The following is a 59146-nucleotide window of genomic DNA, read 5'->3' on the forward strand; positions in this document are numbered from 1 at the left end:
TTTGTATTTTTGTTTTGGCATATATCCCAAACCTGCCTTGTCAAAAACACATCTTTGACTACCAAGAAGTTTTTCAAAATTTCTTTTTCCATTCGTAAAGTTTTCAACAATATTTTCTAAATCGGTTTTCTTCTTATTCAATTCAAGATTTTCATCTTTCAAAATGATACTTTCTTTTCTTAAAATTTCAATTTCGTTTGTTAAAGAAGAATTTTTCTTTTTCAAAGCAGTATACTTTATACCCAATTTTTCAAATTCCTCATAAATCTCTTCTAAAACATTTTGCAATTCTTCATATGAAGGATTTTCAATATTATCAAGATTTGTTACCTCAATGTCATCTTTAGCCATAAGACAAAGATTTGCTGATTCTTCATTACTTGCTTCACTATCTGAGCTACTTGAATCATCATCCCATGTAGCTTTCATTGCTTTCTTGCCCTTGTTTCGATCTTTCTTTAGCAGAGGACAATCTGGCTTGATATGACCAGGTTTATTGCATTTATAACAAATTAAAGTGTCGTTTTTACCTGAATCTTTCTTGGAAAACTTTTTGAAAGATTTCCTCGGAGGAGTTCTATTTTTCTTCAAGAACCTCTGAATTCTTCTTGTTATCATCGCAACTTCTTCATCTTTATCGTCATTTTCCTCATCTTCATCACTTTCACTTTCATGAGGAACAGCTTTAAGTGCTAAGCTCTTCTTTGGCTTTCCTTCTTCTTCTCCTCTTTTCAATGTGTACTCATGGGTGATAAGTGACCCGATGAGTTCATTGACTTCGAGCTTCTTGAGGTCTCTAGCTTCAAGAATCGCTGTAACTTTTGATTCCCAACGTTTTGGTAAAGAGTTGAGAATTTTTCTTACTATCTCCACCTTGGAATAAACTTTGCCAAGAGCTGTCAAGCTGTTTATGATGTTAGTAAAACGAGTGTGCATACTAGAAATAGATTCATCATCATTCATCTTAAACATTTCATATTCATGAGTAAGAATATAAATTTTTGATTCCTTGACTTGCGAAGTTCCTTCATAAGTTACTTCCAAATTATCCCAAATTTCCTTTGCCGTAGCGCAATTCATTATTCTATTAAACTCATTTCCATTAAGAGCATTATATAATAAATTCATAGCAGTTAAATTTAAAGTATAAAGTCTATCGTCTTCACGATCAAACTCTTCTTCTTCCTTTTTGACCTTTACTCCACCAACCACTTTTGTTGGAATATAAGGTCCATTTACAATACATTTCCATATTTCTCTACCTTGAGCTTGAAGAAATATTCTCATTCTAACTTTCCAGAATGAGTAATTATCTCCACAAAAGAGTGGAGGCCGACTACTAGATTGACCTTCACCAAATGAAGCTGCAATGTTAGCCATAAGATCTTAACTCAAAAAATAGTTAATCTTATAATAGAGCTCTTAGCTCTGATACCAATTGTTGCCCAGATGACCAACACAAGAGGGGGGGTGAATTGAGTTGTATTAAAAAAAATAACAATTATAAATCAAATATATAATATAAAATATAAACAAAATATGAAATAACAATAAATATAAGGAATAAGGGTAAGAGAGAAGCAAACTCAGTATGTTAACGAGGTTCGGCCTCACTGCCTACGTCCTCGCCTCAAGCTACCCCTTGAGGATTCCCAAATTCACTATTCAACCTCCTTCAGGTGGAGATAGAAACCTATTACACCTTTGAACAACACCGCTACAAAGGATCCGTGTAGAACACCCTCTACACTTGCAATCACCTTACACGTGGTGATTCAACTATTCCCTGTGTAGAATACTTTCTACACACACAAGGGTTATACACACCCTTTTTCTGATACAAAAGCTGATAGTGGGTAGGTTATCAGAAAACACTCCTCAACGAGTGAAATAAGAACAATACAGCGCAAGCTATATCTCTCAAAATGAACAAGGATTAAGGCTCAATGTTTAGAGAAGAGAGAATGAAAGCTTTGAATGAATGTTGTATGCTCTTGGTGTTGTAAATGTGAAGCTCTCAAATGATCTATTTATAAGCATATGAGACTTCATATTCAAATTTAAAAAGATTCACATGTCAAAGACAACATCATTCACTTTTTCAAAAAATTCAAATAAAAGGTTCTTCTTTTTCAATTGTCAAAGACAACATCATTCAATTTTTCAAAGAATTCAAATAAAAGGTTCTTCTTTCTCAATTGTCAAAGACAACATCATTCACTTTTTCAAAAAAATCAAACCTAATATTTTACTTTTGCCATATGACAAAATGAGCACACTTTCATTTTCAAAAAATTCAAACCTAATCTTTTACTTTTTGTATAAGTCTAAAAAAGCATCAATCACTTTTGAAAATATTCAAATAAAACATGCACATGTGAAAGATGACAATCAATCATCTTTAATATTTTCAAAGTTCAACCCTTTAATCAAGGCATGCACATGCAAAAGATGACAATCAATCATCTTTCAAAATTTTCAAATTTAATTTTCAAAAATATTCATGCACATGTGGAAAATGTATTTTAATGCTTTATGATAAAATATTAATTTTGAGCATTAATCCTAATTTCGAATTTTGAAGAGATTTACAACATTACTCTATAATTTTAATGTGAACTTGTTCCCTTCTTGCTCATGCTTGTTTCCTTGATGTGCTTGACTCCATTATGTAGACAACTTGAGCTTGAGACTTCTTTATTCTTTGAATTCATTTGTTATCATCAAAATCCATGTGTAGATTTATAATCACATGAAACTTGAAATCTTGAGTTCAACAATTAAAAAATGGTTTTAAATGATATTGTGATTTTTTTTAATTGTGAAAGAATATAAAAAAAATGAATAAAAATAAATAAAAATATCAAATGGTCTTATTGGTACCATTCTCGGACTACGCCTCTCTTAGTTGGTGTAAAATGATTATGAAAAATGATAAATATATTTAAAAAAATTTAATTCTTTACATGTTAGATATTAATATGTTGAAAATTATGAAATTTAAAATTTAAATTAAAAAAAAAGTGACAAATTAAGTATTGTAAATAAAACTGTAATTACGTGTGGCATTTCTCATCTCTTGTTACTGTCCTCTCGTTACCACTTTGATTATCACTATTTTTATCATTTCAATGAATGGTTTGAAAAAATTAAAAAACTACTTGATATTTTTCTTTATCTATCAATCATTTGATCATAATTCAGAAACTATGAAACAATAATAATTAAATTAATAATAAATAGCAATTTTTATAAATCAAAACTCAACATAAAGCATACACTTTCCTACCATTGGTGTACCTCTGACCATGCATCAATAAACTCAAAATCTTGTTATTCATAAATCTTAATATTTTAAATTTAATAATAGTTAGTATATAGCAATTGATATTATTGATACGGTAGATATTAATATATCCGCTGTCTTATTAATTATATGAAAATAAAAAATCAAGACTTTGCGGATAGAAATTTCGTCGGAAATTCGGAATTACTATTAAACTTCGGTTGATATTGTATATTTTAAATAATTTATTTCACAACCATTTGAATGAAAAATACACGTCAAAACCGAGTCGCATGTTTCTGGGAAAGGAAGAGAAAAGATGAAATAGAAAACAAGAAAGGTACATTGCCCAGAAAATAAAAAAATACAAAAGTGCGTCAGCCGCTTACGCCGAGAGCTCCAGCCACGGCCCACGGGGTTTCCACTTTCTTCTTCTCCGTTCGATCAGCAAAAGCGATCCATCCCCCGAGCTCAGCCTTCGCTACACCTCCCTCTCCGGAATCCCCCCATCCATAGGTAATCGGAAACCCCACCAGGCTCATGGTCCCAGCTATCTCTCTCGCTTTATTTATTTATTTATTAAGTCTATATACGAACCGAAAAAATCTGAAACTCAGTCAATTAATCTCGCAATCGAAACATAAAATTCAGTATCCTTGAGATTTTATTTCTAAATTTTTCTCTTGCTACTGGCCCTATTAATCTTTTGAAGTTCTAGGCGTCAAGATTGCGCGGAACCGAACCGATCCGTTTTCGGTTCTATCCCCACTAGATCTGGAGGTACTTCTCTCAATTTGTACACTCAGTTCGGTTACATTTGAGAAAAGACAGGACAGGAAAATGTATTGTTCTCCCTGTAGCATTTAATCTCTACAGTGAAAAAAATTCAACTCAAATTTTTCACACAGCCGTGTTGAGCTCATTTGACCGGAACTTCAAACGTACACTTGTATACGCACACGAACATATACAGCCGCAATCGTAGCTTTATCGGTTGCTTCAGGTTTGTGCTTCTATGTGCAATACTCTAGTTTTCAGTTGTCTCTCTTGAGCGCTTCAGGTGTACCAGGGCAACAAACTTCGCGTATTGATGTTATAATCATCTTTCTTAAAAAGTGTATGAAAGTCTAACATCCTTCCTCCCGGGATTAAAGCTTTGCCAGGATGAATTGAGTTGTGCTTCATTTATACGGCATCTGTCGAGGCACAAGACTTAAGATGGGGATCTTTGATGGTTTGCCCGTGTCTCCTGCAAAATCAGTAAGTTCAACTTGCTTTGTTTAACGTTTTTATCAGGAACATACAGCACACTTCTATATTAAATTACTCGAGTGAACTTTGTTCTTACGTAGTAAATAATTAAAATGATTATTGCTGTAACCTTTTTTATGGAGAACATTGATTTTGGGAACGCTAATGTCAAGAGGAGAACGTTTCACATACATAATTTTAGTTTTGATTTAACTTAATACTATCCCTATGATTATGGTGCATAGTAGTCCCGTTTTAACAGCTGTAGCAAATGGCATGGCAGTCCTCTTTTGAAATGCGGGGATCATGTGATGGATACTGTCTGACCAAGTGTGATGTTGAACCTTATTTATATAAGCTGTGCTGTGCATATTTGCTTGTTTCTTCTTCTCATTGTCCCTGTTTTCTGTTATGGTAAAATGCAGTATCTGAGGGAAGAGCTTGCTAGAATAGATGAGAGTTGGGCTGCAGCACGCTTTGATTCATTACCTCATGTTGTCCATATTTTGACATCGAAAGATCGTGACGGTGAGATTGAGTTTTTGAAGGGGCAAAGTGACGTGATTGAGGAGGTCGTGGATGAAGTAGTGCATGCTTATCATGGTGGCTTCAATAAAGCGATTCAAAATTATTCCCAGGTTTCCAAACAGCTTTTCTCTTTGACTGTTATTTGTGCTCGCTTTTCTTGTTGTTCTTCTTCATGTTGCCTATGTGTTTGTGCATGTTTTTTGTGATGCTGTTTCTGTTCATATTGTGGATTTCATGTGATGAACAAATAGATAATTCAGGAGTATTATCTAATTTTATGTAACGCTCCAATGGAAAGTCTAAACCATATGACCTATACTAAAAAAGGACTAGCCAATGATAAAATTGGAGTCCTATTGGAACCTTATATGAGCAAGAACTTTTTATTCTCAAGCAATTTGGGATCTCATTTACCACCTACCCTTATCCTTATCAAATGGAGTATCACAATCTCCCCTTCTTAAATTTCCGACGTCCTTGTTAGACCAGTCCATCGTAGGTGGCACGGCTCAAACCCCACATTTATAGTCGGGATAGACTCTTATATCATTTGTAACTCCTCAATGAAAGGTCCAAACTACATGGCCTATACTCTAAAAGGGCTAGTCAATGAAACAATTGGAGCCTTATTAGAACCTTATAAAGAGCAAAAACTTTTCATTCTCAAGCAATGTGGGATCTCATGCACCACCTATTCTTATCCTTATCATATGGGTATCACATTTTATTTCTTCTAGTGGTTTCTGAATATTTTGTTAACCTAATTTAATCGGCATGGTAAATTATTATTTCAATTTATTGTGATGAGTAATGCTACACAGTCGTAGAGTACGCAAATGTTGCTCAATTGTTTTGAAAAAGAATGGAGTTAAATATTAAAAAATTAGTTTTTTTTTTTTTTTTTTTCTCCATGTGGGTCATGTATTTTTACTCACTTTTTTCAAAAGGATTGCGTGACACTTGCGCATTTCATGATGCAAATATCATTTCTCTATTGTGATGGAGCCTTTCAAAATTGATTATTTTTAATCCCGCATTCCTTTGGCACCTTGGGGAAGGATAAAATTTAGATTTGCATTTGCATCCTGAATAGTTATTCATCTAATTGCTTATCTTTTGGCAGATCCTGAGGTTGTTCAGTGAATCCACAGAAAGTATAGGTGTCTTAAAGGCTGATTTAGCTGAGGCAAAGAAGCGTCTTAGTGCCCGCAATAAGCAATTGCATCAGTTATGGTATCGGTCAGTAACGTTGCGTCACATAATTTCCCTCTTGGATCAAATTGAGAGCATAGCCAAGGTTTGTCTATACCTTTTTTTAATAAATAAACAAATTTATTGATCAATGGCAAAGCCAGTATTACAACTCTAACGTCCTAACTAGGTAGGCGCATTAGAGACAAGAAAATCATGCATGACCATGCCATCAAAATCCACAGCAATAGCCCAGTTACAAAGTGTTCTGAAAAATAAAAGTTTAAGCTCCTCTACTGATCTTTCTTGGTCCTCAAAGGTCCTCTCATTTCGCTCCTGCCATATACACCACATGAAGCATAGAGGGATCATCTTCCAGATAGCTTTAATTGGTTTTCTGCCCCTTATATTTGACCAGCTAGCCAGTGCCGCCTCCATAGTTTTAGGCATAACCTAAGCCATATCCAGTCGTGAGAATACCTCATTCCAAAGGACCCTTACCGTATCGCAGTGTAGAAGGAGATGGTCGACCGACTCTCCCCCTCTTCTGCACATGCAACACCAGTCCGCGATAATGATCCTTCTTTTCCTCAAATTCTCTGTAGTAAGTATCTTTCCCAAGGATGCAGTCCACACAAAGAATGATACTTTAGGAGGAGCCTTATTTCTCCAGATTTTTCTCCAGGGACAAGGAGAGGTGGGCTCCTGGGTGAGGGTCTTATAGAAAGAGCGAACAGAAAAAATACCTTTGTCTGTTAGAGACCACCTCAACACATCCTCTTGCTGGCTATTGGGTCTTATGGAGTATATGAGGCTGTAGAAGTCCTCAAATATACTTAGTTCCCAGTCTTGTGCAGCCCTACTAAAATTAATGTTCCAAAGAATCTGACCCCCCTCTAACTCCACGACTTCTGCCACTGAAGCCTCCTTATCTCTAGCCAACTGGAATAGAGGAGGGTACAAGTCTTTCAAGGCCCTACTAGCACACCATACATCTCTCCAGAATTTAATTCTTGAACCCATGTCCACACGAAGGTTTACATGTCGATTAAAGACCCCCCATCCTCTTCTTATATGTTTCCATAACCCCACACCATAAGCTCTCCTTACTTCTCTAGTGCACCACTCCCCCCATAGACCGCCATAATTCTTCGCAACCACCAGTTTCCATAGAGAATCATGTTCATTGGCAAATCTCCAAAGCCATTTGCCTAATAGCGCTCGGTTGAACATCCTTAGGTTTCGAACCCCCAAGCCTCCCCCAGATATATGACGACACACCTGCTCCCACTTAACCAAGTGGAATTTGAACTCCTCTCCCAAGCCCCCCCATAAGAAATCTCGTTGGAGCTTCTCAATACGAACCGCCACACTTGCTGGCATTGGGAAAGAGATAAAAAGTAGGTAGGTAAGTTAAAGAGTGTACTCTTTATCAATGTAGTCCTTCCACCTTTTGACAAGTACAACCTCTTCCACCCCGCCAATCTTCGCTCTATTTTTTCGATAACTGAATCCCACACCGCAGACGCCCTCGAGGCACTCGCTAAAGGAAGTCCCAAATAAGTCATAGGGAAAGAAGATATCTTACACCACATCGTTCTCGCTAGGTGATGAATATTAGAAACTTCCCCTATGGGCACCAACTCTGATTTTTCCCAATTCACCTTTAACCCGGAGACGGCCTCGAAGCAAAAGAGTAAAATCTTTAACACTTGCATCTGATTTTGCTCGGCTTCACATAGTATAAGTGTATCATCTGCAAACAGGAGGTGAGAGATGATAATAGTTTCCCTGTCCATGTTGCCAATCGGAATCCCTTTTAAGAGTCCATTTTCAACCATAACCGAGAGCATCCTACTTAGAGCCTCCATAACTATCACGAACAGAAAAGGTGACAAAGGATCCCCTTGTCACAATCCACGAGAACTCTGGAAGAAGCCTATTGGAACTCCATTTAGCAACACAGCATACTTTATCGTAGATATACACCAGTGTATCCACGCCCTCCACCGTTCCCCAAAACCACATCTCCTTAGCAAATGTAGAAGAAAATCCCAATTAACATGATCATAGGCCTTTTCCATGTCTAACTTGCACATGATCCCTGACTTTCTGTCTTTCAACTTGCTATCAAGGCATTCATTGGCAATTAGTACCGCATCCAAGATCTGTCTGCCCTTCACGAAGGCATTTTGGGGTTTAGTAATAAGCTGTCCCATAACCTCACTCATTCTGTTTGCAAGTACTTTCGAGATTATCTTATACAACCCATTCACTAGACTAATAGGCCGGAACTCCTTCAAATCTATTGCCCCCACCTTCTTGGGTATCAGTGCTATAAAAGTGGTGTTTAGACTTTTCTCAAATTTTCCAGCCATGTAAAACTCCTGAAAAACCTTCATAAAGTCCTCCTTTAATACATCCCAACAATCTTCGAAGAAGTCCATGGAGAAACCATCCGGTCCTGGTGCTTTATCCCTGGCCATCTTACTCACTACCTTAAAAACCTCTTAACTCCTTGAACTCCCTTTCCAACCGAGAGACGTCATTTGACCCAATAGTGTCAAATTCCATCCCATTTATTGGAGGCCGCCAACCCTCCTGCTCAGTCAGTAGGTTCTCATAAAAATCGACTACATGATTGTGAAGTACCTGCTCATCACTACACTCCGCACCGTCCACTATCAGCTTCTCAATATTGTTGTTTCTCCTATGTGAATTTGCAATTCTGTGGAAGAAACTTGTGCTTCCCTGGCCATCTTACTCACTACCTTAAAAACCTCTAACTCCTCGAACTCCCTTTCCAACCGAGAGACGTCATTTGACCCAATAGTGTCAAATTCCATCCCATTTAGGGGAGGCCGCCAACCCTCCTGCTCTGTCAGTAGGTTCTCATAAAAATCGACTACATGATTGTGAAGTACCTGCTCATCACTACACTCCGCACCGTCCACTATCAGCTTCTCAATATTGTTGTTTCTCCTATGTGAATTTGCAATTCTGTGGAAGAAACTTGTGTTTCGATCTCCTTCCCGCAACCACAGTGCCCTGGACTTTTGCCGCCAAGACATCTCTTCTAACAGAATCAGTCTCTCAATCTCAGTGACCAACTCTGATCTCCTGTCTTGTTCTTCCTGAGTGAGTGGTTGTACTTCTTGCAGCCTCTCAATCTCTTGTAGTTCCAACATCTTGGCTTTCCTGTTTACTTCTACGTTGCCAAAAGACTCTAAGTTCCATTCTTTTAGATCTCTTTTTAGGGCTTTCAATTTACCTGCAAAAATGAAACTAGGAGTACCATGGAAATGATAAGAAGACCACCACTGTTTGACCCTCTCCACGAACCCTTCCGATTTTAACCACATATTCTCAAATTTAAGCGGCCGACCACCATTATGAACTCCTCCGCAGTCGATCAGAATAGGCCAATGGTCGGATCCAATACGGGGCAAACGTTTTTGCCAGACATTCGGGAAGTGGCTTTCCCATTCTGGAGAAATTAAGAACCTGTCCAATCTGGACCATGACTGATTATTTGACCAAGTCGCAATGCCCCAGCGAGTGGCAAGTCCACCAAGTTCACATCAAAAATAAACTTCGAGAATTCCTCCATGCCTGGTCTCAATCTTCTAGTACCCGAAACTTCACTTGTGAATCTCACCACATTGAAGTCTCCCCCTATACACCATGGAAGTCCCCACCAGGAATGAATCCCTGATAGTTCCTCCCACAAAAGTTTTCTTGACTGGTCTAGATTGGGGCCATAAACACCTGCAAAAGCCCATGAGAAATTATCGGAAACACACTTAAAAGAGCATGCTACGACATACTGCCCAATGCACTTCTCCACTTTCTCTACCACCCGTCTATCCCACATTACCACAACCCCTCCGGATGCCCCATTTGATGCCAAGAATGACCAATCCACATGACTACCCCTCCATAGGCTCCTCACAATTTTCCTATCAATCATTTTCAGCTTGGTCTCTTGTAAACACACAATATCCGCCTTCCACTCCCGAAGTAGATTCCTAACCTGTAGCCGCTTATTTGCCTCGTTTAGCCCGCGGACATTCCAAGACACAATTTTAGGCTTCATTGAGGAATAGACAGCCCCTTCCCTTTCACCCTTCCCCTACTAGCGCTGCTCTCAGTGTTCATCGACCAATTTAATCTTTTAAGTTCCCTATGCTTCTTCGATTCGCCTTTAGTTTTTTGATCGTGACCCGCTTCGATTGCTGTAAATAAAGCCATGAATTGCTCCTCATATCCTTCACTTTCAATCCCCACTAATTTTTGTATTTCCTTCACCTTATAGAAGACCCAATCTGAAATAATTGGTTGCGCTAGTAGGCGAAAGTTCAACGGCACCGGTTCCTCCACCCTACTGATTTGCAAACCCAGAAAATCTCCTTCTACTGGTAGATCACCCAACCCCAATTGTCCACACACGTCAGGGAAGGTGAGTTCTTCCTCCTCTTCCTCCACCGAAAGCTCTACCTCCTCTGAAGTCTCCTCCTCTTCAACCGCTGCCTCCGTTGGTGTGATAGAGGCCTCCACCGAAGCCAAAACCAGTGGATTTGAGCCTATCGGGCTCCTCTGTCCTCCCTGCGCCGGAGAGGACCCATCCCGATGTAGTCTCGGGCCCGTTGCTACACTTGGCGGCGTCATTTTATCACACAAGGCCGCCGGGAACTTTTTGGCGGTCTCCAGCACCACCGTCAGCGAGGTCTGTGTCGTCGCCGTGACCGTTGCTGCCGTGATAGGACCCCATGAAGAGAAGGGCCAACCTAGCCCACCCATGGGCTCATGCATGCCATGGGTCAACTTGGCCCATGCCAACTATGTTATTGCTTGTTTATTTTAATTTAATTATTTATTTTTCAAGGGACCTATGGGGGTTTCCAAGTTGTAATCCTTATAAATAGGACCATTAGTCTTTGCATTTACATCTTTTGGCAAATTCCCTAGAGGAGGATTATTTTGTTTAGGAGATTAACAATCGGTGCTAGGCACTTGGGCTTTTTGGGTGCAATTCGTGAATCCCAAAGAGAGGATCATACCTTGCAATTCGTGAATAGGTGTGATTCATTTATCTTGTTCTTGCAACTTGGTACAATTCGTGAATCCAAGTTGTTGTTATCCTTGTTTTTATCAAGTTACCAATTCATGAGGTTTATTTCAACTATTGTGCAATCTGTGAATCATTAGTTGATTTGTTACATTTTGTTCATTCAAGTTCTTAAGCATTTTATTTTGTTCTATTAATGTTAGGGACCTCGGTCTTGTCCCTAACACTAAGGACCATGAGCTCGCCTTGGTGATGTTGTTGACTGATTGATCTTGTCAACTTGCTTGGTCTTCAACAAAGGGTAGTGTTTAAGTGAAAGAATGATAGCGGATATGGTAGAATTGGATGGGCTAAGTGTTGATTCGGTGTATTTAATGCAAGGTGGAATGACTTGATGGTTGCCCTTGATGTTGGGGCCACTTGGATGATACTTAGGGTGGGTATGGTAAAGTGTAGCTAGGATTTTGGGTTGTGGCTAAGGGGGATTACGAAATTGGGAAGTGATGGATTATGGTTGGAGTGTAAGATAGATTGCTCCTTAACTTTAGGAATTGGCTAAGGTAAAATAAGGAAGGTAGGATTTGGATAAGGTAAAATGATGAGAATCTTTGATAGGATTTGAAAAGATGGAGATGATTGAGGGAGAATTCTTAAGTTGTAGGAATCTATCAAGGAAAGAAAGGGTTTCGGTTTTGGAAAGTGGAGAGGGTTTTTCTTGACTTGAGGAATTCTAGAAATGGAGTGATTTTAGGGATCGGGTGGTTTGAGAGATTGAGTGATTTGAGTGGATGGAGGATAGGGTTTTGGGAGGATTCCTAAGTGGTAGGAATTCTCAAGTCAAAGTGGACTTGAGAGATTTAAGGGATGAGAGATTTAAGGAATTGAAGATGATTGACAATTCCTTAAATTAGGGGACGAGGGATTTAAGAGATTGAAGAGGATTATCAATTCCTTAAATTAAGGGATTGGAATTGGAGGAAGTCAAGGCTCCTATAAGGAATGAGTTTACTTATGGAGCATTGGGGGTGGACTAGGGCAAACACTATAATGAGTGGCACTAAGTGCTTGGATGGATCAAATGAGGCAAATGAAGAATGAACACCAAGAACAGAATGATGAACACTCAAGAACAAAATAAAATGCTTAAGAACTTGAATGAACAAAAGGTAACAAATCAACTAATGATTCACGGATTGCACAATAGTTGAAATAAATCTCATGAATTGGTAACTTGATAAAAACAAGGATAACAACAACTTGGATTCACGAATTGTACCAAGTTGCAAGAACAAGATAAATGAATCACACCTATTCACGAATTGCAAGGTATGATCCTCTCTTTGGGATTCACGAATTGCACCCAAAAAACCAAAGTGCCTAGTACCGATTGTTGATCTCCTAAACAAAATAATCCTCCTCTAGGGAATTTGCCAAAAGATGTAAATGCAAAGACTAAGGGTCCTATTTATAAGGATTACAACTTGGAAACTCCCAATAGGTCACTTGAAAAATAAATAATTAAATTAAAATAAACAATAAGCAATAACATAGTTGGCATGGGCCAAGTTGACCCATGGCATGCATGAGCCCATGGGTGGGCTAGGTTGGTCCTTCTCTTCATGGGGTCCTATCACGCCGACTGCTTCCGCGGTGAAGACAACAGGTCCTCAGAGGCGTCGCAGGAGACCGGGTTGGAAAAACCCGGATTACCCGGGTTTGGGTCTTCAGAAGAGGACCTGGGATGAGGGGGCCCAGGCCCGAAACAAGGCCCTCCACTCGTGGAGGCCTTGTTTTCGTGTACAGCTAAGGGGCTACTAAGCCCCATGCCCATCTTCAGGCCCACGGCTTCCAGCCCAACGAGAGGCCCAGCCTCATTTCTTTCAATAAACCCATCCCTCTGAAACGCCACCGTATCAGTCCCCATTCAGCCATCATCCCTTCTCCCTCCTTTTTTCCATAACCAGCCCGACAAATACTCTGACTTCCTCCATTTCTTTCTGCAGCTTCCTCAATTGCCCTTGTAGCTCCAACAGTCTTTTGCTGGACACCCACGTCTCCTGTCCAACTAGCCTGCCACCCTCTACGTTTCGAAAATGGCGTGGGGCTCAACGTTCCCCCCCAGCGACGTGACCTGCACCTCTAACAGGCCCCCTCTGCGCCCTTCCCGCCATGAGAAGCTCCTTGAGGTTCTGGCCACCATGTTTGAATCCCTTTCCACTTTATACCTCTGCCCTCCTCCCCCTGTTCCAGACCCAATCCCATTTATCTGAACCATCTCGGTAGCCAGGTTTCTCATTTTCCTCCATCCCCATCCATCTTCACCTTCTGGAAAACAGAGCAACCGTGTTCTTCCATCCTTTCCGTATTCGGCAATGGACAAATAACGCCCACGCCTATTCGAACACCGTTGAGCAACAAAACTGCGAAAACCCTCTTTGATTACCGAATACACCTCCTTCTTTCCCCCCTTAAGGCAATCCTCCAATATTTTTACTATCCACAGGGTTGTATTTCTGCCCACCAGCAAGTCGTACCTCTCCTTCCATCCAAGTTCAGAAAAACGAATATTAACTCCTTCCTTTGTGAGGATAAACAACTTGGACTCAACAACAACTTCACGTGATACCATTGCACCCTCCAGAAACTGTAAAGACTACACCAGAAAACAAAAACAACCTCGCCGTGACACCCTCACCACCGTGAGTGGTTACATGTGTACGGAGAGAAAGCTATCCAATACCCTTTTTAGTGGAATTTTCCCTCTAAATTTATGTATACCTATTTCCAGCTTTCAGATAATACCATATTCTTATAAATTTTCAATCACCTAATTTCCATCCCACGCTTTAAAATGCTATGCGTACACCTTTGTGCTTGGATCTTTTTGCATTTGAGTTATAGTTGCCTTTCTTATTCATATCTAGATGTAGACATGCATATATAAGTAGATGTTTTTTGATAAGATATAAGTAGATGTATTGGTATGCACACATTTTTGCATGCTATGATGTGCCTTTACTCAGTTGCTCCAACCTTTTTTTAGAAAATGGAAAAAAAGTACTTGTACCATGACTTCGTCATTTATAAACTAGCACTACAATTATTCTCCTTTAATTTTTCTGGATTTCACAGTTTTGGTGATTCTGAAAAATTTCTATGTTCTGTACTTGAAACTTTGGCTCAGGTTCCAACTTGTATTGAAAAGCTAATTGCCGACAAGCAGTTTTATGCTGCAGTTCAGTTGCATGTTCAGTCAACACTGATGCTCGAGCGAGAGGGGCTTCAAACTGTATGTTTTCTAACCTTTTTTCCTGTAATCCCACTTCTGTAAGATCATTGAATCGTTTATTTTATTTATTTATATATTTCTTTTTTTGGGGGGGGGGGGGTTGGGTTTGTGGAACTTTTATTTTTCTTAACTTACATCTAAATACCGGATCTGACGTCTGGTGATCTAAATAAGTATAGTCATTGTGTCTTTCAAGTTTCAATTAAGCCTAAAGTCATCAGCTCACTACTCAAGGGTTTAAGGTCAATACTATACTTATAATCCAGTATTTTATTTATCTTCTCGTAACTCACTCTACCTTTCGGATTTTTTTTAATGATTTTACTGCAAGCTGCTTTGATGTTTACAAGATCTGGCAACACTTTCTTGACCACAAGGATTGCATTCTCTCCCATTATTCACACAGCTACTGAAAACTCTCATCTTAGTCCCGTCTTTAAATTCAATCACCGAGAGAAATATCTAGGGCTTTGAAGTTTTTAATGCTTCCAAATACTTAGTTTTGTTTGTTCATGTTGATGCTACTCTATTACTTTTTTTTTTTAAAGTAAAAGTAAAACCTTATTAATAGAAAAAGGCATAGTCCAAGTACACAGGAAATATACACATAATACACCTAACACCTAATAACCACTAAGCATTAGTGATGGATACAAGCAAATTATGAAAGCTATCCTCGTTACAAATAATGACCGAAGCCCAAGAAAATAGTGTCAAAAAAGAATGTCTTCAACTTGTCTAAGGAACATTCTTGGTCAAGCACCTATCATTTCACTCCATCCACAAACACCATATAATACAGTGAGGGATCAAATTCCACACATCGCTGATGTAAACATTACCCCTAAGACTTCACTTCAATAAAATTTACTTCTTACCTATCAAAAAAAAAAAAAAAAAACATTACCCCTAAGACTTGTTCAAAACTTGAAAATATCCACTACACTTCCAAGCATAACCCATGCCACACCAATCCAGTTAAAGATCTCATCCCACAAAAACCTAGCCACGTCACAATGTAACATTAGATGATATGCAAATTCCCCAATTTTCTTACACAAGAAACACCGATCCATAATGATGAGATCTCATTTCCTCAAATTGTTAGTGGTGAGGATTCTCCTAAGGGACGCAGTCCAAGCAAAGAAAGCAATTTTGGGAGGAACTTTACATTTCCAAATACTCTTCCAAGGAAAGCAGTGATCATTAGAAAATCCTGAAAGGGCCTTATGATAGGATCACACCGAGAATTTTTTACTCCTACCAGGAGTCCAAATCATCCTGTCCTCCACAACATTACCAAAAGTCATAACATACAATGAACCGAAGAAATCAGAAAAAGTTACAAGTTCCCAATCTTGAACCACTCTCGAAAAACTACCTTCCACCATTGGAGCAAACCAACAAGTCAGCCACCAAAGCCTCCTTGTTACTTGCAATCCGGTAGAGAGTGGGAAAGAATTTCTTTTTTATTTATTTATTTAATTTTTTTTTATAAGTGGTAGAGAGTGGGAAAGATACACGTAATAACCCTTGCACCACAGGAAACATCATGCAAAAATACACACCATGGCCCCTCCCAACCTCAAATCTGAAAAAGTTGGAAAGCCTCTCCCATCCTGAACAAATGTTTTTCGACAACCCCACACCATATGCCCCCCTAACTTGGAACACCAGCCCCCTCTAATGCTCCCCAATTTAGAATCGATAACTACTCTCCACAAAGCCTCCCCATCCCAGTGATAGCTCCCCCTAATAACCCAAGTGCCTTATTGAGTGGAAAATGTAAGGATTGGACTTTTGAAGTGTTTTGTATGCATTTTAATTATTTAGTTTTATGTGGCTCAGGTTGGTGCTCTTCAAGATGTCCGGTCAGAGCTGACGAAGTTGCGAGGAGTTCTTTTTTATAAAGTTTTGGAGGATTTGCATGCACACCTGTACAACAAAGGTGAATACAGGTATTGACTTCTCTTCTTAGCTCCAACTTCATATCATCATGTACCTTATGGTTGGCGTTTTAGCATTTGGGCATGTTTGCATATGCGATTGGTAGTTGTTCAAAAGTAGTCCTCCATCTACCTGTCATAATTTTTTTGCCTTTTTTACTGTCTTTTTACTTATAAAAAAAAAAAAAAGTTCTTCAAAGCTCGTTTGATGAATGTGTATATATATTTTAACACCAATAAAAGATTTTGGAATGTGGGAAGTCCTTATGCACACAGAATTTTAGCAGCTGATATCAGCTCTACAGTTTTCCTCCTTGTCTTAGCATGCTACTTTCTTAGGGTCCTGCTGGTCTTTTAAAGAAAAGTGATGGCATTTATTGGATCATTTTATTTATCCATTTTTTCCTTCTTTTTTTGTTGGTGATTGGGATGGGAGGCTTCTTCTATGGAAGGAATTTTCAGGTTTTGTAGTCTGATTCTTTATCATTAGGACCACACTGATCACAAAAAAAATTCTTTATCACTAGAACCGCAATTTTCTTGAATTACAATGTCAGCTATTTCTTAAAAGCTTTTTTTTTTCTTTTTTTTTTTTAAATTTTTAATTTTCAATGAATATATTTCCTGGTATCTATTTATCTCTTAATTGGGTGTTTCCTCTTGTATACTTCCTACGTACTTGGCCATGCCTACGTTTCCATTATGAATAAAATCTTTAACTTCTAAACAACATTATATTCTTCAGCTCAGCTGCCTCAAGCATGTATGAAAAGGATGACGAAGTGCCAACGACGACGGCAGTTGCATTATCTGTGAATAATTCACAACCTCTATCTCGAAGAACCAGGTTACTGAAAGGTGACAACCACATTGGTTTTCATGCGGATGGATCATATAGGTCGGGTTCTGTTGATGGAGGGTAAGATTGGATGTTACTATTTAAACTATTTAACCATCTGTGCTGCTACTTTTTTCACCTAACTCCTTAACATCCTTTTTCTTAATCCATATGAAGTACTTCTTTTTCTTAATCTATGCTTTTAGTTTTGCAATGTTTGATACTATAATCTTGTGCAAACTTCACCCCAGTAAGTATACATTTGAATGTGCTTTCAGTTCATCTTTTGATGGCCATGATGAGGAGGGTGCTCTAGAACCACGCGATGATGCCACCTCAGATGGGCATATGGCATCAGCTAGGGTTAATGGCGGTGATGGTAATCTAAAGGATGCCAAAACCCTTCCTCGTGAAATGCCACCATGGCTTTCAAATTCCACTCCAGATGAATTTCTTGTAAGAATATCTCCTAGTTACATCTCAATTTATTGTGTTGCCATTCTCATATTCTAGACTGAAGTTTGGGGTGTTATATTGTCTGCAGGAAACAATAAAGAAGAGTGATGCTCCACTTCATGTGAAATATTTGCAAACTATGGTTGAGTGCCTCTGCATGCTTGGCAAAGTTGCTGCTGCTGGTGCTATAATATGGTTTGTCATCTCGCCAGCATAGTTATCCTTGATTCTGTTGAAGCATGGTTTTGAAAGAATTTAGTTTCCTCCAGAGATGTTTTGGACAGAATCCCCATAAATATTTTTGTTTATTTCGTTTATCACTCTAGAAAATAGGATTTCTTGGATATTTCTTTCTCCCCCTTTACTTCGGTGAATGGATCTGGTTCCGACCTTGATATTTCTCGTACTTGGTATTCTCACAAACTTTTCTATTTATGTTTATGTTTTATTGGTTACGTATAAAAAAAAAATGTTTATGTTTTGTTGGTATCTAATGTTCCATCTTATAAAGCATTAACATGGTATATGCAACTAAATAACAATCAACCACACTATGAGTTATATTATAAATAGAGTTCTTGAGACTTACTAATGCCAATACCCTTATTTTTATGAACCCTTTGTATTAAATGTGCATGAAATATAGGGACAAATTTATTTGCTGATTAAATTTCTCGGATTTTTAATTTTCCTGGATACATAGAAAACTAGTTCTGAATACCTTGACCATGTGTATTTGTCTTTTCGACTTCTTGGATGTTACGTTATCAATTTTTTTTCCCAATATGTTCATTATGATGACATTTTATTATTTTGTTTTGAAACAGCCAAAGATTGCGACCAACAATTCATGAGATTATCATGTTCAAGATTAAAGCTCACGCAGAACTTGTTAGTACTTCAAGGTATGGCATCGTACAGGGTGACCGCACTGCTACTGCAGGTCTTCATTTTATGAAAGGGCAATTAGAAAGCTTCCAGTTTCCCAAACATAAGCGTCAGAACGGGATATCTCTGTCTGGGACTCTTTTGGCTGTGAGCCCTGTGTCACCCGTGATGGCTCCCACAGGAAAAGCACAGGCTGCTGCAAGGGAGCTTCTGGATTCAATATTGGACACCGTTGTTCGGATATTTGGTGAGATGCCTACTTTCTTATCTTTTTTATAGGTAGGTACTTTCTTATCTTTTACTTTCCCTTTTAATGTTGAAACAAAGTTTCTCAATTTTACTTGTTCAGAGAATCATGTCATTGTTGGAGAGATTCTAGAATCAAAATCCACTCATCAAATTGAAGCAAACACACCAAGGTCAACGCCAACAGATTGGAACTCGGATTCTGAAGCATCTCAAATTACCGGGGGCTACAACATTAGCTTTTCCTTGACAGTTTTGCAGGTAACCTATCTGAAGATTATTTAACCACAAAAAAAGAAAAAAAAGAAGAAGTAATAAGCATGCATGATCCCTTCCCAACTTATTCTTTTAATTTTTAATTCTTTAATGTGCCAAAGAGTGAATGTCAACAACTCATTTGTGAGATTCTGCGAGCAACTCCCGAAGCCGCATCTGCAGATGCTGCCGTACAAACAGCTAGACTTGCAAGCAAGGCCCCTTCCAAGGAAAAGAGGTAAGTACCCTTAAATTTATATTCAAATATCTACAGTCTACCATGTGCTATTCCTTGCATCACTTTTCAACTTTTATAAACTCAGTTTATTTGTTTTAGTTTATGCTACTTCTCCACATTTCTCCTTCCTTGAGTACCTACTAATTATGATAAGCTAACCTTAGAAGTACACTGAGAGAGGCCAAATCCTACTGTTCAAGGTGCATCTGATTTGCTCCAAGAAGTATTAGATTTTTTGTTTTTAGTTCTTGAAACTATCTATGAAGTATCAAAGATATGTCAGAAAGTATCTAAAAGTGCCTTGTATAAAAATGGCTAACATACAGAGGAACTGAGAATGACTGTTTCAAGTGAGACGTGATATATTTATTTTTTGATAAGTAAGTGATATATCTTAGTACCTGAGACTGAGGCCTGAAATGTCATTGGCATGATGTTGAAGCCTTGGTGGTGATGATGGAGTTGTTGGTGATGGTGGAAATCTTTTTTTCTTTTTCCCTTTTTTTTTTGAAATTTTTTTATAAGTAAAAATATTATATATATTAATATCGATAGGAGTAAACAAGTCATTGGACGTATACAAGAAACACCTAGCCCATACTAGAGAGCCCCTAATGACTGATAAGCCCATGAAAATTAGAAATCTATCCAAAATACACCAAGCCCGAATGGGAACGAAACACACCTCCCCAACCCCAACCCCAACCTGAAACTCCCTCTATGTGGACGGCTTCATGATGCTCTCCTTTTAGCCTTCCCTCGACTTGAACTACCTCCCTTAGCATTGTAGTTGATTGCCCAAGAAAGACGCTTTAACTCCCTACTTTTCTTAAATCTTGATTTGGTTTCAAGTGAGTGGCCTGCCTCAATCGCAGTGAGTAGTGCGACATCTATTTGAAGGAGTTGACATGATGATTGTTGTGATGGCTACGATAGTGATCTGATGGTTGAGATGGTGGTTGTTTGGTTCCTGCAATGAGATGCTATAAATGGTGCTTGTGATCTCCTATGAAATTTTTGGAATGGTAGTGATGCGGTAGTCATGCTTCCCTAGTTGAAATAGTGCTGGTGGAAGAGAGGTCAGAGGTGATGGTAATTGTGGTTAGAGCTTGTGGTAGTGTGAAGTTTTGAGAAGAGGCCAGAGTCAGGTGAGAGGGGTTGTTCTGGCATGGGAGCAGCACTGTGTCAAAGGTGGAGGAGCAGGTCATGGTGTTGGAGGCTGCATTTTGGTGATGGCCAGATAATGACAGGTGTTGGGTTTGTTTGTGGTTGTGGTTGTGGTTGTGGTAACAGCCATTCACCCACCCAACCCTTTTTTTGAGGAGTAACGAATCAGTTTATTAATAAGAAGATGATTTCAATTTTACTTATAAAAAAAGAAGATGTTTTCAACTATACTTGTTGTCTACAACAAGTTCATCGAAGTTACAATCTAAATATAAGAATTGCAATCTAAATATAAGAATTCAAGGAAACCTGATTATAATTTTGAGTTTATTGGCACTAAGGCACTTATAATTTTGAGTTTATTGGCACCAAGGCACTTATTTAATCATTCAAAGATCTAAGGAAAAAAGGACTTGGTCAAAACAAAATTAAGCTTCATCTATTCCTTTCCCTCCAAATCATCCACATTAGACATGGTGGAGTGAAAGAAAACGATAGACTTTTTGAGGATCAAGAACGCTCCCTGGAAGAGTTTAGGAGGTGTTTTTGGAAGACTTTATTTATGTGGGCCATCGGAGTTGAATGGTCTCAGTTTCCATGATTTCCTTGTATCAGTTACTAGATCCTAAATAGGTGTATTCACATGTATACTTCCAATGTACCTGGACTATGCTTATCAATAAAATTTCTTATTACTTATCAAAAAAAAAAAAAGACAAGGTGGAGTAGCTTTCCAAATTTTGACACTTCTTGGCAGCAAAACTTTCCTCAAGGAAAATATGAATTGTCTGTGGTATTTGGAAACATTGATACTGACCACAGGACACTGATGTGAGACAAAACAAATATGATGATACAGTCATACTTGGAAGAACTAGAGTACAACAGTAGTTATAGGACAATCAATTGGTTATATTATATATTTCTAAATATACTTTAGTTTATTTCTAAGTTTAGGAAATATATTATTTTTGGGATGTGTAAGATGAGTTGTATTAATGAGCAAAAAAAGTTGGGAAGGCATAATCGAGTTACACTGGGTATACAACAAATATGCCTAATGTGCGAAAGAGGAGAAAGAAAGTCCTGTAAATTAAAGCTAGAGAGACATAGGGTGTTTGCCATCTGCTGGTAGATTATATTGAACAAGTATGCCCAATATATGAGTTTTTTCCCCTTTTCCACTTTAACCCATTTGCTGTGTCCTTTCCCTATGTCCCCCAACATCTGAAATTCAAAAATTTGATTCTTCTATCATCTATGAGCGTTTTTGTATGTTTGCATGTTATTATTTTTTAATTCGTAGTAGCTTACTAGATTCTTGGTTCCTTTTGTTCAACATAATTATATCAGTTTCATTGAGTTCTCACTTTCTGTGAAGACATTCAGTTCTCACTTTTTGTCACGCAATCATGTATATTTCATGTTAATGGGTTGCAGGGACCGACCTGGGGAGGGTCTTACCTTTGCTTTTCGTTTCACCGATGCTACAATAGCTATTCCTAACCAGGGTATGCTGAAGATACACTGCTCGCATTTTGTTGATTGTTTCTCATTGCATATATGGCTTTAGTTTCTATTTTTAGTTGATTGTATTGATTTGTGTGGGTCCTTAATTACCATAAACTTATCTCCTTTATCTTATCCTTGATTCCTAACCAGGAGTTGACCTCATTCGCCAAGGATGGAGTAGGAGGGGTCCGAATGTATTGCAGGAAGGTTATGGATCTGCAACAGTCTTACCCGAGCAAGGCATATATCTAGCCGCATCTGTATATCGACCTGTGCTTCAGGTTTTTGGCTGCACATATGTGCTATCACTGGGAAATATGTATTTGCATAGTGGGTTCTCTAGTTGGCCTTTTCTGATCACTTGTCCTCTGCAGTTTACAGATAAGGTTGCTTCAATGCTGCCAACAAAGTATGCCCAGCTTGGGTAAGATCAAAACTCTTATAATCTTTCCATGTTTAGTTCTATATCTTATATGAAGAATCACCATGTTGTATGAGCTGTCAAGCAGTTATGAAGCCTATAAGTTTTTTTGTACTCTTTCCATGTTACATGCTGTTTTCTCATTTCTTGCCTAACTGAAATTGGATAGAGTAATGTTAGGGACAAGCCCCAAATGCACAAGCATTGCATAAGCCCTTTGTAAAAAAGTGGAAAAAGTGAAATTTTCACACTTTTTGGTGGGGGCCACTTTTTTTTTATAATATTTCTTTGTTTATTTTTATAAAAGGCCTGCGTGAGGCATTTTGGGCTTGTATATATCATTATTCTTTCTTGTACTGCTAAATTATCTACCTATGTCATTTTAGTCTGCTAGCATTTTTTGATAATTAGCCAATGTTGGGTAAACACTAGGGAGGTGGCAATATGTGACACGACTCATGAACCCAACATGAAATTAACGGGTTTGTGTTTGATAAAATGGGTTTGGGTCAAAACGGGTGAACCTGTAATAATTCGTTTAAATCTTATTTTAAAATTACATTTTATTATGATTGGGTTATATATATTGATATTTCTCAATACGCTTCTGTTTTAATTGTTGAGATTGTAATTCTAGACATATGCTCATAATATTTGTCGTCGTTTGGATTGTAATATTGATTTTATTATAGGTTAAAATATGAAAAGTATTAATATTTTTTGTTAGTAGGTAGTCTTATTTTTTTTTTTATAGATACTGTGGCTATTAATAAATATAGATTTTAAATTTTATGTGAAATTATGTTAATCATATCAAATGGGTTATGTGGGTTAGTTCAATCTATTTACGTGAAACATGTTGAATGAGTCGTGTCGTGTTGACCAATTTTTAATTAATTATTGAATGGGTTAAAACGGGTGACACGACACAACCCGTTATTTAAATGGGCCGTGTTGGGGTTTGAAGGTTTGACTCGTTTAACTTAACGGGTCATGTTCAGGTTGACCCATATTGTCAAGTGTCCATGACTTGACACGACTTGTGAACACGAATTGCCACCCCTAGTAAACACTGTAAATTCAGTGTTGTGATTCCTCTTTATTCACCTGGTATCAATATGCATTGAATTCCAAACTTTCTAAAAACTGCAGGAATGATGGATTGCTTTCATTTGTGGAAAACTTCGTGAAGGACCACTTTTTACCAACTATGTTTGTAGACTACCGAAAGAGTGTACAGCAAGCTATATCAAGCAAGTTCTCTGAACTATCTTAACTCTTGTCTTTTTTTAACTCTATGGTTGAGAGCTGATAAAATGCATTGGCTCTTTTATTTTTTGGTGGGTTGAGTTCCTGAAACTATGCACCAAATTTTTTAACTCATTGTATCTCAGGGCTCTAACTTCATCTATTCAAAATGCTTTATGAGGTTATGATATCAATTTCCAAGGCCCATCTAAGTGCTGCTAATTCTTCTCATACTTGCACTCGTGTGTGAGTGCCGCATACAGAAACAAGTTGCCACTTTGACCTTGAAAGCATTTTCTTTTTATAAGCAAATTATTTATTTTTTGAAAAAGGGAAAAGTAACTCATACACGAAGGAAAATGCTATATATACTTACAACTTTACGCATATAACCATATGTGCTGATGTGTCAACTATTGAAATGGTGAAGATTTTGAAAGTTGAAATTCGAAATTTGAACTAAAAAAGAAAAAACTGATAAAATGGGCCGTTACTCAATACGTATAATGTTGTCCGTACATGTAGCACTACTCTTTGCTGCCACTTCTCTCCTGATTAAACGAAAGCATAGATGTAGACATAAACCAATTTCTGAAGACTACATTCTGCTGGCTGTATAACATTGAAGAAGTAGGTGACCTATAGACCCCTCACTTATTGAGATTCCGCTGTCAGTAAAAAGTCTATTTTATAAGTTTCCTGTGTTAGGATGCTATTTTTTATCATTAATAAATTTCCTTTGTTATGACAGTGGCGGACCTTAAAGATCTCTTTTTTCAAAACCCTTTACCATTGGATGATTGCTCATTTTAGCTTTTCTATTTTCTAGTTTTCAGGGTTCTTTGCTCTTTTTTCTTATTCCTGGTGGGTGTTTCTTGTGTATATGCCACGTGTACTCGTCACTACCTCTATCAATCATCAATAAAGTCTTAACTTATTAAAAAACGTAATAAAAAATGCTTTCTGGAGATAGTCTATAGCCGGAAACGGCTATGATGCAACACAGCATGTTCACATTGTTTTTAATATTTGGAGCCACAGAACTTGGGGAAGGAATGAAACAAATTCACATTATTTGATCATACAAAGAAGATTTTTTTCCCTTTCACTTACATCTGTGCCGCATTCAAAGTACACATGATAGTTGGATGACTCATTGAGATATTGTTTGATAATGCCTATGTACCTGGGACCCGTGCATATTAGTCTCTTGGTTGTCTTTGTTCTGACACAAAAAAGTGACCTTATTTCTGTGAAATCTTATAGGTCCAGCTGCATTTCGGCCGAGGGCACATACTGGTGCTACTTATACTCCATTGGTTGAGAAGGGTAGACCAGTCTTACAAGGGCTTTTGGCTATCGATTTCTTGGCAAAAGAGGCAAGTTAACTTGTTTTTCCCACATTACAAGAAAGCGCCCCCCTCCCCCCCCCCCCAAAAAAAAAAAAAAAAAAAAAATTTGCAAACAATCCGATTGGATTCACAGGGTTTGGATGCTGTAGAGCCTCTAGTCTGAATGTATGTCTTAACGGTTTCTATAACTCAACATAAAATAAACAGTTTCTATCAATTATTTTTAGGGTATTTATTGTGGTATTTTAACTGCCTAATGGACACTCATATAACTTACTCTAGGTGCTTGGATGGGCTCAAGCAATGCCTAAATTTGCCGGTGACCTTGTGAAGTATGTGCAGACTTTCCTTGAGCGTGCATATGAAAGATGTCGTACTTCATACATGGAGGCATGGAGTTTTCTCTTCACTCCTTTTGACTTATGTGATATTTTTCTTTCTCCACTATATTTTTCCTTCTGCATCCTTGATTTTTTTGCCAGCTCATAATTAGTTAAATTCTCGGTGCTTTATGCCTCATGATTTTAACTGTAGTAGATAGTAATATATGAAAATATTTAGCATTAACCATCATTTGTATCCTTTCTTTTTTCATTTTTATAAATCTCCTGCACAAACGTTTTTTACTTCTTTGAAATTTTGCCTCATGATATGAGATTCCAAAGCAATTTTATAATTTCCTTCAATGAAGCTTATTGTTCCACCACCAGATCTAATCACTAAACCAATCTGATTTCTATTTGGTATTTGTGATTAGCTGATTGGTTCCATTGGATGAATTTGATTTAACTTTAGATCATTTTTTATTGTAAGTTTCATTGCTTCAATATTCACATTTTATCCTTTTTCTACAGTACTGCAAGTACACTACCACATAAGGAAACAAATACATAATTAAGTAACCATACACCTGCCCAAGTTCATTACTTCTGCTATATTATGTTGGAAAATTAACATAAGTTATTGATCTTTAATTAGTTTCTGTAATAAAACCTTTTGAAGAGATGGCTTGTATCTGCTGCACAGCAAATGTTGCCATGATTACTTGTCCTGGAATCACATTTCCAGTCATTATAATTTTAACTTCTAGGAGGACCCTGAGTACACCCACTGAGCACTCCATTTGGGAATGTTAAAAAATAACTTTATTTCTTAGCAAAAGCTTTTTTCATAATATTTCAGGCAGTGCTTGAGAAGCAGAGTTATATGCTCATTGGGAGGTACGATATTGAGAAATTGATGCGACGTGATCCAGCAAGTTCTTGTTTACCAAATCAACTTGATCAGTCAAACATTGACAACAATGCCTCTGGTGCTGGAAGTGTCGAGGTTGAACTAGAACTGAGCGATTCATTGTTGGCTTTGCGGCCCATTAAGCAGGTCCCTTCGTTGCAACTACTAATTTGTATTCTTCCTTTTGGGGCTATTAATTTCCCTCCAATAAAGTGCTGTTAGATTACTTCTGTGAAAATTTTGTAGTGAAATCTTGCTGATTATGGGTCCTCACTGCCTTGAAGAGATGATCATAGATATGAGGATTATGTGTTGATGTTTGTTCTTTCATTTTCTATTGTGCAGGAGAATCTAATTCGTGATGATAACAAGCTCATTTTGCTAGCATCCCTTAGCGATTCATTGGAGTATGTTGCAGACTCAATTGAAAGGCGAGTTTTCTCATATTGTCGCAGTCCTAAATTATGATGCCTCACTGGCATGAAAATGATTACATATAGGCAAATAGGGAATTTTCTTTAATCTTTTTGCTTTCTGGAAGTTCTTAATGAAACACAATTTTCATGCTATATGTAGGCTTGGACAACTAAACTCAAGGGTATCCAATAAAATAGAGGATAATCCCAAGCACCGTCATACTCGAACAAGCAGTGCACCTACTAGGGATCTGGCATCATTTGCTGATGAGTACAGGAAATTAGCAATAGATTGCCTTAAGGTTTTACGTGTGGAGATGCAGTTGGAGACGATTTTCCATATGCAGGTTTGTAATAATCTTGTAATTTATATATCCTTTATTTCAAGTGGGATACAGACAAGATAAAGGTGTTGAAAGTGAAATGTAGAGCAATGAAAAATACTTAAGCTCACTGAACATTACGATTTAAACAGGAAATGACAAATAGGGAATATTTGGAGGACCTAGATGCTGAAGAGCCAGATGACTTTATTATTTCACTCACTGCTCAGGTCAGTATTTTTAGCTTTTATCGATGTGTACAATAGAAATCTTAGCCTTCTTCATTTGAAATCACAGTGTATATCATATCCTGTTGGAGATAAATCTTAGGTGTCTTTCCTCTTTTGTACCCATAGATAACACGTAGGGACGAGGCAATGGCACCTTTTATTGCGAGTCCAAAGCGGAATTACATATTTGGTGGAATTTGTAGTGTTGCGACAAATTCATCTATCAAGGTTCGCCTCTATGTGGTTTTGGGTTATATTTTAGTGTTCTTTCCGAATTCAATATGTTGATATTTCAAGTTGCAGTCCCAAGCAATTTTTACATCACTCATTCACTGCTAACGAGAAACTGCAATGTATGATTAGGCTTTGGCTGATATGAAATCCATCAACCTTTTTGGGGTTCAACAGATATGCCGGAATTCAATAGCACTAGAACAGGTATAATCTTGTTCACACAAATTGTCTCCATTCCTTCAAATTGATTTGAGTGATGGAAGCAAGCATTTATCAGATTTTATTTGTTCCAGTAAAATAAGAATAAATGCTCTCATACAATGAGTAATTTTAGTTCACCTCCCGTTATCTTGAGCTAGCTTTTCCTCAATCCTTCAGTTGAGCCTTCAATCTGTCAATCCCTCATTAAAACGTCCTTGTCCTTGCAGATGCAAATTCACTAAAGGGAATGTGATTTGCATTCCTAGCAAATTCAAAGGTTTACCCTCAGGCTTCATTTGTCCTTTTTTTCTTTCAGGTGGAAATGAAGCTTTTTTGAGTGAATATAGTTGTCCCTAAATGATTGAATTACCTGTAAAGTTATATCATCCTCCATGTGCTTGATGTTGGGAAAAAAAAAATGGAATATGTGGCTTGATGTCCAACATGTGACTTGAAGGTGTCAACAATTCTCCTTTCTTGTTTATGCTAGTTTTCATTCTTGTTTATATTTTAGCTGTGTGACGATTAGGATTTGATCCTCTCCAGGGGACTAAGCATGGGCAATGCAATTCCCTATGGCAAAATGGTTCTTTGAGTTGAACTGCATAACAAATGGGACAAGTTTCTTACCTCCCAATTGCAAAGGGCAAAGGCTGTTAGGGGCTGGCCTTCGTACATTTGGGTGTCATTATATAAAAGGTCGACATTAAGCTGGGAGCAAATGGCAAATATCTTTAGAATTAGGGTGGTCATATACTTCGATCCATTAAAGACTAACCCCCCCAATCGTGGAAATGGTGCTTGCTGGATTTTATTTTGATTTTATGATACAATACTGCCTGCTACATTGTGTTTATTGGCACTACAGGCCCTGGCAGCTATCCCATCAATTAACAGCGAAGCTGTTCAACAGAGATTGGACCGTGTCCGTACTTACTACGAACTTCTAAACATGCCATTTGAGGCAAGTCATGAACTTAAAGAGTTTGTTGTTTAAACTTGTGTTGGCACTAGTGATTAGTGTTGCTATTCTTGTTTACAGGCCTTGTTAGCCTTCATTGTGGAGCATGAGAACATTTTTACAGATGCAGAGTGAGTTAATATGACTTGTCTTGGTGCTTTCTCTTAGTTTGAATACATTGTGTAGTTGGCGAATAACATAACACGTAACTTTGACAGGTACATGACTCTTCTAAAGGTCCAGGTCCCAGGAAGAGATATTCCTGCTGATGCACAGGATCGTGTATCAGAGATTTTATCCCATTAGCTTTTCCAGTTCTGGATTTAGATTGAATTGTCGCATATCAAATTGTAAGGTTCTTTGTTCTAGACGTGGCGTGTTGCTCGAATGCGTATGAGATTGTTATTTCTTAGGAAAGGCTGATGCTGCAATCGGATGTAGATGCCACTTCCATGGAAGTCACCACTCAGCATGTGCCATACCGTGGTTTAGTCTGTGACATATTATTCTGGTGAGACTGATACCGTTGCTTTTGTCATTGTAATTTGTTCATGGGTAGTATCAATTTTGGGCGTTTTATATTTTCCTTTTGGGCTTTACGAAGTTTCAATTCAGCAAACCTGAGAACAAACAGAAAACTCGATGTATATTTGCGATGCTGAGTATTATTATTTGTAAATCATTCAAAATAATTTTCACAGAAGACTTCCAGATCCCTATTTATCAGTACTTCCAAACTAAACAAACCCTGTTCCCCATAGATAATTATAATCTCAACATTTCAGCTTAGAAATACAGAGATGCATAAACAACCTTGTTTTCACGAGTTCAAAATCAGCACGTTCAAATTTGTAACGTTATTGGCATGTGGGATTCAGACAGGCTCCTCTACCGTATGTTACTTGTACTGAGTATCGACCTTGCCGTTTTTGTAGTTCGACCTGGTGTGAGATGGGCAGTGGCATCTATGCCAACCGTATGGGAAATTATGCTAATGCGATTATCGTAGAAACTAAAAGGCTGATAGCTTTGGTGACTATAAATGATCGTATCAAATCGTGCCCCTTATTGTTAGGTATTCTTGGAGTACGGCTATCTGGGACTCATCAAATTATAGGTTGTCATGTCAGTTAAAATTTATGTTTACCTAAACAATTTGAATAATGCTACTACAGTCAATCATAAATTGTATAAGTGTTGTGTAATCATTGAAAAAGAGTATAGTTTATTATTAATTTATTAATTTATTTATTTTTTTAATGCAAGTCTCATATTTATTTACTTTTTTTAAAAGAATTATGCAGCTCTTGCATACTCTACAACTATAAATATCATTTCTCAACTAATTTTAACTATATAACATGTTATACTAAGGTAATTTTAATTACATGACACGTTATAATAAGATGGGAGCACCAAATCATCTTTATTTTAAGAACATTTAATAATTTTTGCTATAGAAAAATCTTCTATATTGGCCCATAGATTAGCTCTCACGAGTAGCAAGCGCAAATAAATGATGGAAAAACAGGCCACTATACGATCGAGCTGCAGTTCTTTACACTGCCTTCTGTATGTACATAGTCAAGATAAAAGGAAAGAGATAATAATATTGGATTTTATATACATTTTACTACCATTGCATATGCATCTCAGCTTGAAGAGACGAATTCAGCCTGAGTGACTTCTTTGCAAGGTTGCGGATATCTTCTCTACTGGACTCCTCCGATATTCCAAAAAGCACTTTCACCCCTCCACCGGATATAAAGTCGTTGGCGTTGTCCTCTGCAAACACCAGTTGATTACAGTGTGTTAACCATGAAGGAATTAAAGATGTCCACAGAACCACATTGGTCCTTCAAGAGACAATTCAAAATTACTTTGCAGGTAAGGTCAATTCTTAATAATTCTTACTATTCTATGAAGGGTAATTATCATATTATCGTAGTATTGATCTTCAGCTAAACGGAGTCCTCTCGGAGAGGTGGCTACGATGTGATACTATCCTTCAACACATTATTGATTGCAGCACCCTATCAAGAATCTTAAAAAAATCACATGCCCCCCACCCTCTCCCCTCTTCCCCCCTTCCAACCCCCCACCCATGTAGATGATCACAAGTTAGAAATCGATATACATTTAGAGGAAACCAGCATGTCAAGGGTTTTGACCCGGCGAGTGTACAGGGAGTTGAGGAGAGTCGTATATTCTCACTTCTAAAGATTATAATTAACTTTCAGAATAGATAAAAGTTTCTGGTTTTGTTATCGATGTGTCTGACTCATTTATTGTAAAAGTAGCTGTCTTGTTTCTTTGTATCTTTTCTAAATGAGGAAGTACAGTCAGCAACTTACCATTTTGTGCTAAATGGCAAAGAGCAAGCTCGATATGGCGTCGGGTTGAAGCCGAAGCTGTGTTGGAGTTGGCAATCAACCATGCAAGTGCGCCATCATCCATTAGAAGCGAACGGCCTGTTCTATGTCCTGCTAAAGAAAAGTTATTCACATTCATTTTAAGGAGAGACTACCACTGCTTAATTTTGTGTGTTAATAAAGAGTTTTTTTTGATTGGGTATGCTATGAAGGAATAAAACCCACAAACCTTGAATAATTCCTCGGGATTCACATTTTGCAAAGTTAGCAAGTCCTCTAGCAACCTGTGCAATGACATCACTGCTCCCAGATCTAACCATTCCCAGAAGTGCCTTGACGCCTCCATCTTCTTTCAGCAACAAGAGTAGCTTTTCTGTAAGAAAATAACTACTGCATCAAAACACTAGTAGATCTTCCATCCCTTGTATGATCTCTGGTGCTCGCTAAACCCTCAGCAAGAAGTGATTTAATTGATTTGACGGAAGATATGTCAGGAAAATTAGTGGATCGACAAGATATTGAAGCTTACCAGTATTGAAACTGAAGACGGCATAAGATAAATTCAGTAGTAAAAACTTTTTCATTATACACCATCCATACAGAAATTACTACTCTATAAATTTTTGGCTGGGTGATGTGAAATCACCGTCAACTTACCATTTCCACATAAATTGGCAAGCGCACCAGCAACCATTCGTAAAGTCTGTGGATCATCTGTTTTAGATGCTATCTTTGCGAGTAGTTGAGCACCTCTTTTGTCAATTATCAAGCCTTGATTCTGTTCTGAGAAGATTTGAAGGAAGAAAAAAAAGAGAGATGAAAGTTTTTCTACAAATGATATGCTGTATTCTCAATGCTAAAACATTAGATCATTTTGTGTTATTAACAAGCAACCTATCTTATCAAAATATTCAAATTTTGTCATCTACTACAATATTTAATTTAAACATGGAGTATGAAGCCACTTCATCCTCTCCCAAGTCACAAATCAACTTACAATATTGATGTCTTTTAGAGGAAGATAGAAAGCTTAAAAACTACGACTCTTCATGGGTAGAGTTACTCTCCTTGTGTTTCTCAAACAAACACAAGGAGTGTAATGGGACAAAAGACCAATGTGCTCAACCAAAATTTGGAGACTAAGGTGTTAACATTAGTGGTCTCTTATTGCATTGAAACTCAAGGTATGCTAACTTAGGGGATGCTTGGAGAATGAGATGAAATGAGAATTTTGTGAAAGTAGTGAGATGGTTTGTGAATAGTAGTTAGATAGTTTGAGTTAAGTATTTATTGGGTTTTACCGTTTTGGAAAAAGAGAGAAAAAAAGTTGAATAAAAATATTATAAAATTAAAATATTGTGAGAATATAGTTTTTTAATATTATTTTTGTTTTGAGATTTGAAAAAGGACAATTATTTTTTGTTTTTTTATTTGAAAGTCTGGGAAAGTTGTAATGATTACTTTGAAAGTGTTTGTATTTGAATGATGTTTGGAAAGGAAATGAGATGGGATGAAATAAGATGAGATGAGATGGGTTGAGATAGATGAGATGGAAAACCAATATCATTCCAATCTCATCCCATATTTGTCTTTCAAGGAAATGAGATGGGATGAGATGGAAAACTTTTTCATTTAAGAACCTTAACTATTCATGTGCATCTGCACAATGAGAAAACCGGAGAAAGCTGCTCACCATTCATTGCCAAATTGGCTATGGCCCCAGACACCACTCTAAGAATAGTTGTATTTTCTGATGAGTGCAACAGCATAAGCAAAGCATCTAAACCTCCTTCGTCTACAATCCTCTTCTGATTAATGTCTGAACAGAACACATACAGATACACTAGTTATTATGCACGACAGAAATCCTCATATTATTGACTCAACTGAGAGAAAAGAAGCATACTAATGACCAATGCATATTCAGCCTTCAATTTAAACGCAGAAACATATTAGGAGACAGAAGGAATAGAAGTGCTTCGCTATTGAAAGAGAGGCCCCCTAAAAGATGAGAAATGACAAAGTCTAACAAGTAACAACAAAATACAAAGAGATTAAGTTGCAGTTGAAAAAGAAACAGACTTGCAAATATGTACAAAATGGCTTCAACTTTCTTCATGCTTATCAAAGGAGATATGCAAAAGTTTATTCTATTGAGTTCTTTATATGAAAAAATTTATTTATCTATGTACATTGGTATGTGGAATCTTATTAAAGAAGTTTTCCAAATTTTTTTAAGATTTCATGCCAAATTGAGATAGCATTGAAATCCTACAAATTGTCAGAATCTAATCATTGATATGAGTGTTCTTGTGGATGCTCATATTTTTAAAACTTCATTTCAAGTTCAACCTGGAGCCAACCAAAATCTGGCACCCTAAGTTGAGGCAGCATAACCTAGTTTAATTCCTGACTAGTATCTGTGAGGTTAATATAGAATTCCCGAATTCAGTGTTGGTATATGAATAATTCCGTCTTTAATTAAAATTCTATAGAAGGTTGCTAACCATTATGCAAAGTCCAAAGCGACGTGTAAGGGTCATAGTAAGCTGAAAACTCCTAATGCCCGGACTGGAACCCAACAGAAGAATAGATCCTTGATTGAAACAAGTTAACCAGTTCTTAACCTTGAATGAATATTCAAGATACAAATTAAATGTGAACATATATATTAATGACTATAAGGCTTTCCTTTCTGTGTTCCTTATTGCACAACTTAGAGATATTAACTCTTGTGTGTGAGGAAAGAATATTCTCATTACGCATTTCAACGCTGTTAGTACATAGAAATTAATCTCTTAAAAATATCCTCTATATTATCATTCTTTATCAAGTGAAAGAAATATTCAATATCTATACAATGGAAAGCTAAAATTTAAGGAAAATGCACTACTGAAGAAATATTTCATACCCAGATGAAGCAGGGATGATAAGAGAAAAAGTTGCACAAGGACTCAATAAATCTAATATCAGATTCTTTGAAAGACAAATATGTCAACATAATTTCATCCACAGAGAAATTATAGGCAAATTGAACTGCACCTTCAGCAGCCAGATTGGCAACCACCTTCACAGCATGAATTTGTATGTCTGAGTCTTCAGATGCCAATAATTGTAAAATCTTTTGAAGCCCAACTGAATTTATGAAGTCAAACACTTGTAAAGCAAAATATCATAGAAGTCAAAACGAAGAAAAAGTAAAGAACTTGTCAAAGTTTATCTGGCCCTACTACTGATGAAATCTTACCCTCTTCACATATCTTTGCAATTGTGGCCCTCTGACCAGAGAGAGTCCCTCTTAATTGATTTGACCTGTATGAACCTGTTCGGTTCCCAAATTCTGAAGATTGTTTATTTATATCTTCCTTTGCATAAGATGTCTTGTCCTATAAAGATTTTTCAGATGTAAGAACCTAAAATACTAATAAAAGATTTTGATATATAGAAAGCATGAAACAACTGACCTCAAAATCATTATCATTTTCAGGTACAGCCCTCTTTAGTTTAACCAGCTCATTTTCAATAGCCTTCCTCTGCTTCTCTTCCTCTGAAAGTCTTTGACTCACAGAATCAAGTTTTTCATTCAGAGTTGCCTTTTCACAAAACAAAACAAAAATATTATTAATGCTGAAGTCTCAAGTAAATACAAACAATAAATATTACGTTACCAAAATCAAGATAAGCATAGTGAATCTACACTTCGGAAAGAGAAAACTTAAAACCAAACCCATCTGGTTTGGCATGTCAGTGATACCTTCTCTTCCAATAGGTCTTTATTCTCTGATTTCAATAACTGTAGCTCATGTAAAGTATTTTCTTGTAGCTGATACATTTCTTGAAACTTCAACTCGAGTTCATCAATCTCTTTCTGCCCCTGGATTTTGAAACGAAGAAGAATAATAAGAAGGATGAAGAATGGAATATCAGCACTAGGAAGAGCTGAAGAGTTAGTCTCATTGTGAAAGAGTTTTCCACTCCAAGATAACCGTAGTAACACTGAGATTCAAGGGGAACACTGACATGGGTTTGTGATGTTTGGCACTTTTAAGAGGTGCCCAATAGGGTTATCTCAAAGTAAAATCAATACATGACTGAGTTGCCAACGTCTTCTGCATGGGCATATTGATCTTTACAGAAATAGAGAAGAATCGCTAATTTAAGAGCATGCAGATTAATTAGCATTTTTTTTATAGGTAATCAAGAAATTTTATTCATAGCAAAAGAAGGCATAGCCCAAGTAAGATTTATACATGAGAAGTACCTAACTAGAGTTTAAATTAATAAAAAGAACTAAAGAAATAACATTAATGAATAAGGAGTAAAAACTAACATCTGTCACTAAGAAGTCAAAAGAAGTAACAATTACAGAGCTGAAATTTGCTTGTTGCTCTATAACCTTTAACAAAGAAAACTGTTAATTCACTATCATGAGTAGACATATTTAGCCAACCATGCTCTGTTATGTGCACACATATGTATCCAAGTTCTTTATTGATCAAATCTCCTGTCATTCCCTCACCTTAAATTAAGGATGGCACAGTTTAACAAAAGTAATTTATCCAAGTTCTTAATTGCTCAAATCTCCTGCCAAAGCTTAAGTTTGATCTTTATGGTACAGACTTTACTGAGTGATTATGAGAAAATGAGACATGCAGATGGAAGATGTAAAAAAGGACCACAACTGAAGTTCTAAGAAACCTTGTGCACTTTTTAATAAGGGTAGTTCAGACATTCAATGCAGGGTGATAAGTTCCCGATAGTTTTAATGTATGGGGAAATTGCTGTGACCAAAGGAAATCCTTAAAGAGATAAAACTTTTTAAAATCATCAATACCCTCCTTTCACCTTTTTTAAGAAAGACATTTAAATGCAACAAAGCATTTAAATGGTGTGTATCATTATCAATATGACCCAAAAAAACCTTTCCTTAGAGGGGTGGGAGAAAGGATTTTTTTTTTTTTTTGAAAAAAAAATCACGAGTTGTTATAACAAAGACAATATGGGAGAAAAGTTGAACCTAAAATTCAGGATATAAAACTCAATACGACCTAATTTGTAATAGAGATAAAATTACCTGCATTGTCTTTTGATGATCAGTTAGGAGCCTCTTTGCCAAGTCTAATTGTTCCTCTGCAACTTCAAAACGGGCATGCTCATCCTGTAATTGCTTAACTAGCTCTGCTATTTTCTTTTCATAAATCTGAGTGGTGTCCGCAAGGGCGTTTTGATGTCTAGAACTTTCCATTTGATGATTCTGCTAGTGGCAAAAAGAAGCATAAGAATTTGTAATCCTGTTGCTAAAATTGGTGGTAAGATTATAATGTTTTACTATACAATGCAGAGTGGCATGAACAGAAGTGTCAAAGAACATCAGAAAACTAACTTTAGTCCATTGCAAGTAGAACAAGTAACACATGCATAAGCCACATTTGAAGCATTCCAAAAATTAAAAATCCCACCAATGACAAACCAGAAATAGTTAAGCCTAAAAGGAAAGTTCGGGCAAAAACATAAGAACCATCCTTTTTCATGGTCAATCTAAAAATTACAAACCTGAATTGACTTTTGATTCTCACTCAAGAGCTTCTTCATCAAGTCTAATTGTTCCTCCACACTTTCAGACCGTGCATGCTCATCCTCTATCTGTTTAATCAACTCTGCTATCTTCTTCTCATACATCTGAGTGGTATCAGCCAGTACTTTCTGATATGTAGCCTTTTCAAGTTGGTGTTGCTACTAACAATCAAACAGCAGTGTAAATGCCCATGTGATAAGATTATTTTTTTGGATAAGTAAGAAACTTTATTGAAGAGAATGAAATTAGACAAAGCCCATGTACACAAGAAGTATACAAAATGAGACACCTAATTACATTCTAGAAAGCTTAAAAAAAAAAAAAAAAAGACAAAAACTCATTAACATTCCCTCCCTTAAGAACAATAGCAGAAAACCACTGAATAAGAGAAGACACAAAGAAATTCCAGATTTCCCCTACTGCTCGCTCCTTATTGTTGAAACACCTATCATTCCTTTCCGTCCAAATGCACCACATTAAGCACAAAGGTATCAATCTCCACGCCTCAGCCAGTTGAGAGCTATTATGATGCCTATTCCAACAAGCTAATAAATCCACCACACTCTTAGGCATAACCCAACACAACCCAGCTCTACTGAAAGTGCCAATCCCTAACTCCCTGGCCACTTCACAATGTAAAAGTAAATGGTCAACCGATTCCCCATTCTTCTTACACATACAACACCACTCCAAAACAATCATACCACGTTTCCTTAGATTATCAACCGTCAAAATCTTCCCAAGAGCAGCAGTCCAAATAAAAAAAAGCCACTTTAGAAGGAACATGGACCCTCCAAATGCTCTTCCAAGGAAAAGAAAGTTGCTGTTGGGCACTCAGCACCTTGTAGAAGGAGCTAACAGAAAACCTATTACTCCCCTTATGCTTCCACAGCATACAATCCCTCCCAAAGTTGCCAGTCTTGAGCATTTCTAGTGAAACAAATATTCCAGTGCACAGTCCCATTGTCACAACACAACACTTCTGAAACAGCAGCCTGCTGGTTTCCAGCCAAGCTGAAAACAGACGGAAAAGCAATTTTAAGAGGTCTCTCACTACACCATTCATCATGCCAAAACCGAATGCAAACACCTTCTCCAACCTTAAACTTAATCTGTTTTGCAAAAAAGCTCCACCCCTTTCTAATATATTTCCATAAACTAACACCATAAGGCCCCCTCCCCTCCTTAGAACACCATCCCCCCCACTCACACCCGTACTTCCTGTCAATCACCACTGTCCACAAAGAATCCCCTTCCTGATGATACCTCCACAACCACTTTCCTAATAATGCCTTATTAAAAAAACTCAAGCTAAGCACCCCAAACCACCATTAACAATTAGACAACACACCCTTTGCCAACTTATTAAATGAAATTTATTCTCCTCCCCCAAGCCTCCCCACAAAAAAGCTCTAAACAATTTTTCAATCCGATTTGCTACTCCCACCGGTAATGGAAATAAAGAAAGATAGTATGTAGGGAGATTGGAAAGGGTACTTTTGATAAGGATTAATCTACCCCCTTTTGATAAATAAATCCTCTTCCAACCCGACAAATGTTTCTCAACCTTTTCTACAACTCCATCCCAAATATTCATAGCTTTAAAAGACGCCCCCAATGGAAGCCCAAGATATTTCATAGGAAGAGAAACTACTTTACAACCCAACAAATCCGCAAAAAAGTTAACATTCCTTACTTCCCCCACCAGAACCAGTTCCGACTTTCCCAAGTTCACCTTGAGACCCGAAACAGCTTCAAAACACAGTAAAACAGCCCTTAAAGCTTGAATCTGACTGCTTTCAGCATCAGAAAAAATAAGAGTATCATCCGCAAAAATTAAATGAGAAATTGAAGTCACCCCATTACTATTATTACCCACCAAAAAACCAGCAAGAAAACCCCCATGTACAGCCTCCTGCATCATATGACTCAAGGCCTCCATAACAATAACAAAAAGAAAAGGGGATAATGGATCCCCTTGTCTCAAGCCCCTCGAATTCTGAAAAAAAAAAAACCACAAGGAACACCATTCACTAAAACTGAGAACCAGGCACTTGAAATACAATGTTTAACCCATCCACACCACCTATCCCTGAAGCCACATCTTCTAAGCATATAAAGAAGAAAATTCCAACTCACATGATAGTATGCCTTTTCCATATCCAGCTTGCAAAGAACCCCCAGAATGCCTTCTCTCATCCGGCTATCCAAACACTCATTTGCAACTAGAACTGAATCCAGAATTTGCTGCCCCCAAACGAAATCATTTTGTGGTTTAGAAATGATTTTGTCCATCACCATACTCATACGATTAGCTAGCACCTTCGAAATAATTTTATAAATCCCACCAACCAAACTAATAGGACGGAAATCTTTCAACTCTTGAGCACCAGCAATCTTTGGGATTAAAGCAATGAAAGTAGCATTTAAAGACTTCTCATACTTATATTCAGAATGAAAATCATAAAAAACCTGCATCACTTCATCCTTCACAATATCCCAACACTCTTGAAAAAACCCCCATAGAAAAACCATCTGCACCCGGGGCTTTATCTTTGCACATACCTCTAACAACCGAATGCACTTCCTCTTCTTCAAATGGCCTCTCCAGCCAGCTAACAGCATCAGAATCCAGATGATCAAAAAACAACCCATCAAGCTTAGGGCGCCATTCAGTTGTCTCAGACAAGAGTTCTTCGTAATACTTCACTATATGACCTTGGATCTCATCAGGTGATTGAAACACAATAGAGCCTAAGAGAAGGACTTCAATAACATTATTACGCCTATGAGAATTTGCCATCTTATGAAAAAACTTAGTACATTTGTCCCCCTCCTTCAACCAAAGCACCCTTGATTTTTGCCTCCAAGAGATTTCTTCCATCAACAAGACATTTTCAATTTCTGACACAACCTCCTTTTTTCTACACAAGGTCTCCTCATTAACTACACCAACCTCCAAAGTATTCAGCTCATCCCAAAGTTTATTTTTCTGCACTTCCGTATGTCTAAAGACCTCTTCATTCCACTTTTTCAAATCAACTTTAAGGGCTTTAAGTTTACTTGCCACAATAAAACTAGGTGTACCAAAAAAGGAATAGAATTCCACCAATTTCTAATCATCTCCCCAAAACCATCCACTTCAAGCCACATATTCTCAAACTTAAAATAAAGTCTTCCCCCAAGAATGCCACCACAATCAAGCATAATTGGGAAATGATTAGAACAAACACGTGGCAACCTCTTCTGACAAAGATCCGGATAATGAGACTCCCAAAAAGAAGAGACTAAGAATCTGTCCAACATTGACCACCCTCTACTATTAGACCAAGTAAACTCCCCCCCAACTAAAGGAAGATCCACAAGGTTGGACATTCTTGGATATGATATGGGAAAGTTGGATATGATATCCCAACTACTAGCATATGATAAGATTTTTGCATAGATAATATTAATAAATGATACGAAAAGAAGCTTATGGTGAAAAAATAGAGCAAATTATGCTATATATTAGCAGCTTCAAAGTAATGATAAGAGGAACCATACATACAATTATGAATTATCTCATAAGAGGAGCACTAGAATATACAACCAAGTTCATTTTCAGTTGATCAATAGAAAAATTAAATTGCATGGCATCGATTAATTGAAAATAAAACCCAGTACATAGATTGTCAGGGGAAGAGAGAACCCAATAGGCAAACAAAAAAAAAAGGAAGATACCTTGCTATTTTTTAAATTCATTTCTAGGTGTGCAACTTTTTCTTGCATCAAATTGTTAAGATCTTTCTGATAGTTCAATTCATTTATGTTGCGTTTCATCTCCGATTCCAAATGAATATTTTCCTTTACAAGATATTAGTAAGGAAATAATAATTATGAGATTTTACTGCAAAAGCATTTCAGTGCAGCACTTATAACTATGTATACGACAGACAAGTTAGATGATTAGAATGTGAGAGAAAGTAAGCATATTGCTAGACATCAAAGACCGGTATTTGACTAACCAATAGTGCAAAAGATTCCAGCCAAAAAAAATTGCAACTACATAAGGGCAGGAAAGACAACCTACCTCAGCAGACCTTGTGACTAGAATTTTATTTGCTTCAGCAAAATTTTCCTGACACTCTCTGAGCTGTTTTTCCAATTCGTACTTGTCATCGTCTCTCAGCTTTTGTTGCCTTTCAATGTCAGCAGTTAGATTGTCTACTTGGTTCTCAAGCTTCCGGCATAAACTTTCATAATCAAATTCTTCTTTGACCTTTACAGTGTTTACTATTCTCATTGCCTACAAAAGAAATAAGTTATTAGCTTGCATGATATGCAACTACTGTTGAGTGAATTTGATAATCCACATTTAGAGTAAAACCCTCAAAAAATGAAACCAAACCGAGCCCTAGAAATGACATATCAAGTCAAAATGAGGGTTTGAATAAGAAACCATCATTTCCCTCATCTTACAATTGCCATAATGTATGAGCAGGAGTCCAAGGCCCCCCTCGTCCTCCACTGGCCATGGCCCCCTGGGGGCCAAATTAGGTGCACCCCCATAGTTGTAAGACAACCAGGAGGTGCCCTCAGGTTTTACATGTGTGTATGAGCACCTGGTTTCAACAGGAAGAGAAACTAATAGCAACAATGATTAATCTGAAACAGGAAAGTTGAGCATTGCACTGGAGTTTAGTGCTAACAACCAATGCTAATCCTCTAGGTCAATGTTTACTGTGCATGAAGTTTGTAGGCTGCAAGAAGTAGCAAATTGAAGCATGCTCTAGGGAAAAAAGTAAACTTTGATTGCTTTTGTTTTCATACGTTGTAACAGCTCTAGGAGGATTTTTCAACTGCCTTCCAAGCATCACTGTCACAGATACAACAGCAACAACTAAATTTTTCCCTAATTTAAGCACAAATTACTTGCTCTTCAATGGAAGCTAGGCCATCAAGGACACAGCAGAATGCATACTTCACTAAAATCAGATGCCAATATCAATATAGTCTTTCCAATTATTAGTTTATACGAGCCACATAAAGCTTACACGGAAAATAAATGCTGCATTTGATTATGTCAAAAAAAAATAAAAAACCAACACAAACTTTATTTTTTTATTTTTTTTATCCAGTATAAAGCAGATCAAGTCCAAGAAAAGATGCAAAGGAGAAATAATATTGGAGCATTGAATTTTTTGTACTCAGATCAATACGTCCATAACAATAATGTTATGTATCAGAGAATTTTAGATTCACAGCAATAATAGAGTGGGAGAGAGACAGAGGTCAGTAGAGATCAATCTCATAAAACAGCTATAGATTTACAGGATTTATCCAACACACCCGCTGTCCAAACATTATTGTGCTAGCTGTTTCTGCATGGTGTCGTGCAGATGGCCCAATTGTTATAATAAGTGAAGTCCTTGCTGTGCCTATTTCAAGAAAAGGCTTAGGGTAACTAGAAATTCTCGGTGTCATCAGACACTATATATTAAGAGCAGCACCAAATAAATATATAAAAAGAGGCTACCTCCAAATGAGTCACGAAGCAATCTTGTCAGTTTTGAATCCCTAGTAGGTATATGTGGGCTGTTTTCAGCCAATGCATTTATACATTTTCCAAGAGAACTAAGAGAAAGATTAATAAACTTAGCCTCTTCAAGTAGGAGGCCTTCACTTCCTGCAACATGAGAAAATAATATGTAAATTCTTGGAGGATAACAAGTATCATGAAAAGGTTGCAATTTTAATGTTTACTATTTACAAAAACCACGTCATTTAAAAAAGTATAATTACAGAAGACTCGTATCACACACATAACTTTAACCCATATCCCAGTAACAACATCAATAATAAAACAATACATAAATTATAGGAACCAACAAGGTAAAATAGGTGGAAACATCTCAAAAAAATGCTAAGGTTGAGAGCTGTTCCTAAAAACTGGTTGAAATGAAATTCAGAGGTAATATGAAACCAAAACAGTAACATTTAAATGAAATCAAAGACAAACCAGATTTGTCAATCCTTTCAGATCCAGCGAGATCCACAATCAGCAACTTGCCTTTCCGGACAATGGGTATGTCTTTGCCATCAAATAAATCACTTCTACTGCCCTTCTCTGGAGAATTTATCCCAAAATTTACTTTTTCATTGACAGCTCTTCGAATATGAACCTTCAAAAAGAAAGGTTTGAGATGTTCATTATACAATAGTAATTGAGAAGGCCCGAAATCCTGGAAAATACGCACCATTAAAATTGCATGACTACGAGAAGATTCTGTATTCATCTTTGTATTAGCTGCATGACGGTTTCCCTCACCAACTTGCAGTAGCTGTAGAAAATTATCAAGATCTTGAATTTTAACAACTGTAGCACCAGGCAATGACACTTCACCAGTCTTCGGGTCCTCATTAATATGAATATTGGTCTTTTCTGGTGCAAGCAAATCTTGTATAGATTCCTTATACAGCTGGAGGGACAATAAAAAATAGGAGTCATTGAAAATCACAACAATAAACATGCGTAATTGTTTATGTGGTCTGATAGTAAGGACCAGAGTCCACAAGGAAATGGTGAAAAGTGCCTATGAAAATAGCTACATCTGATGCGCATGAAATCCATCTTCACTATGCCACTTTGGAAATTCAACAATAGAGGTGAATGTATCAGGCCCCTATTTTTTCAATTCAACACATTTTTTCTGTGCAATAAAAATCTTTCAAGAGGAAAGGGTGTAGACTAGCACCCAGCAAGAAGTCCACAAGAAATACAAAACAGTACAAACTAACGAAGACCTAGAATCCAAGATTGTAAAGATCCAAAATCACTGAGAAAGGGTGTGAAGTGATTCAGTAAAACCCTGCTAAGGCCCTCATCCAATTGAAAATTCATCACGTTACATTTCTAAAGTTCTGTTTAGTGGTTTGTCCATGACCTTCGAAAATTGAAGTGAACCTATTGAAGATTGTAGAAGTACTTGAAAACATAGGTGCCTAGTACAGAATATGAAAGCACCTTCTTGAAAGCATCATCTCAAAAATCCTGTACAATACACAGACACAAGTCTTAGTGCAGCACTTCATACCTGAAAATAGGAGACCTCGATAGTATCAGAAGAAGTGGATATATTGCCAATAATGTCTTCAAGGGCTCTAAGCATAATACCTCGCCCAGCTGCATCATCCTTACCCAGTTTTCCAAGTGTGTAAGTTTTACCAGTACCTGTTTGACCGTAAGCCATAATTGTCCCATTATATCCATTCAAGACACTCTGCAAAAGTATATCAAAATTTACTTCAAATATTAACCTACCATTCCATTCAAGCTATTTCAAAACTTATTACTTGTGTTACAACGAAAGAAAGGGAAGAGAAAGTAGGCTTAAATTGACCAATTAAAATTACTACTCCATCCCCAACTCTGTCTTATGTTGGAGAGTCACAAAGTCTAGTCTCATTCAATTGATGCATATAATTACAAATGGTCTCCAAATCCCCCTTTCTAATTTAAACTGCTTTCTTTTAGGGAATTTAAGTTTACATAAAGTAAGGGCGACCAACTTTTGGATTTTACTGCTCTGACTTTTTACAAATTGACACTAACTCTTGGATGGACAAAATGACTGACACTCAATCGGGATGGGGAGGGTATAATTAGACCAAATAGACTCACACACATTAAACATCCATGAAGTCACACACAAAGAACATGTTAAATTTTTCACAAAGTTAACTTCAAATTCTAAATTGCTAGTATAATTTGCAATTTAATTTTCAGCGCAGGAACTCCCCTGCGAAGCTGCATGATTAGTAAATAGTTCTAAGAACTGCAACTTGAAGTATCCTTTTCAATTTTCATTTACCTCAACTACTGGTTTTGCAACCACTTCATAAACACGCTTTTGAGAGGCAGTTTCTGTAAAAACTTCATCAAATCTGTAAGACTCAGAACTCCAGTTATTCTTCCTCAACTTTAACCGATTCAGCTACAAGAAAGCAACCAAAAAGAAAAATGAGGAACAGTTTCGATGAGTCCAAGGTTCTGGTGGCTAGAGTTGGTTAAAAAGATGAAACATATTGGTGGGTGGGGGTGTAATAGAAATATTCAACATTAGTGTTTATCCGTATGTGGTGGAACATATATATCACCTCTGGTTGTAACTCAACACAATCAGAAAAATCATCATCTGAAAGTACATCTTCGTCATTTTTTGGTCGAAGTCTGACAGCAACTCTTACCCTTCCAGGATCTGTGGTAAAGATTAAACTCAAGAAGTTCATAAATACAACCATCAACCTATCTTTGAACCAGAAATCACATAATGTAGCAGGGAAATAATTTTTGCTTTGTTCAGGGAAGCAAAAGTATGCACAAAGAGGCAACTATCAATGTTTTAGCCTTATAATCAATCTAACAAACTTGCTTATAAGCTCATTTTGAACATTCAATAGCTTACGAACCATGACGACAATCTAGTTCTTCTTTATGTCTATATTCCATCGATTGGTTTTTAACATATAACCAAGTTAACGTTTAATATTAGAAAACAGTTTGCACAGCAATCAAATATTCCGCCCACATGGTTAAAAACGATTTAAATCAGGACGGTTATACTTGCTATTAACTCACGAACAACTTGCTACTGACTCAAACTTTTTCCCTTCTCTCGAGAATAGCTTTATATCCTTTGACCATGGTTCAGGGTAAAAACGAAGGTACTCGGTGGTTCTTCACAACAGGCTTCATTTATTTCTATTGAGCCAAATATTCTAAGATGGTCATAGAACTATGAAGGAATTAACGTTTTGTGTGCTTTAATTCAATTTGAGACTGACAAGTTTAATTCGTCTTGCACATCGAATATTTAGATGTCTCTCTGATGCTCGAAATTTAGCAAAGGGCAGATGTCCCACCCCCTTTTCAGCATTATATCCATTCAAATAATACACGTATCCCAAATCTTCAAGCAGACGCACATGTACAGGAAAAAAGAAAAAGCCTAAAACGAATATCTGTAAACTCGCATCCAAAAGGCAAAAAACTAAAAGCCAGCTTAACCCAGTCGTGCAATGTAAACAACACAATATAAAAAAACTAAAGGATTTGAAATTCAAAATTTATATTAAGTACATTCAGAGCGAGGCAGGGGTAGGGCGAGAGGGACTGGGGAGAGCGAGAGAGAGAGAGACCTTCGTCGGCTTGAAAAGAGTGAGCTCGGGAAGTTGGCGTGACAGAGCGTCTGGAAGCGGAGGTGGGCTTGGTCCGACCGGAAAGAGGAACGTGATGATGCGGTTGTCTGTCGGACCTATTAGAGGAAGACCTGGAAGCCATTTCCTATGTTATCTAAAAAGAAGAGTGATCACAGCATTCATCCAGTCTGGTTTCAACACAGACAAATAAAATAGGAAACCCAACAAAGATTTCCAAAGAGAGAGTAGTCTAAGGGCGATTGGGCGGCAACTATTAACTGATTTTTTAAACAAATCATCCAAGAGAAACAGTCAGAGGGAGCTGAGTTGAGGCCGGCACGATAGATTCATGGGAGCAGAGAGGGGGAGAGAGAGAGACGATTGGAATAATAATTGAATAGAAACCGTGAAACCGGTTCCCTTCCCGCGTTGTCACTTGAGTTTCATTTTTCTCCTTTCCGTCCGTAACGTTTGCGAGTGAGTACTGGCGACTAGTGCTGAGCCGGCAATTATTATTATTATTATATTATTAGAAGTCGGTAACGTTTATATATTTAATTTTGAATGTCCAGAAATACATTATGAAAGTTATTTCAACTTATTTGCAAATGAATGAGATGTGCTTCTCAACTCACTAATTTCAATTTTCGATAAATATATGAATTAAATTGAGATGAGTAGAATTTAATAAGTTGTGACGGTAAAGTAAATTTTATAAAATTTATCTAAGATAAATTTAAATATGTTTGAATATTAAGTTAAATTTAAATATATTTATAAAAAATTTAAAAAAAAAATTATGAGTCTCAAATATGAAAAGTATTTAGTTGAAAAAGATTATGTATCCCATATATAAAAAAATTTTAAATTAAAATAAATTTGATAATTTGATATTTAAATATTAGATTCAACTTAAAATTAACTAATATAAATTTTAAAATGAAAAATAATATTCTTGTTATAAATTGGTCTGGTTCACTCATTACTCACTTTTCTATTCTGTGTTTATTAAAATGACCTTATTGATCTCGTTTAAATTATTGGGATGGGTCGTTAGTTAACATGGAATAAGAGAAATGATCACGAATTTAAACATGATTCCACACTTTTAATTAAAATAATAAACTTCAACTAATTAGGCCCACCATCTATATATATGTAAAATGAGAAATTATATTTATAATTATAATGGGTTGTAAGTCCAGCACTCTTCTTTACAACAATTTTTTTAATAATAAATTTTATTTTTTTAAAAATACGCAAGGTTTACTTACTCGAAAATGTATGTAATATACGTAATGTAAAATTCCACAAACATTGCTTGTATTCAATAAGCCCCAGTGCAACTCACATGCATGAGTTTTCTAATTAAATAGGATGGCAACTTCAACAATCCAAAACCAATTAAATATTAGTATTATTTATATCTAAGTCGAGGTTACCCTGTTTATCATTACGTTTAGAATTGGATCTACTTAAAAAGAAAGTTATTTGGTCATTACAAGAATTTTCATTGTTCGTAAAAATTTTTGATATTCATTATTTAAATACACCACATATTATATTTATTTTATTATTTTAAAATTAATTAAATTCTTCTATTCATTATTTATATATTATATATTTAATAAAAATATATATATAGTATATAGTGCATGCGCTTATGTTTTAAGATTTTTCATAATTCGAATAACAGCACGAACGAACCTCCCAACTGTTCATCTTCTTTCATTCCCCTCACTGTATATATTCATCCTAAACGTGCATGACGTCAATTGGTTGGTCTGGGGCCCATGACAACACATGTTTGCCTGCAGGCGGCCCTCTTCTGATAACATCTTTTCAACCGTCGGGTGTTCTACAATCTGATCACGAGAATGCATTTTCGTACAACTTTTTTAACCGACCGAAGCTGTCAAACACCACCAACTTGATTAAAGTACGGAGCTCCTGCACTATTTTTTGGAAGCATAAATTTACTTCAAAAGTTTTACAATGAGGGCAAATAACATCAATATATAACTTTATTTGTATAAGATTTATTTATGAACTAGATATTTATCTTTACACTATATTACTCACATCAATACGGTAGTAAATAATGGTTAACTCATTCGATTGTTTGCATCATTTGATTCCCGACAAACATAAATGAACATACAAAGCTGAAGATGGGTGGAACTCTACGTATAAGGTTATACGTGCATACAAATAAGGGGAAGAGGTAGCTGGAGCTCAGAGACCAGACAAGAAGGTGTAAATATAGGCTATAATGTTACCATGTCATCCAAGTTTGTCTATATTTTTTTAAATATATTTTTGAAAAAAAATTAATACATTAATAATAACTTTCTTAATTATTAAATAAAAATTAAAAATTATAAAATACATAAACGATCACATTCAATAAGTAAACCTAGAAGAATAGTATCATTTTCCAGCTTAATTTTTATTTTTTGTCATTTAGGCGCCGTCCAACACGCGTTTTGGCACGGCCCTTTGGTTATGTCAAAAAAGCCGACCACTTTAATGCACGCACGAGAATCCCTCTTTTGAAATAGTCACCCCAATAAGAGAGAAAAACAAAAAAACATAAACAAAAAAGGAGAACCTTAATAGATATATAATTTAGGAATTAAGCCATGTCTGAAAGGGAAAACAGAAGCAAAAGATGTCGAATGATTTATCATTTCAAGGAAAGAAACATTATATTGAAGGAAAATTTTTCTTGTTATTCTCATACTTCACACGTCATATTTATTTTAATCTTTTTTTATTTTTTCTATAATAAATATGTAGTGTGTGGATGATAAATATAATAATTTAATTAGTTTAATAAGAATAAAATAAAATAAAAACAAAAATAATAAAAATAATATTTCAATATATAAAATATGTGATGTGAGATAATATATAACATTTATCTATATTAAAATAAGAATAACCCTGTCTTTCACTCCATTCGGTCATAGTTTCTATACAAAGATGGGAGGGAGACTAACAACCGTTTGGATAATAAAAATTTTTTATACCATCTTATCATTATAATTTTATTAAATTTATAAATATAATATAATAAATAATTTAATTTTTTTAATTTTAAAATAATAATATTAATAAATAATATTATAATAATATTTTATTTTATTTTTATCTAAAATCATATTATCCCATCTTATTATTCAAATTACTCCTAAGGTTATATCGGGAACATTCCATGACTATTTATTATTTTAGTATCAAAGGAATCAGATTATGGGATTTTGGATGTTTCATAGATCTGGTGTCCGGGGATCCAAATGGTGGAAGTGACTGAAAGCAAAGGAGTTGGACCATGTCAGACTGTCGGTTTGAGATCAAGTGATAATTATATTTTTTGTGCAATTTCTTTAAACTATTAATATGGTGCTTCCCTGTAGTTGGTTGTTTCGTTGTATTTATTAGGCCGGCACTTTTGTACGTTCGTTTTATATCAGATGCTAGCTGGACTGCGAAAAAGCGCACATTCCGTAATTTGTACAATGAAACATAACAAATACCAAACAGCTTGGTAGGTCATGGATGCCTGGGTAAACCAATATTTGTTGAGCCCATATTTCCTTCAACTTTTGCAATTTCTTTATTGTTTTTCTTCTTCGTTGAGTGCTAGCCTGATGACCAGACCAGAACAGACCGGACCATCTGCCCGTCTAATCTACTGGTCAAAACAAAGCCTGCCGTGTGCAATAATTGTTTGAACTCATCACGTCGGGAACAGCGCAGAATGTCAGGTTTCCTTCGTCACTTTCGTTTCATCCAAACGGTGGGAATCCTCCGTCACAGACTCACAAGGCCCCATTGAGAAAAGAGCCGTTCTAGATCCCCTACCTGTAAGGTAAGAGATACATAAGAGGAGAACATGCCTCGCATTCTGCTCGTGCTCCTAAACAAAACCTTTGGTAATTACGATATTTCCAGAGTGCAGGCCAGAACTGGAGATGGAGTGAATTCACTAGCATGTTAATTAAAAAAAAGTGCAACAAAATACCTGATAACAAAACATTTCAGACAGTTGATAATTACGTAAAATCATTTCAAATTAATTTTTTATTTAAAGGGCAGAACACAACATAATTCCTAACATGGAGGAAACAACATATTCCTTTTTGTATATGCTTCGACTTCTGAGGTAAAATCATTACAGCTTCGGATCTTTAATTAAAAGCCAATACACTTTCAGCATAACCATCCTTCTCATCAGCACGCACTGTCCACGTAAAGATAGCAGTTGTAACCTGCATTTTCCACATTTATATGGATGATCTAACCACACCTCTCTTTCTCAGTACGATTGATCTTTAAATTCTGCAGTAAAGATCACTTGCATTGCTAATTTGCTACCAATGGTGGCATACACAAGATGCAGTTCAACTCCTGTTATCCAGATTATGTCCTCCCATGGGATTGGAATCACTACCCAATGGTTCCCCCACCCATAACAACAAGGTATTGGTGAATTTCCTGGCAAAACTTTGAAGCTGAAGCTTTCTTAATCAGCAGGTTCCTTAACTTATCCCACCCATTAACTTCAGATCGCTTTGTTTTAGTTCAATGTGCTTCCCTAACCTGAAAACACCAAGACAATGCTTAACTTAGTAACCACCGGAAGTTAAATTGTGATAGATATGAGAATTTAAAAAGTCATATCTAATTCAGTTGAAGTTATCGTTTTGAGAAATTACCCGAGATCTGGTGGAAGTCTGAAGCCACCAATTCTTACCCTCTTTAATGAATGGATCTGTAACAAGAAATATAAGCAAAGAAGGTAAAATAACAGAAACACAAACCACCAAAAATGCCCTATCATCTCGAAGAAAGAAAGAAAGGAAAAAAATATATATATATTAAAAAAACTTATTTTGCCCTATTTTATTTATATGAGGAAAGAACAACTCCGCTTCACCATACTATAAAGATGTATATAGTCTCAAGAACCCAACAGAATTATGCTATTAGGCTAAACAATTGAAAGAACAAAAAAGAGGCGACCTTAAAGTATATCATTTAGATTGATATTATCATTAAAATTAAGACCAAAGTCAATTTTGGAAAAGGAAAATGTTCTCATAAATAAACCAAAGTTGACCTCAAGTCCAGCACTTTTCACAAGCTCTCGAACTTCATGTTTCCTTCCATCATGAACCTGCAGGTTTCCAAGATGAACAAATGAAAGTTCACTACTACAAGAAATACAGCCGCAAACCTAACTGACCAAGAGTAACACAAAGAAAGCAGCAACTTGTCTTGGATTATGGATCTAAGAAAGTTCTAAAAAAATTGGAATAGATAACGGGTACCACGATGCGAAGACGAGGCCTTGATATATCTGTTTGTCGCGGTAGTAACTCAACTGAATCTGGAGTGCAATGGATACCCTCAATCACTGTCCCCTCACTGATCGCAAATAAGTGCCTCTTAGTGACAGTGCCATCTATTGCTGCAATATATCTGCGAGATGTCATGTTATAAGTCGTCAGAATATGCACGAAAGAAAGTTAAATTATTCACATCCAACAGCAAAGTGCTGAGACGGCAGAAAATGAATAAAGGACATTAGCATGTACGAACACTTACTCCTTTGTTAAGTTAGATGAAGGATGTGAAAGTCTCTGAGCACAATCTCCTGAAAACAAGCAACATTGGATATGGTTTTAGATGAATCCATTCTCATTCCAATATATATTTCGAGAAACCCAAGAAAACATCTTTTTAAGGCAGTTGCAGGCATAGAAATTTACATACCATCATTGGTCACAATAATCAACCCAGTTGTGGCAACATCAAGGCGGCCCACAGTGAATAATCGTGGTTTGGGTAGTCCTGGATACTTTTTACCCTGCAAATGAGGACTATTTTTTCATTAATTTTGTAAATTATATTAATGCAAACTATGAAGCCTCCCGTTAGCTTGCCCACATTAGTTCTGTTTTCTCTTTAATTTCATACTTTGAAAACAAAATCAACAACCAGAAAACATTATGTATAAAGTGGCCGCCAGCCCATACCCAACTCTTTAAATAATCGTCAAATAGGCACAACACGGATTTAGACTCTACATCACCAGATGAGCAGATGTACCTGTCATTATGTTACTAACATTAATTTAACATATACGCATCACAAAAAGAGCTCAGGCTATAAAATGATCTCAAACATTCAAATAGTGCATCAGCAACAGTTACAAACCCTTTTGGTTTGTTCAGGGCAAAATACACCTTTGGAGGCTGCTTCTTAGGAAGGCGGTTCCCATTGACATAAATTACATCCCTTGCAGGATCGACTCGCGTCTGCAAATGAACAGGAGCAACAAAATATAATAAAAATACAAAGGAATGACTCATTTTGAAACGAACAACATGTCAATAACAGCAACCACAAATGTTGACTTTTTGAAGGAGGAGGAAGGAGAGATTAGAACTAGTGATCCTGCTTTGCATTGCTGAACCGTGGTCCCAGCTGATTCAGATTATTAAATACCCTGGGTGCAGTAATTTCAATAACATTTAGAAACACGAAGTTGTATGAAACAGGAAGTTATTCTAACCTGAGGAGCCTTGCACACAGAACCATTAACAGTAACCTTTCCTTCAAATATAAGCTCTTCGCTATTCCGCCTCGACGCCACTGATGAAATTATCACGTACAAAAAAAGAGCAACAAATAAGCTGTTGATAATCTTTGAACTTGTGCAAAAGTATACATTTGAGATGACAATCAAACAGCGGTCGGCTAATGAACAAATTACCTCCCGTAGCGGCGAGAACCTTGCTGAGGCGCTGCTCAGGCTTTTTGAAATTCTCGTTAAAGAACCTTCTGGCGGCCTTGGAATACTTCGGCTCCGGGCTAACTTTATCAGGGATCTTATCCTTCTTCTTATTCTTCTTCTTTTCGGTCTCGGCATTGGCCATGGCGTGGAGAAGACGGGCGGGAGGGTGCATCTGGAGCTTGAGTTTTCCATCCTCACCGCGGACAATCCACGGAATGATCAGCTGATCGCTGGAGAGGTCGTCGGGGTCCAAAAGCTGGTCAGACACGGGGGGCTTGGGCTTGGGTTTAGGGGGCGCGAAGGAGATGTTGAATTGTATAGAAGATGTGGAAGGGGAAGAAGAAGAAGAAGAAGAGGAAGGGGAGGGCGAGGAGCGTGAACAGTTTATGATGCGAGGAAATGAACGGAAGGGTCTGAGGGAGAGAGAGGGGTTGGAGAAGAGCGAGAACGAGAGATGGTGTAGGGTGGAGAATGAGGCCATTGCTGTTGCCATTTTCTGAAAGATAGGGGTTTTGGACATCATCGGATTCGAGGGGTTGCATTTTCTACTGTGTCGCAATAATCAAATGAGAGGCTTCGACGACATGTTGTTCTTTGGTTGACATAAACTACAAGTCGTTTGTTTTAACGACGAGAACTTCAACCCAATGAGTCGAAATGGTAAATATGGTGTACCTTAAGATACATCATACAAACCCCGTATATTTATCATTTTTCCCAGGATGAAAGAGTGCTTCGGCTATGGTTATCAGAACGTACGGTTGTCTGTTCTTTTACACTTGACTGGTTTTAACTTTTAATCATGCTTTTTAACATTGTTTTGCGTCATGGCCCTTCCTGAACTACTCTGCTATTAAAATAGTTAGATAGTGTAATAAAGCAGGGGCGTCCTACCATTTAGGGATGCTGGCATTACTCCAGGCGTTATGCCTGGAGTCAAGGGCCGTAACTTTGTCTGGCCGTAACGGTTATCATATGAAGGGGCGCGAACGACTGATAAATGGGTCCTCCATTCCTTGGCAGGTGTAACTCTTTCTTGGAAAAATCTCTCTGTGTCCGTGAGTAAAAATACTTAGGCTATGGGCATTTTGAATATGACTCTAGATTCATCTACGTAGCACATTCACGCATTGAGTGGAGAAATCTATTTGAACACTGGATTCACTCGTGGAACAACTACACAGACTATTCTTGAGGTAATTCTTCCGTTGTGTACGTTTATATAATTGCTAACATTGGTGTCAGAGCACTGCGTTAGTTGTTCCCAGTGAAATATGTCTCTGTTTCTTGTTCATGTAATACATATATTTTTTTTTCTTACGTTCTATGAATATGATCATGTTTATATATATTGGGTTTAGTCTATGTTTATTAAAACATGTATGAGACTGTTAGAAATGCCATGATCTATTATCGTAAGTTTTTATACATGATCTCTGTTTACATGAGCATCACGCTATATTGCTAGATGTGTTTAACAATTTTCTTTTTATGCATTAAGAATATGTATTATATTGTTTTTTTAATACAATATATATATATATATATATATGTTGAGCATCGTGTGATACTGCGCATGGCAGTGTATTTGCCATGCGTAGAGGTACGGAGCGCACCATGGTGGTGGCTGGGCAACCACACGGTTGCTGCTAGCACCACACGGGTGGTCCTCGCACTACATGGTGCCGAGGACACCTCCATGGGTTGCAAGCACCCATTGGTGCACCAAGCACCATTTTTTTGGTGCTGAGCGCACACGATGCTGCAGCCCGCACCATGGTGCGATAGGCACCATGGTGCTGCGGGCTCGCACCGTGGTGCTGCGGGCTCGCACCGTGGTGCCGCTGGCATCGCGTGGTGATGTTGGCACCGAGTGGTGCTGCCCAACCGAGATGGGCAGCATACACCACGGCTGCCGCATGCCAAGGAGTGGTGCTGCACAATGGGAGCAGCCCACTCCGACTGTTGTAGCCCGTGGTGTTCAGAGCACTCCGGTGAGTGCTCTGCCATCGAGCCCACCGTCGGAGGTTGCCTATAATGGTGGCTTTAAGCCACTGTTTTTTTTTTAAATACTGTTCACATGAACAGTACCAATTCCGAAGGTTGAAGAAGGCTGTTTAAAAAAAAAAAAAAAACTAACGGGCTGTTCAAAGCTTGAACTTGGCCCAATTGTTTTAATTTTTTTTTTTATCTCCAGCCCAATTGTTTTGGGGCCCAACCCGTGAGATTTTTTTCACTAAAATGGCAGAAATTGTTTTCTTGTATCTAGAATCCATGACCAAGTGGGAGCTAAAATGAAAGCGCGCCATTGGGCTGCTGCTTCTCCTGGTGATAGGTGGGGCTTCTATTTTTTTTTTATGATCTAATTGTGCTGGAAAAAAAAAAAAAAAAAAAAAAAAAACCTTTCTATTTTATTATTATCTTTTTTGGGCATGATTATTTCTTTAAATACATGATTAGTTATAATATTATCACTAAATTAGTAAGTCTTTTTTTTTTTTGTGATAATTAGTGGATGTATGGTTGAAATTTTTTTGAAATTTCCCAAGCAATTTAAAATTGCGCAAAAATTAAATTAATAACTTAATAATTGGGCATTGTGGCGCAATAGATGATTAGGAAGCTTAGCGAATTTTCGATCTTGTGACATGTCTAGATTATTTTCTCTTTAACTTAGATAAACGTGGCATTTTTTTTAGGTGTGTGTATATATCTAATTTGTGCATTTTTGTAGTGAAATGGCATCAAAAAGTATTGTTGCCGATTTGAACAAAGGAGAAAAACTGGATGGGAAAAATTACGACATTTGGCATCGTAAGATCCAGTATGTCCTGAATGCGCAAGAGGTCTTGGAGACCTTAACTCACTCCCTAACTGAGCCTGAAAAAGGGAACTCTGAACAACACCGAAAGGATCATGAGATTTTTGAGAATTGGCTCAAAAAGGATCGGTGCGCGCGTTTCACTATGTTAAGCAGCATGCACAATGACCTTATTGGTGAGTTCGAGGAGTATAACACTGCTTAAAGTATGTGGGAAGCACTAAAAGTAAAGTTCGAGGGAACTTCTGCCACGAGATTGCGCGGACTGACTATGAAGCTTGACTCTTATAAGATGCGCTTTGAACACACGATAAAGCAGCATCTTAGAACGATGTCATCAATGATCCGTGAACTCAAAGTGGCTGGAAACAATCTGACGGATGAGCAGCAAGTCCAAGCGGTTATACGCTCACTGCCCAATTCATGGGAAGCCATGTGCCAAAATTTGACGCACAATGAGAACATCAAAACTTTTGATGATGTGTCGCGTCATTTGGAGCTTGAGGCAGAGCGCCTAGAGGCTATTAAGCCTAAACATTCATCCTATGTGGCTGAATCTAGCTCGTGTAAGGCAATTAGGCCTAAACGCAAGAATAATAAGCTTGGGGTATCCACTGGACGTGTGCAAAAAGAGTCAGGAACTTTCAAACGCACCAAGAGAGGGAAGTGTGGAAAGAACAAGTCCAATATGGATTGTTTTAACTGTGGAAAGAAATGTCACTTCGCTCGTGACTGTACTGAGCCGAAAAAGGTACAATCTGACTATTCTTTTTCTGTTTATGTAACAAGTCATGTGATGGTTGCTCACTCATATCCTATGTGGATTGTTAATTCAGGAGCAACCGAGCACATAGCAAGAGACAGAGTCGGATTTGTCGAGTATCGTTGAATTCTAGTTGAGAGTCGTGATATCAAGGTGGGGAATGAAACTAGTGTCGAGGTGCTGGGAGTTGGTATCTACAAGCTAGTATTGTGAGGCGGTCGCATTCTATTACTCCATCATGTGTTATACGCTCCCGGAATACGACGAAATTTACTTTCCGTAGTTACTTTAATCAGACTTGATTTCCGCATGTTATTTGAAAACAATGGTGTTTCCCTATTTTTGGGTAATGTTTTTTATGGTTCTGCTTTTCTTTCAGATGGTTTTATGATAATGGATTTGAATTATTCAAATGTGAATGAATCTACTATTTTTATCACTGAATCTGATAATTTAGATTCGAATACATGGCATGCTAGACGTGGCCATGTTGGGCAAGAGAGGATGACACGGTTGGCTAGAGAAGTCCTAATAGGCAATCTCGCTAAAGTCACGTTGCCCACTTGTGAACATTGTTTGATGGGAAAATAAAAAAGAAAACTGTTTGGAAAAGCAGCAAGAGCATCTTCTCTATTGTAATTAATCCACTCAGATATTTGTGGCCCAATGAGTGTGAGGGTGAGACACGGGGCTTTATATTTCATCACATTCATAGATGATTATTCACGATATGGTCATGTGTATTTGATCTCCCATAAGTCTGAAGCATTGGATTGCTTTAGACGATACATGAGTTTGGTTGAGAATCAATTAGACAGGAGTATAAAAGCTCTAAGAACAGACTGTAGACGTGAATATTTATCTGAGCAATTTAAAAGGCTCTGTGATGAAAAAGGAATTAAAAGGCAGTTGACAATGCCATATACGCCACAACAAAATGGCGTGACAGAAAGAAGAAATCGGACACTGCTTGAGATGGTTAGATCGATGATGGCACAAGCAAACCTACCAATATCATATTGAGGGATGCACTTTTGACTGCAGCCTATATCCTTAACCGAGTGCCCTCCAAATCGGTGCTGTCCACCCCGTATGAACTTTGGACCGGTGAGAAACCCAACTTGAATAATTTGCGGCCATGGGGTTCAACGGGCTTCGTTCATGATTCTTTCCATAAATATAGAAAGTTGGGTCCTAGAGGAAAGAAGTGTATCTTTATAAGGTACCCTGATCACTCTAAGGGATTTGTATTAATCGGTGAACAACCTGATGGGACGGTATCTGAAATTGAGTCACGAGATGTGAATTTCATCGAGGATGAATTTCCAATTAGAGGCGAGATTGATAGGAGTTTGGAACTCCAAGAACTTGTGGATCAAGAGGAAATCACTCCAAGTGTCGTAGTTGAGAATGATGAAATTTCTCAAGCTCTTAGAAACAGTGGGAGTGATTTAGCTCTGAGCAATGAAACACCACTTGTTGATTATTCACAACAGTTTCAACCACGTAGAAGCTCACGCGGAAATATTCCCCGTCGTCGATTTGAGATTGAAGGGGAGATTTTCATGGTGGGACTGCAAGATGATGATGAGCCTAGAACCATCCAAGAGGCTTTCTCATCTTCTACTAAAGATGAGTGGATAAAAGCACTAAACGATGAGATGGAGTCTATGAGGACTAATCAGGTCTGGGATCTAGTAGACCTACCGCCAGGACGAAAGGCCATTGGGAACAAATGGGTTCTAAAGGTCAAACGTAAAGCGGATGGGTCAATAGAAAGGCATAAAGCTTGCCTAGTAGCAAAAGGATATACCCAACAAGAGGGTATAGACTATGAGGAAACCTTTTCTCCATTAGTAAGGTTTGCCTCAATTCGCTTGATTCTAGCCATTGTAGCATAATTGGACTTAGAACTCTATCAAATGGACGTTAAGACAGCTTTTCTCAATGGAGAACTAGATGAAGAGATCTATATGGATCAACCCACGGGCTTTGTGGTCAAAGGTCAAGAGCGCAAAGTGTGCAAGCTCAAACGATCTATATATGGCCTAAAGCAATCATCTAGACAGTGGTACCTCCGATTCCATCAAGCCATTCTTTTGAATGAGTTTACGATGATCGCAGAAGACCACTGTGTTTATTTTAAACGGTCCAAAACGAGTGTTGTATTATTATCATTATATGTTGATGATATTTTAATAGCTGGAAATGATAAAGGGATGATTGTCGCCACTAAAGAGTAGTTGTCCCTCAATTTTGAGATGAAGGACATGGGTGAGGCTGAATATATTTTGGGGGTTAAGATCTATAGAGATCGTTCAAAGAAGCTTCTGTGTTTGTCTCAACAGACTTACATAAAGAAGGTCCTTGAACGCTTCCAAATGAGTAATTGTAAACCCATTGACAATCTCATTGCTAAAGGCGAGACCTTATGCCAATAAATGTGTCCTAAAACTCCAAAAGAGAAAGAGAAAATGACTCGTGTTCCCTATGCTAGTGCTATTGGTAGTCTGATGTACGCAATGATGTGTACTCGACCGAATATATGCTATGCAGTTGGCTTGGTCAGTAGATTCCAATCTAATCCTAGACTGACTCATTGGAAAGCAGTCAAGAAAATTTTCAGATACCTCAAAGGAACTGCAGACTATACATTGTGCTATCAGGGTTCAAATTTGTAGCTAAATGGTTATAGTAATGCTGATTGGGGCAGTGACTTAGATGAGCGCAAATCGACAACTGGATATATTTTCTTGCTGAATAATGGTGCCATCACATGGAGTAGCAAGAAACAACCCTGTATAGCTTTATCCACTATGGAGGTAGAGTACATAGCATGTTCAGCAGCAGTT

At 37.3% G+C, this 59146-nt stretch overlaps 3 protein-coding genes across 14 annotated transcripts; 1 reads left to right on the top strand and 2 right to left on the bottom strand.

Moving 5' to 3' along the window:
• Positions 1-3579: 3579 nt before the first annotated feature.
• Positions 3580-29481, top strand: LOC122288702 (exocyst complex component SEC8-like). Of its 9 annotated transcripts, none has more exons than XM_043095590.1 (29): positions 3581-3802; positions 3999-4066; positions 4163-4289; positions 4441-4546; positions 4963-5175; positions 6189-6362; positions 14509-14613; positions 16462-16571; positions 17305-17478; positions 17676-17853; positions 17942-18048; positions 18681-18988; positions 19091-19248; positions 19365-19480; positions 22088-22158; positions 22310-22440; positions 22534-22583; positions 23733-23833; positions 25095-25207; positions 25463-25570; positions 26363-26560; positions 26759-26844; positions 26990-27176; positions 27305-27382; positions 27509-27610; positions 27746-27820; positions 28686-28781; positions 28860-28909; positions 28997-29481. In XM_043095590.1, the coding sequence occupies exons 4-29, from the start codon at positions 4505-4507 to the stop codon at positions 29082-29084; spliced, it is 3219 nt and encodes a 1072-aa protein (XP_042951524.1). In that variant the 5' UTR covers positions 3581-3802; positions 3999-4066; positions 4163-4289; positions 4441-4504; the 3' UTR covers positions 29085-29481. The 9 variants fall into 9 exon arrangements, with proteins under 9 accessions (XP_042951527.1, XP_042951524.1, XP_042951523.1 ...); XM_043095589.1 differs by having other exon boundaries at positions 4195-4289; XM_043095588.1 differs by having other exon boundaries at positions 4005-4066.
• Positions 29482-30291: 810 nt separating this feature from the next.
• Positions 30292-46396, bottom strand: LOC122288798 (kinesin-like protein KIN-UC). Of its 3 annotated transcripts, none has more exons than XM_043095594.1 (20): positions 45906-46396; positions 44865-44965; positions 44579-44701; positions 43802-43987; positions 42965-43186; positions 42727-42889; positions 42244-42393; positions 42057-42145; positions 40798-41013; positions 36704-36883; positions 36225-36404; positions 34905-35024; positions 34615-34743; positions 34398-34536; positions 34193-34285; positions 32844-32969; positions 31808-31933; positions 31380-31523; positions 31133-31264; positions 30292-30563 (listed from the first exon to the last, which is right to left on the bottom strand). In XM_043095594.1, the coding sequence occupies exons 1-20, from the start codon at positions 46045-46047 to the stop codon at positions 30412-30414; spliced, it is 2913 nt and encodes a 970-aa protein (XP_042951528.1). In that variant the 5' UTR covers positions 46048-46396; the 3' UTR covers positions 30292-30411. The 3 variants fall into 3 exon arrangements, with proteins under 3 accessions (XP_042951528.1, XP_042951530.1, XP_042951539.1); XM_043095596.1 differs by having other exon boundaries at positions 31133-31261; positions 45906-46395; XM_043095605.1 differs by lacking the exons at positions 44865-44965; positions 45906-46396 and having other exon boundaries at positions 43802-43938; positions 44579-44698.
• A 3567-nt stretch (positions 46397-49963) lies between these two features.
• LOC122288824 (putative ribosomal large subunit pseudouridine synthase SVR1, chloroplastic) lies at positions 49964-53347 on the bottom strand. 2 transcript variants are annotated; one of them, XM_043095616.1, is made up of 10 exons: positions 52690-53341; positions 52489-52568; positions 52131-52231; positions 51950-52022; positions 51687-51780; positions 51519-51567; positions 51242-51392; positions 51031-51087; positions 50627-50682; positions 49964-50510 (listed from the first exon to the last, which is right to left on the bottom strand). In XM_043095616.1, the coding sequence occupies exons 1-10, from the start codon at positions 53231-53233 to the stop codon at positions 50450-50452; spliced, it is 1266 nt and encodes a 421-aa protein (XP_042951550.1). In that variant the 5' UTR covers positions 53234-53341; the 3' UTR covers positions 49964-50449. The 2 variants fall into 2 exon arrangements, with proteins under 2 accessions (XP_042951550.1, XP_042951557.1); XM_043095623.1 differs by lacking the exon at positions 49964-50510 and having other exon boundaries at positions 50623-50682; positions 52690-53347.
• Between the last annotated feature and the right edge of the window lie 5799 nt (positions 53348-59146).

The sequence above is a fragment of the Carya illinoinensis genome, chromosome 1 (genome assembly GCF_018687715.1).
Source record: "Carya illinoinensis cultivar Pawnee chromosome 1, C.illinoinensisPawnee_v1, whole genome shotgun sequence".
Taxonomy (NCBI): domain Eukaryota; kingdom Viridiplantae; phylum Streptophyta; class Magnoliopsida; order Fagales; family Juglandaceae; genus Carya; species Carya illinoinensis.

Bases quoted from the DNA above. Each gene is read 5' to 3' on its own strand.
- LOC122288702 (XM_043095587.1), top strand. From the start codon at position 4,505: ATGGGGATCTTTGATGGTTTGCCCGTGTCTCCTGCAAAATCA. The intron at 5,176-6,188 runs GTTTCCAAACAG...ATCTTTTGGCAG, and splicing joins CGATTCAAAATTATTCCCAG to ATCCTGAGGTTGTTCAGTGA. The intron at 14,614-16,461 runs GTATGTTTTCTA...TATGTGGCTCAG, and splicing joins AGCGAGAGGGGCTTCAAACT to GTTGGTGCTCTTCAAGATGT.
- LOC122288798 (XM_043095594.1), bottom strand. From the start codon at position 46,047: ATGGCTTCCAGGTCTTCCTCTAATAGGTCCGACAGACAACCGCATCAT. The intron at 43,187-43,801 runs GTATGAAGTGCT...TTGTCCCTCCAG, and splicing joins TCGAGGTCTCCTATTTTCAG to CTGTATAAGGAATCTATACA. The intron at 36,405-36,703 runs GTTTGTAATTTT...TGCCACTAGCAG, and splicing joins AGAATCAAAAGTCAATTCAG to AATCATCAAATGGAAAGTTC.
- LOC122288824 (XM_043095616.1), bottom strand. From the start codon at position 53,233: ATGATGTCCAAAACCCCTATCTTTCAGAAAATGGCAACAGCAATGGCC. The intron at 50,683-51,030 runs GTCAACTTTGGT...TTCTTGTTACAG, and splicing joins TGAAAAGTGCTGGACTTGAG to ATCCATTCATTAAAGAGGGT. The intron at 50,511-50,626 runs GTAATTTCTCAA...TGGTGTTTTCAG, and splicing joins AGACTTCCACCAGATCTCGG to GTTAGGGAAGCACATTGAAC.